Here is a 72089-nt window from a genome sequence, read left to right as displayed (position 1 = left end):
TTAGGGCAAAATGTGCACAAAACTACATATATGAGAGAAAATAATATATTAAAATGCATTATATTTGGGAAATTTTCTTTGTAAAAAAAGGGAGCATACAAAATATGAATATTAAGAGAAATTTGCATTTTAAAATGCTCATGAATTTTCATGAGGCATTAAGATTGCAAAAAGAGAGAGAGAGAAACAGGAAGAACTGAAATTATCAAGTGGACCTGTCCCAATGCAATACCCATAGTTACCAGTATTGTTCTTTCTCATCGCATCCAGATTTTATCACAAACCTCCTGACATTCTGCACATGTAGGGATGATCAAGGAGTGGGCAGTGGGGTCCGCAGTTAGCACACTCCCCACCCGCAGGCAGCCACAGTCTGCCTGCATGCGTGACCTTGGGGTGCGGGGCACACCCCACCTCACAGACAAGCCACAGCTGTCTGAACATCGTACCCTCTGTCTAACCTTTTGCGGTCTCAGTAGTCTGTGGTGACATGTCTGTAACCTTTGTCTCTGAGACCTTTTGTCTCCTTCGTCATACACTGTGCAAGGGGGAAATGACGCGGTGAAAACAGGTGCCAAAATAACTTTGTACCACCACACTATCTCAGGACCGGAAGATGTGTAAAGGTCACAGCCCAAAATGTATCTGCCTGGTTTGCGTCAGTTTGTGTCAATAAAAGGAGGCTCCACAGGGCTGGCCGGCAGCTTGCATGCAGCTCACCTGTGCGTAGCTCGCCTGCATTATTAACTCCTGCCTCATGTCCATAACTTCGTGCACACTCAGGAAAATAAACATAAAATCCCAGAGCAGATCCAGAGCACCCCTGAAGTTGGTTTTCAACTTTTGTTTTACACGAGGACACAGAGGAAAAGAACACTGGAGCACTCTCTCTCTGTCTCTCTCTCTCTCTATATATATATACACACCGTATCTCAACAGCCAATTAATAATTCAAATAGATGCTGACCTATTCTGCCCCCACATCCCATCATTTATTTGTTTTCTTTGGTGCACCTGTAAAAAAGATATGAGTGCATGGCAACATAAATCCACCTGACATAATGTCAAACCTGAAAACTCCCCTTTGGGAAAATCCACCTTTTGAACCTGCTCCAGAAAAGGAGCAGGTGTGCCTTCTAGCAAGTACCACACAAAAAGAAAACCTAAAAAACCACAGGCATTCATTATATTCTGGAACGGTCACCACATTACAGCAAGCAAGCCAGGCCTGAAGAATCGCCCCCCCCCCCCAAGTTAAAATGCCAACCAGTGGCTACATTATAGATTGTCACTTCAGTCACTGAAAGAGCCATAGCTCAGTGGTGGAGCAACTGCCCTGTGTGCAGAAGATTCACAGAGGTGGAATCTACACACATACAGTGGTACCTCAGGTTACATATGCTTCAGGTTACATACGCTTCAGGTTACAGACTCTGCTAACCCAGAAATAGTACCTCGGGTTAATAACTTTGCTTCAGGATGAGAACAGAAATTGTGCTCCAGCGGCGCAGCAGCAGCAGGAGGCCCCATTAGCTAAAGTGGTGCTTCAGGTTAAGAACAGTTTCAGGTTAAGAACAGACCTCCAGAACGAATTAAGTTCTTAACCCGAGGTACCACTGTATTTAAAAAACCCTATGAAAATGCTTTTTTAAAAAAAGTTTTGAAAAATACAATGGTACCTTGGGTTATGAACTTAATTCATTCCGGAGGTCCGTTCTTAACCCTAAACCACTCTTAAACTGAGGTGTGCTTTCGCTAATGGTGGCTCCTGCTGCCGCCATGCCGCCAGTGCGCGATTTCCATTCTCATCCTGGGGCAAAGTTCTCAGCCTGAGGCACTACTTCCAGGTTAGCGTAGTCTGTAACCCGAAGTGTTTGTTACCTGAGGTACCACTGTACATTGAATTTGGCATAGCTTACTGTCGCCATCCAGTGTCACATTTACATATTGCACTTTACAACACATTTTAAAAGTTTTATTTGCAGTTGAGTCCTGAGTTAGGCAGACCAATGGTCTGACTCAGTATAGCGCAGCTATAGAATGGAAGAGACAACTTGTTTGTTTAAGAAATGCTACTGTCTCTTCTCCCTTCCCCTCCCAGGGCAAGATGGTTCTGCAGAACCCCCTGTAGTGGCTACTGGATGAGAGAAGAACCACTTCTGTGTGTGTGTGTGTGTGTGTGTGTGTGTGTGCACGCGTATGTGTGCGTGTGTGCATACACACGCATGTATGCTATTTTCCACTAGCTTGGTGATGAATGAATCATCCCCCCCCCAAAAAAAAATCACGTGTTTATGGAGATTTCCCTCATTCCTTATGGAGACCTTCTCTAAGGCAGACTAGAGGTATACAACTGTGTTCCAAAACCCTCCGTAAGGTAATACCTTTATTCGGAATAAAGCATATGCCTCAAAACAGTGAACAAGCTTTTAAATGCTCCAGAACATTTCAACAGGCTGGATGTTAAGCGAAGTGTGTGTGAGAGAAACTCCCCCCCCCCCGCTCCCATCTCTCCCATCAGACCCACCCAATTTCAGTATTGTCAACAACAATAAGTGCAGGATCTTACAGTTGCTAAGAAGCCTCTGAGGACTACCCAAGTGGACAGGTTCCTTACCCTCCAGAATTGTTCAGATCTTCCAAAGCTGCCTTGAATTTCACTCCAGGCAAAACCTGGTGGAAGCTCTAGCCCACTACCATCCACAGCTATTCTAAATTATGTATCTCTCTCTTCCTGGCCAGCTGTCTCAATACACTGCAAGAGTGCTTCGTTTTTGGCTTGCTCATCTAACTGGTGATCTGCAAACAGATGTTCCGAGTGAAATGGGAAACCCGCTGCCTTTGACATGTATTATTCCCATGCCAGATGGCGGGCAAAGAATGACACTATCTGCTGAGAGAAGGGAATTGTGTTTGACATGTCCTTCATTTCGATGAGCAACATGGCACTGCTGGTCAAACTTATCATCCAGTCCATCAAATGCTACTTGACAGGCCTAGGCATCTGCTAGGATGGCGAATGCCTGGGTATGTTTACATGACATAATAAGAAGTATGGCTATGTGGAGCAAGCATTATTTCAATTATTTGCCAGGTTACTGAAGAAGGTCCCACTGGATCAGGCCAATGCCCTGTCTGGTCCAGCATCCTGTCTCTGGGAATCCTGCAAACAAGACCTTAGGGCAACAGTACACTCTCCACCTGCATTTTCCAGCAACTAGCATCCAGACATGATGGTGGAGGTGGAACATTGCCTCCACGGTCTGTGGAGGCAGAACATGGCCTCCATCATGATTAGCGGCCATTGATAGATTTATCTCCATGAATTTGTCAAACCCTCTTTTACAACTGTCCTAGCTGGTGGTCATCATTGCCTCCTGTGGAAGAGAGTTTCCTGGTTTAAGGAGTACTTCTCTCTGTCCTGAATCTCTCAACATCAGGTTCGTTGGGCGTCCTACTGTTCTAAGAGATGGAGAAAACCTTTTCTCTATCCATGCTGTTCATAATTTTATAAACCACTATCTTACTTGCTTTTTCTCTAAACTAAAAGGGGGGGGGGGACTGCCCTTTGACTTCAAAAGGTCTAACCGAACAAAAGGAAACTTTGGGAATTGTCTCCATTTGGGGGGAAAAACAAAATTCCAACAAAATTCCTGGGAGAACTGCTTCTGCAGTAAATGTCAGTTTCTGAAAAAAGGGCCTGTACCCACTGAGATACTCTGGCATGCAACATACAAAAAAAAGGGGGTGGTTGGGTGGGAATATTTATACATTTTGGAACTGCATGCAAAAGGATATCTGAAGCACAAGCCAGTTTTGAGGCTGGGGGAACAGTGTTCCTGTTTGTTTGCATCAAGACACCTTCCCACTTTCAATCCCCGCATATCTGACTAAATGGTGGGGCAAGGTTGCAGTTCTCTGCTGATCAGGTTTTACAATATACTGCTCCATTTCTTTGCTTTCCAAAGCATCCCTAAAAAGAAAAGCAGGTAGAAAGATGATATAATGACAGACAGGGGCAATAATGGAAGGTGACCATCTCCCCAGGTAAAACCCACCAGCAGCCCTTCTCTACACCTTCCTTGAGAATAGGGATGTCAGAGTATTCCAACAAATGCAGAAATGGCCATGCTCACTTATTTGTCCCACTGGAACAGAGGAAGCTTCCTTATACTGAGTCAGACTTTTGACCTATCTGAGTGTTGTTTATTCTGACTGGTAGCCATTCCCCAAAGTTTCAGACTATGAGTCTCTCCCAGCCAAGGGTTGAATCCCAGGGCTGTCAGCACGCAAGGCAGATGCTCTACCACTAAGCTACGGCATACAGCTCCATGTCTGGACTCTGGAATGGGAATCAGCAGATATGGTTGGTATTTGCTGTTGTTATTTGTTACAGGCTTGAATACATTCCACACACACACACCCATTTGTATTGTGTTTCCTTTGCATTTAAATGAATGGAGTGGAATAAGTACATTATGTAATATTGCCACAGCAAACAGCAAGAAAAATAATGTAGTGTTTTGGGGGCAGAGGGTGAACTGCAGCGGAAGGGAAACATGCTGCACTTGATGAACACAGAGAGGAAAGGAAAGCGATGTCTTCTTATACCCCTACATAATATGGCTGAAATGTGCCCCTGGAACCCGAAAACTTGCATTTTTTGCTACACCCGCTTTTGCCCTGATCTCCTTTTTGGAGGAAGAGTGATTAATAAATGTTCTAAATAAATTCCCCAGCAATTCCTGCCCCCCATGGTTAATTCCTCTGTTCCCCTCTCATCCTAGAAGAAACTTGGTGCTGTCAGTTAGCTAGCAAGTCAGAAAGCAGTCGCTGCAGGGCTATAGTATTGTGAGAGACAGGCTGCAAGTCACCAGGGAGCTTCTGGGCACATTGCAGCTGGTTCACAGGTTACTTTGTGAACAAACCACAGAAGTCTGGCTTTTTGTGAAAGAGAAGAGCCGGGGAAGGGAAGAGAAATAAGTTTTTCAACCAGAGTCCCTTTTTTTTTTTTTTGCTGGCATCACCTCTTAGGTGCTGACCAAGGGTAGTTGCCATAAGCTGGGCAGAAGCAAGCAGTTTCAGAAATAACCTCCAGCAACTGGAGATTTGATTCACAATGTGCATTCGTTATTCCCCAAACTGCAAACTCTGGCACCTTCTGTTATCGTCCCAGAGCTATTGCCGTCTCTCACAGGAGAGCTCCACAAAAAGTTGGAGCATTGGAGGAAATGTAAAGAAACTGAAGGAACGTTCTTTCACCTCTGGTGGACTTGCCCTAAGGTTAAGGCTTTCTGGGAAATGATATATAACGAGCTGAAAAAGGTATTTAAGTATACCTTTCCTAAGAAACCAGAGGCCTTGCTTTTGGGCATTGTCGGCCAGAGGGTGTTAAAGAAGGATTGCACATTTTTTATGTATGCAACAACAGCAGCAAGGATACTGATAGCTAAACACTGGAAAACTCAAGACTTGCCCACGCTGGAAGAATGGCAGATGCAACTGATAGACTATATGGAACTCGCAGAAATGACTGGCAGAATCCGCGACCTGGGAGAGGAAGCTGTGGAAGAGGATTGGAAGAAATTCAAGGACTACTTACAAAAACTTTGTAAATTGTATGAATGTTAAGATGATGCAAGAGTAAAAATAAATGGGGCATCAGTAAGTTAGCTGATAAGAATTTGAGAATAGGTGAAATTTGAGAAAAAGTTAATTTTTTGGTTAATATTATGCCTAATTAAGTATTTAAGCATTTGGAAAATAAACTTAAATCTAGAGACATAATATGGGGAAAATACAAATAAGAAATTGAAACAAGGTGATAATTTGCTGTTTTATAATTTTATAAACCTGGAAAGCAGGAACGGAAGATGCGAGGAAGTTCAAAAGTGAGGAAAGTATGAACATTAAGAATTTGGATTTGATGCTATAATTTCTTTTTCTCTTTTTTCTTCTGTATGTCTTTTTTCTGTTATTTCTTTTTGTTTGTTTGTTTGTTTATTGTACTGTGGGGGATGGGATTATATGTGTTGGGTGATAAATGTAAAAATTTTTGAATAAATATCTTTTAAAAAAAAAGTTGGAGCATTGGCATTTCTTAGCTTCGGGTCCTTACGTAAAAGAGTTGACTGGATGCTCCAAACATTTGGGGAAATGAAAGGTGGAGCTACAATCTGAGTATCTAGACACAGGAATGTAGGAGTTTGCCCTAAGAACTTAAGAAGAGCCCTGCTGGAGCAACCAATGGACCCTTGTATTCCAGAATCCTCTTCTCAAAGTGGCTTCCCAGATGCCTCTGGAAAACCCACAAACGGGACTTGAGCACAAAGGCACTGTTCTTTCTACAGTTTCCAGCAACTCGTATTCAAAAGCACTGCTGCCTCCAGCCATAGCTAGTAGCTTTTTCCGGTTCAGCATTGTATACCGTTGTCATAGCAATCTTCAGGTGTCTGTCTCAAGCACAGTTTCCATGTGTGGACAGTATAAGGTTTGCTTGCTTGAAATTAAACACAAAGAGAATGTTTTGTTTCAGAAAAAGAAGCGTGTGAGAAGGAAAGCGGAATGGACACAGCAGCTCCTATAGGAAATAAGTGAAAGGAGATTATCTATCCTTGTTGTAAGCCTCTTTGATGAAGAGGCTTAATATAAGGCTTAATATAAAGTGAGACAGCACCCCCTTATGGCTCAGTGAAGAAATGATAACAGATATTGCTGGGCGGTGGGGGGGGGGGGGGGAGTGGACCCAGTAGCAAGATATTGGATATGAGGATAATTATTTAGGTCTGGTAATTTTAACATTCGATCTCTTTCTGCAAATTTTTTTTTGCAACAGCTAGAACTCTGAAAGTGCCTGAGTGAAATTGAATTGTTAGTGGTGAGGGTATTTTATAGTTTTAATTGATTTTTAAACATGTTTGCAATTGTTCTTAAATGTTTAAAATTTTGGGTTTGATGCCCTAGGTTCCTTAGAGAGGAAGGGCAGGGTATAAATTTAATAATATGTAACAAAATAACAACAACAACACTTTTATTGTTTATACCCTGCCCATCTAACTGTATTGCCCCACCCACACAGGGCAGCTTATTAGATTTATTGTGCAAGCAAAGTTGTTTTGGGAACGGTGCTGTACTAAACTATTAAAAACACAGAACGTTAATTTAGGCAAAGTTCAGATACCCAGCCAGTTCTCCACCAGTGATTCCCTTATTGCAAACGTTAGTGCTGCAGTGAAAACATTGTGAAGTTTCAGTGCTGATTAATTCAAAATAGTTGTATACAAATGGCCTTGCATAGCCATTTTCAAACCCAGTGTTAAGCACCTAAGCTTTGAATGAATCAGACATATGTGAGTTCACAGTGCATGTGTTTCTTGATTATTGGAGGGTGATGGGAAGAGCCATAATTCATAGGTAGAGATGTGTCATGGGCCAGGAATCAGCTTCACCTGCTGAGCTGCAGCCTGAAGGAGCAGAAGGCAGAGTGACTCCACTTGCTCCAGCTTTCTTAAGCAAGGTTTCCAGCCTCAGTCAGTTGCTGGAAAAAACATTTGTTTTTCCTGGCCAGACCTTGCTGCTTCTTGTGTCTCGTGATCTTGGACCCTTGGTTTTCTTGACCCCTGGGCCGTCTGACTGCGTGACCTGAGATACTCCGGACCTTAGGACTAGACTAAACCTTGTGTACGGACTCTGCTCCAGGCAGGTATCCCTTTGAGATTTGGTTGGTTGGCTGACCTCTCCTGCTACTGAGCTCTGCCATGGCTGGGCAGCAAGAGACCACGGCAGGATGGGGGAGAAATTCTTTTTAGTTTGTATTTAAAGGTGAGCCTGTTTAATTCAATTTTTCCAAAACAGCGCCAGAACCGTAGCACAACCATACTTCAAAGTCTGCATGTCTCCAAATTTCACAAAGCATTTCTCCAACCAAGTAACAGCTACAAAAATGCATGTATTAAAGTGTGCCTAAAGATGGTTATTTCTGTGAAAACATACAAAACTGTATTGCAATGTGGTAAAATTACTTGCAATGACATGTACATTATACAAAATTGCATGCCATTTTCAGCTTCTACATGCAATATTTGTGTTCTACAAACAGGAATGGGTGATTCTTTGGATATCTCTGTTTCTTATTTCTCTGATCTTAAGTTCATTTATCCACGTTTCCACATCAGCTTGGGATTTGGTTTTTGTTTGTTTGTTTAAACTCCTTGTGAAAATTCATCAGCATTTTAGTGTTTACTAAAATACACACATTTTTGTATTTGACTTTGCTCATACAAAATAGGAACATTGTATTTATTTATTATTATTATTATTATTATTATTATTATTATTATTATTATTATTATTATTATTTTTACCCCGCCCATCTGATTGGGTTGCCCCAGCCACTTTGGGCAGTTTCTAACATATATAAAAACATAATAAAACATTAAACATTAAGCTTCCCTATACAGGGCTGCCTTCAGATGTCTTCTAAAGGTTTTATAGTTACTTATCTATAGTTACTATTTTATAGTTACTTATCTCCTTGGCTCGGGGTTCCCTAAGTCCATCCCCTCCAACATTTCTCTGATGAAAATCGGGACGTCCTAAGGAACAGTGGGGGATTCTGGGATCAAATCAGAAACTGGGATGGCTTCTATAGATCCAGGACTGTCCCTGGAAAGTACACTTGGAGAATCTGATATGAGCCGTGCATGTGATCCATGAGTGACCACTAACAGAGACTCCCCCAAAGACCCTAGTGATCTGGGAGGCCTATAAGGGATTAGATGGTTCTTGGGGTATCCTGGAGCCATGTTATGGAAAGCCTTGTGAATTAATACAAGAACCTTGAACCTGGCCTAGTAGCATGTAGGCAACCTGTGCAGGTTTTCGAGCACTGGAGTTATGAGCTGGCAATGCATGGATAGTTCAGTTGGTTACAGCATAGTGCTGATAATGTCAAGGTTGCAGGTTTGATCCTCTTATGGGGCAGCTGCATATTCCTGCCTTGCAGAGGGTTGGACTAGAATCCTCTACAATTCTATGATGCTAATTGTCTGTCCCTATCAGCAGTCTAGCTGCAGCATTTTGCACAAAGCTGTAGCCTTTGGACCAGATCCAAGCGTAGCCCCACACACACTTCTGGCATACACTGCTTCAGACCAAGCCAATAACCCAATAAATATCAGTTCAGTAAAGTACAGGGGGTGGGGGGCATTGGAACTGAGACTCTTATTGAGAAAAATGAGCATGAGCTTAAGCTCTAAAGAGAAATTCATGCTGATTTTGTTTCTTTTTACAAGTTTCTACCTTGGCAATAAAGACAGATGTCTACCATAATGCCATTAATGTTACTGCCATCTTTATTAGTATATTTTTACCACGGGAGACAAGATGTTATTCTTTCTAATCTCAAATATGATGTTTAATACGATCATTCCAGACACATCTCCTCTGGTAGTTATTTTATTACATTTGCTGCAGATGATGCAATACTCAATTATCTGCCTTGTTATTGCTACTATAGCCTTTGGTTTAGAAGCCAAAACCACCATTTACTGGAATAAGCTGATTTTATGAGTCATATAATCTGCAGCATGGCTTAAGAGATATTCATGACCATATCCCTTACTACCACAGCTCACTGGTGTAGCATGGAAAAAATAGTCTTCCGGCCTTTTAAAAAAAGGTGGCAGCATGGCATGTAAATAGTTCAGAAATGCATGAGTACCTTCTACGATTCAAAACCTACACATCTGTTTGCAGGCATGGTTGTTGTAGGTGGTGATCGGCATTCTAAATCACCATAGTCCGCTTATCAGCTGCAGGTAACCTATATAGATCAGTATGTGATGCACAGCTACTGCTATGCTAAAAACAGCAATGGTAGCTTAAAAATCTTGAACTGGTAAATGTACTTTCTGTTGTTCTTGAACTAGACCACTATTATTGCTTGTATAGAATTCTGGAGGTTTGCACTGGATTTCCCAGTGTCCATAATGATTGGGGCTCTGTGGAGAGACTGAGCAACAGCAGCAAGATGGCAGGTCAGAGGATAGCCAGGAAGTTTCAGAATGCAAATCAACATTGGTAGAATCATGTCAACCATGATGTCAGGGATGGCCAGCAACACCAGTTTACAAAAGTATGCTTGCACCAATGGTTTGTTGTTGTTTGTTTACTGCTTTATGTTCCAAATGGAAGCTTTGGAATAATCAGGCTCTATGGACCACCTAGCCCTTGACTTTTCAGGTACACAGCTTAGAAACCACTTTGCTTTCAAGCCATGCTCAGTACATGTGCACTGCCTAGAGAACTTAGGCTATGGGCCAGTTTTTTTAAAGTACACTAAATAAATAGATGTAAGTTAGGGGGTGTCAAGGGACTGGAAGGGCTCTGACAGGTGTGTGGCAGAGGCAAAGGGGCTGGAGACTGACCCAAGAGAGGGGGGCAGCAATTTATGGGGTTTTGCGCCACCCAAGAAGCAGGAGCAAAGGCAGAAGAAAAAGGAAAGCTCAGAGCAGTCAGAGATGGAGGTGGAGGCACAGGACCTATTGGAAGCAAAGGAAGAGGCTTTCAGGCAAGGCGTGAGGCAGTCAAACTGTGCCATCCCTGCCCACTGTCTCCTAAAACCAGGAGGGGTTTGAAGATGGAAAGGTAGTGGTAACTTCCATGCAGGAGAAGTCTCAGGTTGTGTTTGTGATTAGTCTGCTGGAAGGGGAGGCAAGCCACTGGGTGGTCCCCATTCTCATTGCTCAGCATGCCCACCTGCTAAATTATTATGCTTTCATCACAGACATAAACAAGATGTTCCAAGAATCCCAAAGTCCAGCATACACTGGCTGCAGAGACTGAGACAAGGGAGAGATCCAGTAGTGATCTACACCACCAATTTCTGTTTGTTGACTCAAGACATGGGGTGGAATGATGTAGCGCTGATCGCTCAGTACCACTCAGACTGAAAAAGGAGATAATGGATGAGCTGATCTGGACCAGGCTGCCCAGCACCTTAGCATTTGATTCAATTGTGTGTGCAAATTGATGGGTGGCGGGAGAGTTGCTGCCTGACTTGAAGGTCAGCTCCTAACAAGCCTGGTCCTCTGCACCTGACCTCCCCAATCTTAAGCCCAAGCCAGCTGGTGGTTTTGCATTTCCTAGAGGGTGGCACGCCAAGAACTCATCAAGGAACTTCCTGGACTTCATTGACAAGGCCCAAATTCAGCGCTTCCTTTGCAGTATTAGATATATATCTGTAAGTTGCCCTGACAGTACTTTACATTTAGTCTCCAAAGGCTGCAATGCTGCTGACAAGTCTGATGCCAAGGCTGTTTGGATTTTATCCACGTAATCATCAGATTACCCCATCTCATCAGCTAGAAGACTAGAACCTCCTTGCGCCATGTCAGTGTCAGAGCCTCTTCTGATAGCTCAGAGCAGCCCATGTCAATTTCAGCCCTCAGCTTGTACTTTCCAATTTTACTATTAGGTCCCCTCAAACCTCACAGCATTATCCTTCTGAAGACAGCTTTAAGCACTGGAGAGCATTTATTAACAGGAGGCTTAATTTTAAGCCTCCATTAGGATTTCCAGCAAGCCACACCCCACCTTCTAATTAATTTTCATTAGCAAATCTGTGGAGGGCATGTGATTTGGACCCAGGGCTTCCAGCCTCATGCTATGTCACTATTGTTGACAAGGCAGTTAAATTGAGCTGTCTCTTTACTAGAAGTCTTACACCACAGTTTCTTGCCTTCAGTGGTAAGTGATTTCATTTCCCTTAAGTGCTTCTTGTTCACACTTCTGTTTTCCTCACCCACACTCTGTCAATACCTTTCACCATGTTTGATGTCAGCAAGACCTCCTGACCTTGCTAATGCTCTTCCTATTTCCAGGTGATGTGGTTCCTAATCAAGTGATGTTCTGCGATTGATTCTCCAGCCATTCCAACTCTGCCTGCGCGCTACAGATTCAATAAAGGATGGCCACCTACAATCTTCCTGCTGCAGGAAGGGCCCTCTTAAGTTTAAATGAAAAACTGTGTAAGGACTTCCTTTTTGATCCCTTAGACAGAGGAGAGCACCTGAAGATGCATCTATGCTGAGTACAGCCAAAGATGACATGCAGTCACACTCTGGGACAGAGCTCTGGTAGCAACAGCTGCGCTCAGGTGAGAGCCTTTAAAGAGATGCTTTGGAGGACTGTAGGTGGAGTATATGGAGTGTTAGAGCACAGGTAGTACCTCTGTCGTGGGCATGTTGCATGATAGGTTGTCCACCTTTGGTCCCCACCCTTCACTCAGCTCTCACCAGAGGCTTGACAACCATATGTCAGGAGTGCTCTGATGGTGTTTCCTGCTTGGCAGGGGGTTGGACTCGATGGCCCTTGTGGTCTATTCCAACTCTATGTTTCTATGATTCTATGATTCTGTGGCTCCTAGAAGCTGTCAGCATGTGACAGCTGCCACATGCCGGGAATGGCTTCGACTGGCTGGCTAAAGCAGGTGAGGATAGTTGATGAGTCTCAAACCCTTGGTGAGTTAGGGACTTCCCCTGTATGGAAAGACAGGCTATGGCAGATTGGTGTATAGTCAAACCAAATAAATGGCAGCCAACATTCCCACAAAGATATCTGGAAGCTGTAGTTTGTTACAGGTGCAGAGAATTGTTAGGAGACTATTATTCCCGTAATGAGTTACAATCCCTAGAGTGGTTAAGGAATTGATCCGTCTTTGAAGAAAATTCTAGGAATTGTACCCATGGGGAGAACAGGGGTCTCATGACCACTCGAAAAGCCCTTAACAGACGACAGCTCCCATAATTACTTGGGAAAAGCTATGAATGTTGGAAGTGGTATCGTAGTGCTCTAATGATGTGGATGTGGTCTGTGACTGAGAGCCATGGAACACTTTGGCTTGGAAGGTGGGAATGGAAGATCTGGTGAGAGGGAATATATTATAGTACACTGAAGGTTAGCATTAGTGTTGAGGGATGTGTACCATGAGTTTAAGGAACTCCTCTCCACATAGTCACTTCTTCCACATCCCAGCTCTTAACAATAAAAAACTCAGCTTTAGAGGCTGGCAGACAACCCCAAACTTGTGCACTTTAGCACCGTAAGAGGTCAGAAGGAAGTTGTCAGTTGGGAGGGGAAGGTCCCACCCCATTTCCTCTCCCTGAAACCTTCCTTTCCACTGCAAATGCCAAATACCACATGGATAGGCTCAACTGGTTAGAGCATGGTGCTGACAATACCAAGGTCACAGGTTTGATCCCCATCTGAGGCAGCAGCATATTCCTGTATTGCAGGGGGTTGGACTGATGAACCTCAGGGTCCCTTCCAACTCTACAGTTCTATGATTCTAAATACACCTGCTCTAGGCTGGTGCAGCTCAGAACAGGTGTATTCAGTTCTCCTTCTTAGGCTCTGGGTTCCACTTTTCTTATTAGGAGCTGAAGTGTAGCTTATAAAAGCCCCGAGACACAGTTGATTTGCATGCGTTACTCAGGGAGAACCCCAGAGATGTTATGGGGTGGGGGGGTAGAATTAGAGATCCATTCAATTATTTTCTCTCAACTATAATCAGCAGCTATTCGTTATGGATATCATTCTAAATTACTGAAAATTGTGTTAGCTATTTTAGACTATAATAAAAGGATGTGGAGAAATATTAGCATTCTGAAGCCAAATTTATATTGACTCATCTTTCCATTTATCATTTTAATAATGTTCGTACCAACGAGAAAGTGTTAAAGAGACAGCTTGTCATGGGGTGCCATCTTGTGGCAAATCTCAGCTAATGCTGTAGCATGGCACAGAGGTGGTCCCATTTTTTATTTTCAAGCATGAGTGCTGGTGGTTTTGCAGACCAAATGTCACTACCTATGCACAAGAGGTATTGCAGAAGTACCAAAAAATCTAGTTAAAACATACTGAGCTCCCAGCCCCTCCCAAATAGCCCAATGATGGAAGTTCATGCTCAGTGGCAACAGAGTGCTGGGTGGAAGAGGAAGAACAGAAAACTAGGTGTGAGAGGAATATTCTGTACTTCATGCCTGCCCGCACAATAGGTGTGCTCCACATGGAGCAGATTTGTTGCAGACCCCACTTGCATTTTCGATTCCTGTTAGAAAGAGGGAGAGTCCACCATGTGTGAGGCAAGAGCACAATGTTGACATGGAAGGATGTCACTCTACTGCCTGCACTGTACAGAAGGGTTGCAGACATGGTGCCCTCCACATGTTCTGGGACTACAACTCCCATCAGCTCCAACCAGCATGGTTAATGGTCAGGAACGATGGGAGTTGTAGCTGAACAATATCTAGAAGGAAACACTTTGACTGTCCCTACCATACGGAAAAGCATCACAACACATATGCTTTTGGAAGCATCTGTTCTATACCCTATGGTTCTCAGTTTATTACTAGCCATTCACATCCATGTGTATAATGCTCCCAGGAATCTTGAATAATTTTGTTGGACATGAAAACAGGAATGGAAATTCCTGCATGTTTGTTAGATGTTAAGAGGTACAATCATGCCAGCAAATACAAGTGATGTTTGCTTATCATTGTTTAGACCACAAACACTATGTAAATACTGATGCCATTTACTGCATCATTTTTTGACATTTTCTTTCCACTGAAATTACCTGTTTAAATACCAAGGATTGGAAACAGCACCAGCTGTGATGAACCCAGAATGGGAAAGAAATCACTGCCTTTCAGAATTTAGATAAATCCCAGTAAGGGCATGACAAAACACAAAATGGCTGCCATATCCAAGACTGAACCACATTATGGTGTCGGATATCCCTCTTCAGCAATGTGCAAGAAGAAAACCTCTTTGCACCTTTTCTGTATTCTGAATAAAGAGCATGGGTGGTAAATTCTGTAATCCAATGCTATGTGGACCTGCTTAAGAGGGGTGCTCAGTGAAAGGGAAACTGAGCCGGTATAAATAGGAGTTGCCCAGTGTTATGGGTGGAGGGGGGCTGCCTTATTTTTGTGCTCACAGATAGATAGCAGCAGCCCGACCTGAGTGCGGGTCCACACAGCCTGACAGTGGCCATGGCACTCAGCAAGGACTTCGCTGCACAGTTTAAAAATGTATACATGCCATACATACATTTTCCCTGCCATAAAACAGCCAGAATTGGGGCTCCAGCACCATTTCAGGCAAGGAATCTTGCTTGACCCCATTTTCCTTCATTAGAACTCAACTGCCTTATCAGGAACATCTTCATTCCATAGGTAGCCAATCACAGAAAAGATCCACCTTACACAACAGTGGAGTCTACAGGTGAAAATTATTATTAACAGGCTCTGCAAAGCATGGCATCTGCGAAATCTGAGCTAAAATCTCTGCAAACCTCAGCGATTTGACTCCCTGTGGAGGTGGTAATGGAGGCCACAAGCCTTAAGTAAACTAAGGGAAAGTATCAATCAACAATATTGTCCAATATTGTCACAATGTTAGCCTATGGGGAAACTTAATAAATTCACTAAAAATCAGCCATTTAATCAATTCTCTTTGCTCCAGTGGTGCTTTGCTCCTCTTGGGAAGGGGAAGGGGAGGGAACAGGAACTATGATGTGGGCGGCTGTCAGTCCACCATGGTCCATATGTGTGTGTGTGTGTGTGTGTGTGTGTATGTGTGTGTAATTATTAAATGTTCTGTTTTACAATTTTGAATACTCATTTAAATATCCTTAAAGTACCAATGACTTCCCTTCTTCTCTTTCCATGGTTCATTTTGCATACCATAAATCTCTGCATATTTTACATAAACTAAACCATTCAGTATTCCATTATTACATCCGGCAAACTTATTTACACTGTTGAATTTATCTTAATGCTGCCAGCGTTTTCAAGTGTACACAATTCCCCCCATATATTCAATAAACATTTCCCAATCTTCTTTAAACGTATGTTCTTCTTGTTCTCTTATTCTATGTGTTTTTTTTAAATATAATTTTTATTAGTTTTTGCACATATTTTCCAACATAACAACTCAAATTTTTTGAGGGGGGGGAATTATTGCCTCACATTCATGGACACATATTCTCCCTCACCCAGATGATACATGGGTATAACCTCAGGTAGTGCATGGGCAGTTTGCAAGGGTGCAAGAATGGGAGTGCTGTGAGTGGGTGTGCGGAGGACTGTCATAAGGGTTGGAAAACATTGTGTACAGCAGCACAAGAAGATAAAGAAGACGATTAGGGAAACAAATATAAATAGAATGCCTCTTGCTAATTTGTGGAGCCAAGAGGTTTGAGGCAGCCATGACCAAGGATCCCAGTCAGAAAGACCTTCTTGAGGGATCTTTCGAAGGGAATCGGCTAGGGTGTGTATGGAATCGAGGCGTCCGGTAATGTTGAGGGTCTGATCTGATACAAAAGAACAACACTCGGTCCCTATTAATTTGCATACGCCTCCTTGAGACGATAATAAGTAGTCTAGAGAAAGATGATTTTGAATCATCATCTGATGCACCTTTGTGAGCTCAGTAAGGACGGAATGCGTGGTAGCTTCCGATCCCTTCATAAATTGTAAAAGGACATCGGTGAGTCTGAGGAGCTCTAAATGATTTGAGAAAGCTCCGTAAGCCGGGAGGAGGGCTTGAAGCCACGTCTCCCCATTTGGTTTAGGTCATGGCTGTGTTGTGGGTGTGGGGGATCGCCTGTTTCTTAAGCGGCCATCTGGTGGTGATAGGGTTACTCGAAACCCTGGATGAATGTGACCGAGGAAACAGGAACCCTGCATGTGAATGTTAATCCGTGTATAGCCTCTCTGCCCACAGACCCAAAACAAGCCTCCCAGGGGTTTTTCTATGTGTCCTGTGCGGAAGGCATTTGTGAGATCTGGCAAGGGTGTCTCTTGTGTGAAGGGAGTCAGTACTGCAGTCAAGGCAGAGATGAGGGAATGAGTGGGTGTGAAAGTGATTGCGAACCAGTGTGGTGAGTCCCTCGGGGTCGGTGCGAATGGTGACAGTACAGGTGCTGGATCCTATGTGGTCTCCAGTTCCCGAGAACTCCTTGCACACAGGTCCAATAGTCCGACCACTCAGGTAGATGTATTGGGCACTGGGTTTCAGGAAAGTAAAATTGCACTGTAAAAGGTAAGTGGATCTGTATTGATCTAACGTGAAGGGCATGCTTATGAAAGGCACCCCTTCTTCAATTTGTGACAGAGTGTGGGCACAAATCCAGCACTGGGAAAGGTTGGCGATTTGCACAACCTTCTGTAGAAGTTGTACTTACTCATTTCCTTGCCATGCTGATAGTCTGTGGGACTGGGGCGGAGGGGTTATCTCTGGGTGTTTCACATGTCTCGGGGCTGTTTCTATGGGGTGGAGAGGATCCTGAGATTTGAGGAGTTTTAAATCATTTGCTATACCTCCACACCACTGCGGCCCCTCTGGATCCCATTCCAAAACCTTCCCTCCACCCACGGGATGTAACCAGCCCTCGAGATATGCCTTTCCCACCCAGTCAGGGTTTGTGCACAAATCCCATACACAACAGAATCTCCGGACACAGATACCTTGAATAATGGAGGTAGCAAGCTTTGGATGGGATGGATTGTTTCAGGAGGTGGCAGAGGGATGTTGCTAGATTTGTTTGGCACGGCAGGAAGCCTCGAGTAAAACTTAAGATATTGCTGGATGCAAAAGAAGGAGGTGGACTTGCCCTGCCAGACCTCTAAATTTTGTTGTGAACCATCTGCTTTTTGCTGGTTGAGTGAATGGCTGCTTCTTGAAAACACTGAAGTGTTGGATAATGGCAGACGTTGATGGGCTATATGGAATTGGTGGAAATGACTGGCAAGATCCGAGACCAGGGAGAAGAGTCGGTGGAAGAAGATTGGAAAAAGTTTAAAGACTATTTATAGAAATATTGTAAAATTAAGGAATGTTAGAAAAATGTTGGAATGAACTTATATGGCTTTAGTAGAAATGTTATAAGGAATTAAGTATAAATAGATTAATAGAAAATTAAAGGAAAATAAGGCAAGAATGTGTTAAGATAATTATTGGATAGAAAACAGAGTAAGATGGAAAGGAATTGCTGAAACAATTAATAGAAGTGGAATACAAAAAGGGAGGTGTGAGGAGGTCGTTGGAAATAAGTGAATGAAATATAAGATATTGAAAATGTTTGAGGTGTTTTAAAATTGTTTTTTTTTTTTGTTTTTGCTTTGTTTTGTTAGTCTATGTAGCGTTTTTGTATTGTATTTGTATTGTGTTTTCTTTCTTTTTTTGTTTGTAGTGTTGTGTTGAAAATGTTGAAAAAGTAATAAATATCATTTTTTTAATAAAAAAAAAGGAATAATGGAGGTAGTTGTGAGGTCACTGCAATAAAATCCATAAGTCCAGTGTTCATGGTACATGGAATCTGTGTGGCTTTCCCAGAGTCCCTTTCCAATTTTGGATGGTTCATATTGTCTGATAACTTTTCCCCATTGGGTTTGGATGTAAGTTCCGTTATGACAGATCAGGCGGTTCCATGAGTTCTTGAGGGTGTAGAAGGCTCATCTCAAGATGGCATAAGAGGTGGTTCTGACAGTTAGTTCCCAGGCTTGTGTGTTCTTCAGTTGTGGTTGGAAATCATGGGGGAGTAGAGTCCTGGTGCCTGGCAGACAGAAGTGGAAATCTCCAAGGGCGTTGAGGTCCTTGGTGTCAGCAAGAAGTGTTTAATAGGAGTGTCCCCACACTGGAGCCCTGGTGGAATACGGGTGGCAATTGGAATGAGGATAGAGATTAGATGCAGAGATGCAGGCAGGCAGCTCCCACATCAAGTTCAGAAATTGGGAGTTGGGTAGTATGAGTATGGGATGGGCGCCCAAACAAAAGTTCATAAGGGGAAAGTTTCAAGGATCCCCTTGGCTGACTCCTGATGTTGTGTAACACAAGGGGAAGGGCATTAATGCACTTGAGTCCCATTGCTGCACACATTTTCCCCAACTGATTTTTTAATGAGTCCATTCATACATTCAGTTTGTCCTGAAGACGGGGGGTGATATGGCGTGTGCAGTTGCCATTTGATACCGAATGCCCTTGCCACATCCTGTATTACTTCTGCAGTAAAATGAGAACCAAGATCGCTATCCAAGCGTCTAGGCACCCCATACCTTGGGATAATTTCTTGCATTAGGAGGTGTGCCACAGTTGCATGTTTATAAGGGTATGCCTCCGGCCCAAAAGTCAGCTGATCTGTGATGACAAGTATATGTTTGTAACCCAAACATTTAGGCAGTTCTGCAAAGTCCAACTGTAGACTCTCAAAGAGAAGGAAAGCCCATGGTCTGGATCCAGGGGGTTTTCAGGGTTTCCTTTTTGGGGTTGTAGCTGGCGCAAATAGTACAGTTCTTTGAAACAGCCTTGGCATATTGGTGAGCGCCTGGGGCATACCAGTGTCTGAGAAGGCTATTAGCCAGCCTATTTGCCCCCCAATGTGTGCATTGGTGTAGAACACATAAATGTTTGGGAACCCATGCCTTTGGCATTATGAGGCGGTCGTCAGAAGGGTCCTAACCTGGCCATTTTTGTGCCCCCATAGATCCTGCCATTTTTTAATTTCTTCAGCCTGGGCAGTGTTATACATCCATGTGAAATCAATGTCTGAAGGGGCTACGATAGCTTGAAATTCATTCTGGGCTGCAGGGAGACTGCGGCTTGTTGAGCCGCTGAGTCGGCAAGGCGGTTTCCGAGAGCTAGCGGATGCAGTGGAAGCTGCAAAGTAAGATTTCTTAGCAGCTTTCATAGCCATCTCATAGGCTTTCATAAGCGTCCTATAAGATGTTCTTGAGGCTCCGTCACGAGTCCGTTGCCATACTCGCTCTAGCCGTCTGAGATCCTGCTTCATTTTCCGGAGCTCCTCAGTAAATCAAGGGGCCCGGTTTCGGCGGGGTCACAGAGGGTGCTTAGGGGCGATCTCATCAATAGCTGACAAGAGCCGGTTATTCCAGTCAAGGTCATCTAATGAGTCGCCAGGAGGAGCAGGGTCCCTCAAGGCTTGTCGGAATCTATCAGGATCCATCTGTTTTCACGGATGAGCCCAAATAGGTTCACCACCTGAGCAGGGGATGGAGCAGGGGATGGAACAGATGGCTCCGTCACCGGCACAACTTTTTAGAATAATTAGGTCAATAACGTCCTTAGGAGGACAACCAAATTTAAGCACAAATTCGACCCACAGCTGTGAGGCATTCGCGAGCTTTCTTGCGGAGAAAGTCCTGTTGCTCCGCCGTGACCTCCCTGCCAATTTAGATACAGTGACTGAACTGGAGGCCCCTCGACTGACTTCAGGTCCAGTGTTGGACCATTTCGATCGGATACTCCCTGCTGATGTGGATAGATTCCTCCAAGTTGGTAGGCCCAGCACCTGCCTCCTTGATCCGTGCCCTTCTTGGCTGATTAGGGAGTGTCCAGATGTTGCGCGGACCCCCCTGGTTGAAATTATCAATTTGTCCCTTGACACGGGGACATTCCCAGGGGAACTGAAGGAAGCAGTAGTGTGTCCACTCTTAAAGAAAACTTTATTAGATCCCTTAGACCTATCCAATTACCGCCCAGTTTCAAATCTTCCATATCTGGGTAAGGTAATTGAGAGAGCGGTTGCTGAACAGCTTGGTAGGTTTCTGGAGGAAACATCAGCTTTAGATCCATTTCAGTCCGGTTTCCGTCCTGGTTTTGGGACCGAGACGGCTCTGGTTGCCCTAACAGATGATCTCTGTAGACAACTGGATCGAGGTGGGTCAGGGCTGCTGATCCTTTTAGATTTGTCAGCAGCCTTTGACATGGTCGATCATGATCTTCTGGACCACCGCCTCGCAGACGTGGGGATACAGGGCATAGCCCGTAACTGGCTGTGCTCTTTTATCTCTGGTCGGGGACAGAGGGTGGCACTAGGGAGGGAAATGTCATTGCGCCATTCCTTGGTGTGTGGAGTGCTGCAGGGCGCAATTCTCTCCCCGATGCTTTTTAACATCTTTATGCGCCCCCCCCCCCTGCCCAGATTATCCGGAGCTTTGGGCTGGGCTGTCACCAATATGCTGATGACACTCAGCTCTATCTGCTGATGGATGGCCACACCGACTCGGCCCCAAACACACTGACCAGATGCTTGGAAGCTGTGGCTGGATGGTTTCATGGGAGCCAATTGAAACTAAATCCTTCAAAGACAGAGGTCCTATGGCTGGGTTGGGATGGCATGGGGATGAGGGACCAACTCCCTTCTCTTGCGGGGGCCCAATTAGTGCCATTGCCTTCTGTTAAGAGTTTGGGTGTAATCCTTGATGCCTCGCTTTCCATGGAGGCGAAAGTTACAGCAACAGCCAAGGCGACATTTTTCCACCTTCGCCGCATCAAGCAGTTGGTCCCTTACCTTTCCCGCCCTGACCTGGCCACAGTGATCCAGGCGATGGTCATCTCCAGGCTTGACTACTGTAATTCGCTCTACGCGGGGCTGCCCTTGAAGCTGTCCCAGAAACACCAGAGGGTGCAGAATGCTGCAGCGAGGCTCCTCACGGGGTCTGTGCCATAGGAGCATATTCACCCAGTGCTTTTCAAACTGCACTGGCTCCCGGTAGAGTACAGGGTCAGATTTAAGGTGCTGCTTTTGACCTTTAAAGCCCTTCACTGCCTAGGACCCTCGTACCTACGGGACCGCCTCTCCGGTATGCCCCACGGAGAGCCTCAAGGTCCACAAATAGCAACACCCTAGTGGTCCTGAGCCCTAAGGAGGTTAGATTGGCTTCAACCAGAGCCAGGGCCTTTTCAACTCTGGCTCCGGCCTGGTGGAACGCTCTGCCTCATGAGACCAGGGTCCTGCAGGATCTGATTTCTTTCCGCAGGGCCTGTAAGACAGAGTTGTTCCACCTGGCCTTTGGCTTGGAGCCAATTTGACTCCCTCCCTCTCTTTCTTTTTTCCTTTCCTTCTCTTCCTGCGATGAGGCTACATTTTAATATTTTAATGTTTCCGTATGTTAATGTTGTATTTTAATTTTGTTTTTAAGTTGTAATCATTCAACTTGTTTTTATTATTGCTTGTAAGCCGCTCTGAGCCCGGCCTTGGCTGGGGAGGGCGGGGTATAAATAAAAATTATTATTATTATTATTATTATTATTATTATTATTATTATTATTATTTTCCATCTAAGGGGTAGCGGGATTGAGGGTATTAACCCTTTTGGTACAGACATTTGAGGGGGTCAGCAGGGCACCTTCATATTGGCTGAGTCTAACATTGCTGAAATGTTGGCAGCCGCGTAAATTTAGCAAGGTGGCTACTGCATGAGGGACATTTAGAATGAGTTCTTGGTTCTGTACGATTTCTAGAGCTCTCTCTACCAATTCGGCTGCTGCTGCTATTGCTCTCAGCCTACTGTCCCTTTTGCAACGCTGTCTAGCTGGATATTATAGTAGGCAACTGGTCTCTCCCATCCCTAGAAGGTTTGGGTTAGAACACCTGAAGCTACCCATCTCTGTTCATGGACAAAGAGGGAAAAGGAGAGGAGGTAGTCAGGGAGTCCCAGAGCGGGCACTGATCTCAATTCACATTTTATGGTCTCAAAGTTTGTGAGGCACTCTTTATTCCATCTAAGGGGTTCTGGTTAAATCTTTGTCATTTGTACCTGCGGTTTTGGTAGTTCACCATACATAGCGCTGGCTTTTACTTTTATACCGCAGTTGGGGTTTTATCCCCACTTTTCCAGGAAACACAATAAATATCCTACAGTAGACTCAATGTGGACAACTCCAAGGATTAGTACTGTGACACACTGCCGTTCGTCTGGCCTTGACTTACTAGGCTGGCACAGTTGTTGGCCTTCCTGGCTACCAAGCTAACCGTGCGGTCAGTGAGCTCACCCCCTCGGTCATTAAATCAGCCAGGGAGCCCACAGCAACCTCCTGCCTCTTACAATCTAAACTCAGAGTTCCCTACTGGACGCTTGCACAGTGCAGTGCCAGATCGGGACTCAGGAACAACAGAAAGGAAAGGAATCAGATGCCCTTGCGTTCTCTGGCTCATAGGTCATCTCTAACAAAGATAGCCATGGCAGAGGTGCGCCTGCGCCTGGGCGTTATCGTTTTGGAATTATAGTTTAGTTCAGAAGTAAGTGCACGACCTTTTCTGGACACCCTCCAAGAGACTAGGTCGGCAAATAGAATTAAAGGGGAAGAGACACACAAGACCCTCCTCTGGGCAACTCCGATGGATTCAGGTCTGTGGTGAAAATTAAGTAATGGAAAAGGGAGAAAGTTTAGATTTCGTTTTTGTTTTCTGTTTTTTTTTACAATAATATTTATTCATTTTCAATAGACATAACAAAAAAGAAAATACTTTAGATTTTGAAGGAAAGGAAGAGTTAAAGAATTTTGGTGGCTGTGGTTTAGAGAACGCAACCCATGACCTGTGTTTCCTACTTACCGTATACTCACTTCACAAGCGCGCTGTCCCTCTTCCCTCAGGGAGCTTCCAATTTTGAAGACAGGAATGCCGAGAGAAAACCCAGAAAGAAACTCCCCAAAAAACAGCTGGCTAGATCACCATTGCTTTTTCCTGGTTGGTCCCACTGAGGATCCCAGTTAGAGCCGGGATTCAAGGTCTGCCGGGGAAAGATAAGCCCCCCTTTACAAGAGGCTGTGTGCGCTTGGGCTCTTAGTCCTCAACACCCCAAAATCCCAGTAAAACCAATTCTCCTGGCTGGCTTGCCAAAAATGAAATAAATATTATTGCTTCCCCAAGGGGGTCCTAGCCTCGTAAAGAGGACCGGACCCTCGGAAGGAGCACAGTTGTGAAGGCTCCGAACTGGTTGGGAAATGACAGAGACCACACCAGGATTGGTGAAAAAGCAAAGTTTGATCTTTATTTTCAAAGAACAGAAGACTGTTGCAACAGGGTTCCCACTTACATAACAGAAGGACGGAGTGAGAACCTTGAACAAAGGAACTGCCTTTACCTAAATACCTTTTCATTTCCATACAGATCAATGTACAGAAAAATGACAGAAATGGCGCAAAGAGAGGATTAACATAAGGTAAGTGGGATGTTGTAAGATCTTGGGCGGTTTAATGGAGATGTTGTCCACTTTGAGGTTGGGAACAAAAGGTGTTGAGTGGTTTTTCCTCTTCAGCGGATCTTGAGTAACAGTTCTGTTTTTGCTTCATTTTCAAGAAGTTTTGGGGTGATCGGTATGAATTGAAATTGCAGGGTTATGAGAAATTGAAAGATAAAGTGCGAGACTGGCTTCACTATTATCAAATAATGGAGGTTTTTAAGTCAGATAGGAAAAATGGTTTCCAGGTGGAAAAATCGAAATTGGAGACAGAACTGTTAGAGTCCAAAACTAAGAACTTGTCAAAAATGTATAACTTGCTGTTGGAATGGAATACACAGGATAAAACAGTTAAATCAGCTATGATTAAGTGGGCACAAGATATTGGTTACAACATCATGTTTGAAGACTGGGAACGGTTATAGACCACCGGTATAAAATTTACGGCATGTAATGCCTTAAAAGAAAATATTATGAAAATGATTTATAGGTGGTACATGACCCCAGTCAAGCTTGCAAAAATTTACCAATTGCCTGATAATAAGTGTTGGAAATGTAAAGAGACTGAAGGTACATTCTTTCACCTTTGGTGGACATGCCCAAGGATTAAGGCTTTCTGGGAGATGATTTATAATGAAATGAAAAAGGTATTTAAATATACCTTCCTGAAGAAACCAGAGGCCTTTCTCCTGGGTATGGTCGGCCAATTGGTGTCAAAGAAGGATGGGCTTGAAGAACTCAGAGAAGCTATGAACTACGCCGAGCAGGGCACACAAGATGAACAAGTCATAGTGGAGAGTTTTGACCAAACGTGATCCACCTGGAGGAGGAACCGGCAAGCCACTCCAGTATCCTGCCAAGAAAACTCCATGGACAAAGACAACAGGCATATGAAAGTTATGACGCTGGAAGATGAGCCCCTCAGGTCGGAAGGCGTCCAACATGCTACTGGGGAAGAGCGGAGGGCAAGTACAAGTAGATCCAGAGCTGATGAAGCGGCTGGGCCAAAGCCGAAAGGACGCTCAGTTGCGGATATGCCTGGAAGCGAAAGGAAAGTCCAATGCTGTAAAGAAAAATATTGCATAGGAACCTGGAATGTAAGAACCATGAACCTGGGTAAGTTGGAGGTGGTCAAAAATGAGATGGCAAGAATAAATATTGACATCCTGGGCATCAGTGAACTAAAATGGACGGGAATGGGCGAATTCAGTTCGGATGACCATCACATCTACTACTGTGGGCAAGAAACCCGTAAAAGAAATGGAGTGGCCCTCATAGTCAACAAAAGAGTGGCGAAAGCTGTACTAGGATGCAATCTCAAAAATGATAGAATGATCTCGATACGAATCCAAGGCAGACCTTTTAACATCACAGTAATCCAAGTTTATGCACCAACTACTGGCGCTGAAGAAACTGAAATTGACCAATTCTATGAAGACTTACAACACCTTATAGAAGTGACACCAAAGAAGGATGTTCTTCTCATTATAGGGGATTGGAATGCTAAAGTAGGGAGTCAAGAGATAAAAGGAACAACTGGCAAGTTTGGCCTTGGAGTTCAAAACGAAGCAGGGCAAAGGCTAATAGAGTTCTGCCAAGAGAACAAGCTGGTCATCACAAACACTCTTTTCCAACAACACAAGAGACGACTCTACACATGGACATCAGCAGATGGACAGCATCGAAATCAGATTGATTATATTCTCTGCAGCCAAAGATGGAGAAGCTCTATACAGTCAGCAAAAACAAGACCTGGAGCTGACTGTGGCTCAGATCATCAGCTTCTTATAGCAAAATTCAAGCTTAAACTGAAGAAAGTAGGAAAAACCACTGGGCCAGTAAGATACAATCTAAGTCAAATCCCTTATGAATACACAGTGGAAGTGAGGAACAGGTTTAAGGATTTAGATTTGGTGGACAGAGTGCCTGAAGAACTATGGATGGAGGCTCGTAACATTGTACAGGAGGCAGCAACGAAAACCATCCCAATGAAAAGGAAATGCAAGAAAGCAAAGTGGCTGTCCAACGAGGCCTTACAAATAGCGGAGGAGAGAAGGCAAGCAAAATGTGAGGGAGATAGTGAAAGATACAGGAAATTGAATGCAGATTTCCAAAGAATAGCAAGGAGAGACAAGAAGGCCTTCTTAAACGAGCAATGCAAACAAATAGAGGAAAACAACAGAATGGGAAGAACCAGAGATCTGTTCAAGAAAATTGGAGATATGAAAGGAACATTTCGTACAAAGATTACCATAATAAAGGACAAAAGTGGTAAGGACCTAACAGAAGCAGAAGACATCAAGAAGAGGTGGCAAGAATACACAGAGGAATTATACCAGAAGGATATGGATGTCTCGTACACCCCAGGTAGTGTGGTTGCTGACCTTGAGCCAGACATCCTGGAAAGTGAAGTCAAATGGGCCTTAGAAAGCACTGCAAATAACAAAGCCAGTGGAAGTGATGGTATTCCAGCTGAACTATTTAAAATTTTAAAAGATGATGCTGTTAAGGTGCTACACTCAATATGCCAGCAAATTTGGAAAACTCAGCAGTGGCCAGAAGATTGGAGAAGATCAGTCTACATCCCAATCCCAAAGAAAGGCAGTGCCAAAGAATGCTCCAACTACCGCACAATTGCACTCATTTCACACGCTAGCAAGGTTATGCTTAAAATTCTACAAGGAAGGCTCAAGCAGTATGTGGATCGAGAACTCCCAGAAGTGCAAGCTGGATTTAGAAGAGGCAGAGGAACCAGAGACCAAATTGCAAACATGCGCTGGATTATGGAGAAAGCTAGAGAGTTCCAGAAAGACATCTACTTCTGCTTCATTGACTATGCAAAAGCCTTTGACTGTGTCGACCACAGCAAACTATGGCAAGTTCTTAAAGAAATGGGAGTGCCTGATCACCTCATCTGTCTCCTGAGAAATCTCTATGTGGGACAAGAAGCTACAGTTAGAACTGGATATGGAACAACTGATTGGTTCAAAATTGGGAAAGGAGTACGGCAAGGCTGCATTTTGTCTCCCTGCTTATTTAATTTGTATGCAGAATACATCATGCGAAAGGCTGGGCTGGATGAATCCCAAGCTGGAATTAAGATTGCCGGAAGAAATATCAACAACCTCAGATATGCAGATGACACAACCTTGATGGCAGAAAGTGAGGAGGAATTAAAGAACCTTTTAATGAGGGTGAAAGAGGAGAGCGCAAAATATGGTCTGAAGCTCAACATCAAAAAAACGAAGATCATGGCCACTGGTCCCATCACCTCCTGGCAAATAGAAGGGGAAGAAATGGAGGCAGTGAGAGATTTTACTTTCTTGGGCTCCATGATCACTGCAGATGGTGACAGCAGCCATGAAATTAAAAGACGCCTGCTTCTTGGGAGAAGGGCAATGACAGGCCTAGACAGCATCTTGAGAAGTAGAGACGTCACCTTGCCAACAAAGGTACGTATAGTTAAAGCCATGGTTTTCCCAGTAGTGATGTATGGAAGTGAGAGCTGGACCATAAAGAAGGCTGATCGCCGAAGAATTGATGCTTTTGAATTATGGTGCTGGAGAAGACTCTTGAGAGTCCCATGGACTGCAAGAAGATCAAACGCATCCATTCTTAAGGAAATCAGCCCTGAGTGCTCACTGGAAGGACAGATCGTGAAGTTGAGGCTCCAGTACTTTGGCCACCTCATGAGAAGAGAAGACTCCCTGGAGAAGACCCTGATGCTGGGAAAGATGGAGGGCACAAGGAGAAGGGGGCGACAGAGGACAAGATGGTTGGATAGTGTTTTCGAGGTTACCAGCATGAGTTTGACCAAACTGCGGGAGGTAGTGGAGGACAGAGGTGCCTGGCGTGCTCTGGTCCATGGGGTCACGAAGAGTCGGACACGACTAAACGACTAAACAACAACAACAAACAACAGCAGCAAGAATACTTATCGCAAAGTATTGGAAGACAGAAGAACTACCCACCGTGGAAGAATGGCAGATGAAAGTTATAGACTATATGGGACTGGCAGAGATGACCGGCAGAATCCGAGACCAGGGAAAAGAGACGGCGGAAGAAGATTGGAAGAAATTTAAAGACTATCTTAAGAAATATTGTAAAATTGCTGAATGTTAAGACGATGTTGATTCTGAAATTAAGTGGTTGTTAGCTGTAATCATTATGTAAATATGAAAAGAAAGGTCAAATTTTTTTAATGGAAATTAAGGGAAGGATTTGTTGAAGAGAATTAATTAGAGATTGGAATGCAGTAAGGAGAGGTATGAGGAGGTCGGGAAAGTAAGTTTCATGAACATAAGGGAATGAAGTTATACATGTGGTTTTTTGTTTTTTGTATGTATTTTTGTCTTTTTTTGTTTTTTGTGACTTTTATGTTATATAAATTTGTGAAAATGCCAATAAATATCTTATAAAAAAAATTAAATGGCTGGATATTTGGGAAACGGTTATCGGTGTGAAATCCTGTTCCTGCATAATTATCAGTGCTGGTGTAAAGTTCCGCTCTGCATACATTTATTAATTAAACTGATTTTATGTTGCATTTTGTGTGTATTCACGATGTCATTTGTAGACCCAGTAGGTGGCGCTGTGGTCCTTGAAGGTATTTTGACAGTTTGTGAACAGCAGAATATTGACAGATCAAGTATTCGGCAATGGAGAGTCAGACAGAATATGAAGTCTTTTGGCTACATTCTTCCAGTTACATTTTTCTATTCTAGTTACATTTTCTAGTGTAAGAAAACACTTTTTAGAAAGATACAAAAAGGTGATACATTTGATAAGTCAACAGTTGCATTCCTCAGCTACATTCTTTAGTGGCATTACAGTGATACATCCATACAGATGTGCAAGATACAAGTAAAAAGATACGTTTTGTTTGCATAGAAATACGTAACACTGAGAGGTTCATTTATTAACTCCCCTCTCTGATCATGGCTTCTCTTATGACACATTGGAAGACTCAGGAGAGGCCCAATGGAAGTCCTTCTTCCTGCAGCACATAGTTAACCTGTGGCGGTGATGGCCACCAACTAGGATGGCTTTCAAAGAGGATCTGTCAAATTCACGGAGGATTAACATTGGCATAAGACTGCCAAAGGCTACTAGCCACAATGGCGACCGGGGCTGGAAGCCACGTATGAAGCCAGGGCTCTTGCGCCTGGGTCCTGCTTTGTGGGCTCTCCAGAAGCATGACGGGTAGGTCCCTATGGGGACAGGGTGGGGGACTAGATGGACTACAGGCTCTTTTTGTGTATTTGTGAATGTCACACTTGGAAACAACACACACACACAGTACAAAACCAAAGCCTCATATATGGTTTTGACTGCGTGTTTATTTCTATTACATATTCTGGTACTTTTCTTCCTGTGAAAACAAAATGCATTCCCTTCCTTCTATTATTCCATTGTTAAAAGAAAGAGTCCGACAACAAAAACCCTCGCTTCGCATTTCCTCCCTCAGCCCGCCATTAACGGCCCCATGCGCTTTTTGAAACCTAGGAGCGCCCTCCCGTTCGGCGCCGACTTCCACGATTTGAGGGGGTAGCTTTCTCTCCTTAACATTTCATTGGGCGGCGCTGCCGTCACTCTTTATAGAGTATATTATGAAAAGGCGGGATTGGCGGAGGAGGCGTCGGCGTCGCTAAGCAGCCGTTCCGCGCTCACGACATGCGCGCGCGCGCGCCCCCGCTTGGTCTCAGCCTCTCTTGACCCGCCATGTTCTTCTCGCTTTGTTGCGCGAGATCGCGCTCCACCCGCCCACCCGCCCCGCTGCCGTTGGCCGGCGCGTGAGGGAGCTCAGCCTGTCGGCGTTCGCAGGAGCTCTCGCGAGAGGGCGCGCGAGGTTAGCCCCGTGCTCGCGAGCGCGAGCGCGCGCGCGCTCTGCCTCCGCGCAGGCGCAGTCGCGAGGCCTTTTAAACCCCTCTCCCCTGCTGCCGCCGCCGCCCCCTACCCCCCCCTCCGCCTCCGCCGCACGCACTAACTACTACTGCCTCTCCACCCCCCGCCGCCGCCTACTTGGGGCCCCGCCGCGTCACGTGACGGCGCCAGGTTTTTAATGTTTACATTCGAAGCGGGCGGCCCGCGGCGGCGCCCCTCCCCCGCTCCCCGCCTCATTCTCCTCAGTCGCCTCAGCAGCAGCAGCTCCGGCTTCAGTCTCCTCGGAGGCGTCCTCCCCTCAGCGACCGTTTCGCTTTCATTTCCGGGCAGCGGCGGCGGCGGCGACTCTCGGCAGCCCCAGCCCCCAGCACAACGGCGGCGGCGGCGGCGACGGTGGTGGTGGCGAGCCGCGTCGAGGAGGAGGCGAAGGAGGAGCAGCAGCAGCCGCTCGCCGGCCTAAGCCGCCGCCGCCTCTTGCTCCACGCGCCCGCCAGGGACACGGAGCCCGGAGGCCACAAGAAAGGAGGAGCAGGCGGCCGCGGCGCCGCCGGCTGCCTCGGCCGAGGAGGGCCTTCCAGCGCCGCCAGCCCAGCCTCCTGCCCGGCAGCAGACATGGAGGAGCTGGTGGTGGAGGTGCGCGGCTCCAACGGGGCCTTCTACAAGGTAACGGGCGGCGGAGGGACGGCCTGGGGTGGGGGGCAGGCGCCCGACTCGCGAAAGGGGCTCCGGGGCTGCAGGTAGGGACCTCCGGCGACCTCCTCACCTGCGCCCTCGCCCCACCGTCGCCCTTTGGCGATGGGCAACTGCCCCCTGTTGCTGAAGGGCTGCGGGGGTTGGGTTTTTTTTTGGGGGGGGGAGCCCTGGCCCCTCTCAGTTTGGCGGCCGGGGTACGAGTTGATTAGGGTGAGTTGGGGCGCGTCCACCTTGCGCGTTTCTCTTCCCTCAGGCTTTGGGCTGACTGGTGTCCTGTTGCCTTGCGGGGGGGGGGGCGAGTTAATGGCTTGCTTTGTGTCTGTGTTTTAATTCTTATTATTACGCGTTTTGTGTTTCCATCTTGCATTACTATTCCTTAAGTTTGTACACCGCCTTTTTGCGCCGCGAGCCGCCCCGCGGTCTGCAAAGGGAAGGTGGGCGTACGAATTTAAAGCGTGATTTTTAAAAAAGTGCATCGGACCCGGCCGCTCCTTCTCCCGCAGCTCGGTCCTGCCGCGAGCCGGGCAGAGGCGCCCTAAATGGGAAGCGCCAAAGACCCCGAGCAAGAGAACGGGGCTCCCTCCTTGGGGCTTCCAGCAACTGGAATCTTTTACTGCCTCCCAGGCGGCGGGGAGGGTGTGTGCGCGCACTTTGTCCGTGGTTTTTGTTGTCATCAATTGTACTTTTTAGTTGCTTTATTCAGCGCACGGCAACCCAAAACTGCAGACAGACAGACGACACACCCACCTGCCTGACATAGATAGGATAACTAATATGGAAAAAAAGAAAGGCATGTAAAACATCCCACCTGCTTCCGAATGGCCAATATTGGTGGTATATGCAGTTCATTTTGGGTGTCTGTATATTATATGCGTATGCTCATGGGGTCGTTTTTGGTAAAGAGTAGGTGTCTGAGTTGGGCAGTAGTTAACCCAGCTGAGTTGGGGATACTTAGTTTTGATGAAGGGGGTTAAGGAGTTGAGAGGGTAGGAGGCTAGTGATGCCGTGGTTTCTTTCCCTGGATGATTGAGGCATGCATCCCAGAAGCCTTAAAGGTGTATTTTGGGACCCGGTTAAATATAGAAACAAGTGGGGGAAAGTGTAGGTTTTGAGGAAGAGTTGCAGGAGACATTTAACTTGGATGAGGGGATTCTGGTAGGTGAAGTTGAAAGAGTGTGGCCATACATGATGAGATGCCCAGTCTTCGTTGCTCCAAGTGCACCACAAATTTGTAAAAGTTCTTTAAAATTGAATCCTCATGAGCGCCTTTTTGCATAGTGTTAACTAACACTATTCCTTGCTTCAGGTAGGTAGCCGTGTTGGTCTGACACATTGAAAATTGTCCAGTAGCACCTTAGAAACCAACTAAGTTTGTTCTTGGTTTAAGCTTTTGTGTATATTTCGACTATTTCTTGCACCTGTGGTTCAAACTTGCATTGATCTTAGGTTGGCTTCTGCAACAAATTAATAGTTAACTTCAAACTGTTAATACATTTGTATCAGTTGGCTGAAGGTTCTTTTTATTTTTCCTTTCACAAAATATTCTCAACCAAATTATTCAGGCATCCTCTGCCCTGTTTCAGCCCTATTGAAATCAAAATCACAATTATTGTGATTCATCTGCTAGCATATTAGAGTATTAGACATATTCCATTTGATAGTGGAGAAATTGGCTTAATGGCAACATTCGGAAAATGAAGTATCATTTATTGTGGATTTAATTCAAGTATCTGTAATTTACAAAGGATTCAGTGGTATCAACTTCTGAACCTTAGTTTTCCTAAGAACAATACCTAGGGCATACCTAGTCCTCTAGGCATTGCGGTTGGTACAGAAATTGAACTAAAAATCCTAACTTGAGCAGCTAGGATCTGCCTAGATTCTTAGAAGACATTTGTGCTTAAAATAGTTTATCACTGTTAACTTTCACTTTTTATATAAACACTAGAAGGTAGCTCTTAATGCTTAACACTAGTAGATATTTGGGCATTGTTTCTTCTCTCTGTTCTTTTTGCAGCAACTTTGACCAAAAGAGTTAATACTTAGCCTCTTAAATGACCACATGGTTTAAGACTATAAAACTGATCAAACGGGCCAGACCTAACCAGTAGTTCAGGTGGAATTTTCTATCCAAACGATGCAAAAGAAGCAAGAATGAACTTGGGAATTGGTTTCTGCAAAAGTTACCTACTTGTTATTTCCAAACAAGATAGTTAATTTCAATGTATCAAGATTGTCCAAACAAGACCATTGATAGTTATTAGTGGGGGTTTCTGATACTATTTCTTTCATTCCGTTGAAATAGGTGTGTTTTTACTTTCTAAATGTACAGGTTTATTAATTCTGCTCTTCAGCTGCAATATGTACAGTTAATTTGAATCCAGCTACAATCAGCAAGTTACTTAAATAGAACTAAATAAAAGCATCTGCCTATAATACTATGGAAGCATGCAGTGGTTCTTAAAAGTTTTCTATTTCAGGACCGCTGTGGAGGGTTGCTTTTTCTGAATCGGAGGACTTGTGAAAAGATTCCAGATTAAAATTCAGAAGTTACATTTGTCCCCTCTGAGCCTAATCTTGCAATGCTAGTGCTCAAATAGTGACAACTACTTTTTCACTGTGTGTGTGATACCATACTTTCTAAACATTTGAGTAAAGATGTTCTGAGGTGACTGGATAGTAATTCTGCAACTTTAAATACTAACTTTAAACAAACTTTTTGCTGAAACATATTAGTAATAACATTATGCATGCCATACATATATTTTGGTACCCTTTTGCATTTGTCATTTTTCTCTTCCATGCATGTAATGTGCATAAATTCTTAGCATAGCCAACCAACTGCTATATTGTGCCAGTTTGTTGCATTTAGAATAAGGGTTCAGAGTTTCCATATTATACCATTAAAAATAATTTGTATTTAAATGATATCTTAATAGTAATACCTGTAAATTCTCACTTCTCTTTTGCAGGCTTTTGTGAAGGACGTGCATGAAGATTCAATAACGGTTGCATTTGAAAATAAGTACGTATGGTCCTGGTACTGACTTGAATAGTTTTAGGAGATGCACTTATGAATTTTATATAATCTAGAAATGTAGTGGCATTGAGGTAGTGGATAAACTTAAATAAGTTAATATTTTGATATTTCTCTTGCAGCCTTGCAACCAGTGTTCGAAACTCCCATTGTTCTAGGTGCATTGTTCGACAGGGAATTTCATTAGCATGAGCAGTTTCTGAGCTCTGGGCCTAATATTTCCGATTAAAACTGCAGAGTGGAAGGAAAGGAGGACCTTTTTCTGCCTCCTCACTTCCAGCTACTCTCTGAAGACTGGAGAAGAAACCTTCTTAAGTATATTAGGAGTGGGCGGGCAGGGGAAGGACTAGACCATGTGAAAAATGAACATAATATTTCAGCTGCAATTCATTCATTTTCAGCTTTGTATTCTTGTTATTAAAAAGCACACCTAGACATTCTATTCTTGCACCCATAACCTAGGTTTAAGGTGCCATTTAGCTCCTAGCTTTTATATCTCAGTTTCTAACACTTCTTGCAACTACTTCCAGAAGCGGTTGCCCTCCATTGCTGGCATTTTCTTTCGAACTCGAAGGCACTTGGTCAAATGTTGGGAGCAAATGCATGCTATTATTTCTCACCAGTATATTCTCACCATTAAACACATGGGGGAAAATGAGTTGATGTACACTTAAATAACTCCTCCCCTTTATACCCATAGCTGAAGAGTTCCGTGCATAGAGATGACTATGTAGGTTGGCACTGGGATATTTTTTCCATGTGGGGGAGACATTTCCCTAATGCTGTAGAATAGTTTATAACCTGAAGAATTGTTGAGAAGTTTTATATAGGGAGATGAATTAAAACAAACAGCATGTCTGATAAAAATTAATCCATTTCAGTATTTAACATTATTGAACACTAAAATTTGTTTTCTTGAATGATTAACACATTAATCCAGTTGTCTTTGGTGAACGAATTACATGTATAAATATTATTGTTTACACTGCTTAGACAGTTCTATGATTAAGTAGTGTTAATCTTAAGAAAATAATATCAATTGCAGGTTCAGTTGCTCCTTTGAAAGCTACCTTCAAATGCTAACCTTCTGCATTTCTTTCTTGCTCCAAGATACGAAGTTGCATACCTGAACTCAGGAAGCCATAGTTTATGGTTTTTCATGAACATTCCTTTCTTGGCTGATTGTCTCTTCCCTGCCAGGCTATGTAGGAAACAAGTCACAATCCATGGTTCAGACCTTAATGTTAAGCCAGGGATTGTGTTTTCCTTTCTCCATGTAGGGGACAAATATACCAGAAAGAAGCAGTCAGGGTAAACCGTTAATTCTGGTTTGCTGTGACTTACAAATGAGACCTGTGAAAATGTTCTGTCTTGACCTCTTGTATGGCAAAGTGATAAACCCTAACCCAAGTGTGCTTGATTGAAATCAGTGAAATGTTCATGTGATGCATTTCATTCATGGCACTCATCTTTTGCTGCCAACTCACTTTACTTTTGGTGATATGCTGCAATGCTTCTCTGCGATATCTCTTAAAATGAGAGGTTAACTGTTTAACAGTCGAACACTTTGTTTCGTGTAACAATGCAAACCTGAAAGTCTTATGAGCACCTAAATCAGGACTTTTTTTTTTGGCTAAGGGTTAAGTTGCTGTGATTAATAATGGAAAATATAAATATTATGAAACCTGTCTTTTTTTCCTTTTTGATGTCTTTTGTTAGGGTTTGTGATTTTGTATTGACTTGAAATAGTGCTTCAACTGTCAATATACTGTTCTAAGGTTGATTCCTCCTCCTTTGGAGTTAGTTCAAGAAGCTGTTGTGCTATCAGTGGTGTAGCGTGGGGGGTGCAGGTGGGGCCAGCCGCGCCGGGCGCAACATCTGGGGTTAGGGCAAATCCACGGGTTAGGGGGCGCAAATCCACGGGTTAAGGGGCGCAAATTACTTGCCTTGCCCCGAGTGCTGACAACCCACGCTACGCCACTGTGTGCTATAACTATTACTCCTATGCAATGAAAGTGAGGATTGGAGAGAGCATTTATACAGTTTGGGGCATTTTAAATTGGAGGTGCACAACTCAAATTAATAATAATAATTGAGTTGTGCACCTCCAATATACACATTTGTGCACGAGCCTTCAAAACATTCTATAACATTAGGCATAATGCAAATAGAAAAGCATGTGTCTAGAAGTTCTTCCTCTGCCTCTGTTTCAAAGGTTTTTCCAGCTCTTATCAGAGACTGATGAGAAATAAGCTTCCTGATATCTTTGCCTGCCAATCTGCACCATGTAGGATCCCTCTTTAAATTTTTTTCAGACATGTTTTTTGTTCCACCACTGTAACGACTTTTCAACAACCTTATTACAGTACTTCACTTTTTTTCTCAGCAACCCGTAGCATGATATTTTCACTAATCTCAAAATTTAGATGGAGAAGCTGTGCAGTCAAAATGATGCAACCATTATTCTATTTTTGATATTACTGAGTGCATTAAACAAAGATTAGAAAATTAGTGTTTTACATTCTTGGTGGGGGACTACAAGCTGTCAGGAAATAAGTTACAGTTAGTCCATAGGCCTTCCATCGTGCTGGTTTGCCTTAAACTTTGTCAAATAAGTCAAAAGAAATTTATCTGTGGCAATGAGTAAAACAGCTTTTGGTTACACTTTTAAAAGGCTATTTTTTAATATTTCAGAATTACAAAGATAAAAATCCATCTCTTTCCCTCATTTAACACTCTTTCCAAGTTAGTTAGCTTATATAATCTGTTCATTGCAGACTCCTAATAATTTTGAATTTGTTCAGATTATTCCAGCTCACAGGGTTAGGGTCCAGGTAAGTAATCACTGGCCACTGTTCTTTATTGATGTTGTGTACTTTCTGCTTCACCTGCTTCAGTTACTATTTAATAGCCTTTGCTTTTATTTTGTATTTCAGTTGGCAGCCAGAGAGACAGATTCCTTTCCATGATGTCAGGTTTCCTCCACCTGTGGGTTACAATAAAGATATAAATGAAAGTGATGAAGTTGAGGTAATAACTGTTTTAATTGAAGTTTTTAGGTCAGGGGAAAACATAGATAAAGTTGTAGGTTTTTTAGAGGAACATAATTGCAGTCTTCATTAAAACTTTTTTAGGCTACTTTTTCAAGCAGTGTGCATCAGAAGCAATTCACACCCATTAAAAATCCATTTGAAAGAAACAATCACACAAAAGATCTAAACCAAAACAAACCGTACAGGCATAAGAAATCCAGGAAAACAGTAAATGTTAGTGTGTGGACATAAAGGTACAGGTGTGCATGCAGTCAAAATAGAACATTTTTCTGTTTACACTTAGATTTTCACATTGAGAATCTTACATTATTACTAGTTGAGAGCTGATGGTGTATGCAGGATGAATAATATTACATGCAGACTCCAGAAGTGTCAAAGAGATCATTTTTAGCAAAAAATGCAATTCTGCTGGCTAGGTCTTCAAAAGAACCTACTTTCATCATTCTGGGTTTAATTTTTAAATCACTTTTTTTTTTAGAAAGATAGCTTGCCAGTTTGAGGTAATCTAGAAATAAGACTGTAAGTAGAAAAAGAAATATTAACAGAATAAATCTGATTATTTTCCACAACTTCACTAATTCAGTAGAAACAGGACTATAAACTATCTTTTCTATACCCATCAGAGATAATTTACTGTTGCATGTCTCTACTTAATTGTAGCCTCAATCCCACATGCTACATGCATCAAGAGCTTCTCATAGAGATCTGTCTTAACCCATCCTGATGCCAGGCTGCTGCTGACTTGCACTTCAGCACAAACTCTATGTTGGGCAATTAGTTCATGTCCAGCAGAGATTCTTTTGCATCTCAACTTGGAACATCCAGCAACCTGTTACTCAGTTTCTAGCCCTTGGCTCTAATCGTCAAACAGCTTGCATGCATAGGATTTGAAGCAATGCTGCAGGTTTTCCCGAAAAATTTGAGGATTGAAAACTTTTCATTGACCCCAATTGGTATAGTTCTAACATAGCGTGCTTATTTGCCTGGTTTTTATTAAACTAAAAGCATGCACTGTTTTACTTGATCTACAAATATTTCAGACCTTTTCCAATAACCCAAAATCATTTGAACTGCAGTGTTTGTTTAAAAGCTTTACTTGGAAATTCCTAACTGCACAATCCTCTACATGTCTCCTTAGGAGTTAGTCCAGCTGAGTAACAACAAGCTTACTTCTTGGTTACAGACTTTCAGCAATTACATATTTCCCCCATATGTTTAATGAATTTGTTGAGGGTAAGATTGTGCCCACTGGTGCTGTCCCACAGTTTGCACGCATTCAGCTGTTTGCACCATGCACAGCTGGATTGCCTGTAACAAACTGTATATGCATATAGTTGTACAGAACCTGCTCAGAGCCATTCTCACTTTCTTACACTGGCTGAGGCAAAGCCTGATGCTACAATCCAGTTCCACTTCCATGCATTCATTGAACATGTATGAAGAACCAAAGTATAACTCTGAAACTGCCCAAACTGACTCTTAATGCATTCACTTTGTTGTTGTTTTTTGAAACACTGTATTTTTTAGAAATAGAAAACTTGCTATTGAAAGAGAGTAGAAAATATCCATTACAGATTCTTTCCCTACCACACTCGCCTTGAAAAAACTAGCTTCCAGATCATGCCCAGATGAGGTGCAGGATGGCTTTGAATATGGCTAGACCATGTACATTTAATACATCAGAATGGTTATGGTGCTGCAACTCAGTGGTACGTTAGGGGGATATGAATAATAATCTCTTTTCAACTCCTAATTTCCAGTATAGTGGGGAGCATTATTAGTGTGGTGTACTGTTTTTCCACTAGATCATAGAATTGTAGAGTTGGAAGGGTCCAAGAGGGTCATCTAGTTCAACCGCTGCAATGCAGGAATCATTTGCTCAATGTGAGACTTGAACCCATGACCCTGAGATTAGGAGTCATAGTCTGTGACTGTGTCTACTGCATAATAATATGATATTCTACACTGTGATTTTGTTTAGGTTTATTCCAGGGCTAATGAAAAGGAACCATGTTGCTGGTGGCTGGCTAAAGTGAGAATGATAAAGGGTGAGGTAGGAATATATATATTTTAATATTCTGGCATTGACATGTTAAGTGTAGTTTTTGGATTTCAAGTTCTTGTGGGTCTCTTTTCAAGTACTTCCAATTTATTGGAAATTTCCTCCTAGAACCCTAGTTTAAATATGTGTCAAAGGGATGCAGATGGTGCTGTGGTCTAAACCACCAAGCCTCTTGGACTTGCCGATCATAAGGTTGGCAATTCAAATCTGTGTGACAAAGTGAGCTCCCATTGCTTTTTCCCAGCTCCTGCCAACCTTGCAGTTTGAAAGCATACCATTGTGAGTAGATAAATGGGTACCACTGTGGCAGGAAGGTAAATGGTTTTCTGTGTGCTCTGGCACTCATCACAGTGTTGCGTTGCTTCAGAAGCATTTTAGTCATTCTGGCCAAGTAACCCAGGAAAGCTGTCTGTGGAAAAACGCAGACTCTCAGCCTGAAAGTGGAGATGAGTGCTATACCCCAAAGTCAAATTTGACAGGACTTAACCATCCAGGGGTCCTTTACCTTTTACCTTAAATATATGTTAAAGCAAAAAAATGTAGTTTCTCCCAGGCGTAGTGAGACCCCTTCGAAGTACAGTTGTAGCACACATCACTTCTCAGTTAAACATTCTCTTAGACAATTTTGTTCTTTTGAATTAGTTTTATGTAATAGAATATGCAGCCTGTGATGCTACCTACAATGAAATTGTCACAATTGAGCGTCTACGATCTGTGAATCCCAACAAACCTGCAACAAAGGATACGTTTCATAAAATCAGACTTGATGTACCAGAAGATTTAAGGCAAATGTGAGTATAAAGATCTTTTATAAAGAGTTTTAATCCATTTTTTAAAGTTTGTAATACCATCTCATTATAGTTTTTGTTCTAATCCAGTAACAACAAATGCATGACTTTTACAAATATGTTTACAAATACATTGCAGTTTAGATAGTTCTGAAAGCCCTGAAAGGCATTGTGTACAGCAACATAACATTTAATTAAAATATTGTATTCATTGCAATATATTCATGAATATGAACGATTAGGATCCCAAATCTCACCTGTCACTATTTAATTGCCTGTACATGTATGGGGCAGATAACCTAACTAGTTGAAACCAAATGAAAATATGTAAGTATAAATTTAACTACCGTTGGAGGCTTGTGAATTATTTCACTTTTAGCCACTTAAATATCATACATGACTCAGGTCTTTTTGCTAGACTGTGGCATTTCATTGTTACTTGTGATAAGGGCAGGTCAGCTGAGAAACACAGTGGAGCTCTTGGGCAGCTCTTCTCTTACTTCACACTATGGTGCAGAGCATACTAGGTTATACTGTTCTTCATGCAATCCTGCGATTGCTTTACGATAAGATGGTTCCATTAAATGAACATTCTGAATTTTTTAAGTACTTTGTGTTTTAGGTGTGCTAAGGAATCCGCACACAAGGACTTCAAGAAGGCAGTTGGGGCATTCTCAGTCACATATGATTCTGAAGCCCATCAGCTTATAATTTTGGTATGTGTTTCTGCTTTTGATGTATTCAAACTGTTTTACATTGGATGTGATACTGATCAAACGTCTCTTTTCCTCCCGTCCCCAAATTCTTTAGTCTATTGATGAGGTAACAACAAAACGTGCAAATATGCTCATTGATATGCACTTTCGAAGTCTTCGCACCAAGTTATCATTGATTATGAGAAACGAAGAAGCAAGCAAACAATTAGAGGTACTGTATCCATTTTTATTTGGGGAAAAAACCTACTGAAACTCCACTAAAGTTGTATATGCTCTACTGATACCTCTGTGGAGAGTTTTCAGGTGGTATACACTTCTGGGTTTGCTGCATTCGCAACCCGAAGTTTACGTATCCAGAGGGATATGTAAGCAGAAGTATGACTGTATTGGCCCACTGTCCCAAAGAGGTAGATAACACTTGAGTATTTAATTCATTGCTAGCAGTAGCCCTTGAAATAGTCCACAGTAGTATCCATTTTACAGGCTTGCTTACCAGTAACTATTGAAGCCATATAATTTGAACCTAGCTCAACTTTTGGAATGGTGAATACCGTAGATTCCGGCGTATTAGGCGCCAATTTGGGGGGGGGGTGTCGTCTTATACGCTTCGGCAGCTTCGCTGGGCAGCGGCAGTGGGTGGCGGGCTCCGCGCTGGAAGGAAGCCACCCAGCGATGTTAAGCTGGCTTTGCTGGGTGGCTTCCAACCGGCGCAGAGCCCACTGGCCACTGCTGCTTCAGAAGCTGCTGCCACAGCAGCAGTGTGCGGTGCTCTCCGCTCCACACCGGGAGGAAACCGCCCAGCGAAGCTGGCTTAGCATTGCTGGCTTAGCATTGCTGGGCAGCTTTGCCAGGCAGCTTCCCCCTGGCGTGCCGCCCACTGCAGCCCTACCCGGCATATAAGACGACCCCCAACTTTTTAATCTCTTTTATGGGGTTAAAAAGTTGTCTTATATGCCGGAATCTACGGCACTTTAAAATGCTAACAGATTTTCCATACGCAATTGCTTTGGTAGCTTAACAGATTCTATTTGGTACTTTTTAAGGCGTCTCAGAGAGAGTGTGAGGAACTTTGCTGATTTTGCACTCCTCTAAAGTTTCATTTCTAACCAAGAATGCATCTTTCCACAGAGTTCAAGGACGCGGGTGGCGCTGTGGGTTAAACCACAGAGCCTAGGACTTGCCGATCAGAAGGTCGGCGGTTCGAATCCCCATGACGGGGTGAGCTCCCGTTGCTCGGTCCTTGCTCCTGCCAACCTAGCAGTTCAAAAGCACATCAAAGTGCAAGTAGATAAATAGGACCCGCTCCAGCGGGAAGGTAAACGGTGTTTCTGTGCGCTGCTCTGGTTCACCAGAAGTGGCTTAGTCATGCTGGCCACATGACCCGGAAGCTGTACGCCGGCTCCCTTGGCCAATAAAGCGAGATGAGCGCCACAACCCCAGAGTCGGTCACAACTGGACCTAATGGTCAGGGGTCCCTTTACCTTTACCTAAAGTTTCATTTCTAACCAAGAATGCATCTTTCCACAGAGTTCGAGGCAGCTTGCTTCACGATTTCATGAACAATTCATTGTACGTGAAGATCTAATGGGTCTGGCCATTGGCACTCATGGTGCTAATATTCAACAAGCCAGGAAAGTACCAGGTGTGACAGCTATAGATCTTGATGAAGACACTTGTACATTCCATATTTATGGGGAGGTGAGTTGCATCTGTTTCTGTTTCTCTCTCACTCACACTTGCACACACAAGCACAGCTCTGATTCTAAGACACTGCAGCCCTTTAACATCCATTTTATTTCTATTTCTTATAGGATCAAGATGCAGTAAAGAGGGCAAGAAGTTACCTTGAATTTGCAGAAGATGTCATCCAAGTCCCCAGAAACTTAGTAGGTATGTTGATTTGAACTATGATTTTGAAGCTGTTCGGAACCTAAGGCCCATAGCAGGGAGTAGTCGAGTGCTGGGATACCAAAGAAGGATGTCAAAAATGCCATAATGTTTTCAAAAATGCCAAAGTTCTAGTGCTTTATTAAAGAAAAGTGCATGCTTATGAGCTTGTCAGGTTTCCTAGACTTTACAGAAGCCGCAGCAAGGAGATGGCGTGTTCATACCCAAGCAAACATTCACACACTTTAGATACAAAGCAACATACACCACTTTGGCCTGATTTCCCATCACTTCACCTGACCGAATGAGGGCATAGGTGGCAAATACCCAAATCTCACAGATAGCTTCCCATTTCCGTTGCCAGAGCCCAGCAGCCAAACCCCACAGATAAGGATAACATCAAAGCTAGCCAATTAGTCGATATCAAAGCAAGTGAATGTGAACATATATGAGCTCATGATTACATCAACTACCAATTAATTGTGGCATTTTCAGAAAAAGAAAAAGTTCATGAAAAGTTCACTGTTGGTTCAAAAGCTAAGTCAGTGCTCTTTTCCTTGGAAAGATCAGAAGACTATTTGAAACATGGCTATGCTATTCTTTAAGCGTCAGTTGTGATACACACCTAACAATACACACCATAAAAAGTCCACACATAGCTTCTCAAAACCACGCATTAGACAGCTTTGAGTTAAAAGATGCTTTTCTGTATTAACACTGAGGGCATTTACCTGGCTTTTGGAATAGGCATTTTAAGTAATAGAACAAGTGATATATTTTATCTATTTATTGTGTCTCTTACTGGATCCAGCGTCTAGCAATTGATCACATGCACTAGAGCCAGGAGATGCCATCCTGCATATTACAAATATCTAGGAAGCCCATGTGGATAACTTTTTGCTCCTCTTTTGTGCCTTTCCACTATCTGAGCATTTCAGTTCTCAAATTATGAATACTTGACTTGCTAACTAAACAGCATAATATTTACTTTTCCTCATTGAGAGACATTATTTTGTCCACTGAATCAGCACTTGCTTACTTAACATTCTGCACCCCAAAAGCTGGAATAACCACTTTGTTTAATTGAAATAAGTGTTAACATATTTCAATTTGATTTCAGTTTCATAATTAATTAGTTTATTTATAAATGTTATAAGTTTATTTTGTTTATAAAAATATATCATAAAAATAACAAAGCAGTTTACAATAATGACTATATCTAATAAAACACACCCCAAAATCCAAGACCCTTTGCTAACTGTTATGGAGAGATGTAGTCTTAATTATCCTATTTTTATATTCTTAAAAGTTTAGAGTCAAACGGAAATCTGCCTCTTGCGTTTAAGTAGGTATAATCCTGCAGTGCATGAGGATCAACTAACTGCAAGTTATAGGGTTGTATGAAGACTAGTTACAGTAACCAGGTAGCATACTTGCATTTTCAGGAGATAAACTGATTAAAAATGGGGATATCCGATTGAAGTTACTGTTTTTAAAATTGTGTGGGTTTTTAAAAAAAATAAATCATTATGCTAATCATGATCTATAACATCTGGAGCACCTGATTTGGATTAAGATGAATGTACATTGCTGTTTTGTAATAATGTGGGGTTTTTGTTGTTGAGTTAGTCCAATTTTTTAAGCCATAGGCTAGTAGTTAGCGTAAATACGATAATCAATGAAGATGGAGCATGTGTGTGTGCATGGTTCTCAATCTCACAGGGAAGCTTCTATGTGCACTCAACCAAATTCACTTACAAGCCTCATGGAAGGGAGTGGTTGGTATGCAAACTTTCTGTAGCAACACATGGTTGAAACTTTCAGATAGTTGCTGAAAGATCTTTTGTGCTAATATTTCTATTTGTCTGAGCAAAACCCTAAATTTTCCATGTTGTGTATGTTTTTATAATAGGAAAAGTTATAGGAAAAAATGGAAAACTCATTCAAGAGATCGTGGATAAATCAGGTGTTGTAAGAGTGAGAATTGAGGCTGAAAATGATAAAAATATTCCACAGGAAGAGGTATGTGAAGTGAAATAAAGTGGACTTGGTTTATATGCTGTTTCATATTTAGCGAGGGTGGGGGGACAGATGCAATTTCCTAAGCACTGTCCATTTCTATTATAAAAGTTATGCATATAGGTTCTAAGTAAACAACCCTGCCTAATTATGTTTGATCTTTTTAAATAAACCTCTGTTTTAAGAATAATATTTAATTGTACAGTGGTACCTCTGGATGCGAATGGGATCTGTTCCAGAGCCCTGTTCGCATCCTGAAGCAAATGCAATCTGTGCGTGCGCGGGTCGCAATTCGCTGCTTCCGCGCATGCACGTGACGTCATTTTGAGTGTCTGCGCATGCACAAATGGCGAAACCCGGAAGTAACGCGCTCTGCTACTTCCGGGTTGCCACGGAGCGCAACCCGAAAATGCTTAACCTGAAGCTACTTCAACCTGAGGTATGACTGTACTTAAAAGTGCCATTAGTTATCCTTATTTTTAGCCTGGTGAAATAGGTCGCTATTTCCATTTTAGAGATTTAGACCTTGAATTAGGAGAGAGGGGAACTTTCCCCATGAATACACAGCAGGTCCATGGCAGAGGTGAAATTTAAACCAGGATGCAAGTCCCCGGAGTAGCTTATCTGATAACATTAGCTTGATATTGTTGAAAACTGAAGGTTTTCCTTTATTATGTTTGGATAATTTGTACCAGGGTGGATTTGATTTAAATTAAATTGAATTAAATCAGTTTTAATTTTTTTATACAGAAAGACTCATTCTTGCTGGTGTAATCTTAATATTTACAACCAGAGGAAGGTTTTATTTTAGGAATAATAAATTTTCAGAGTAGTTTTTTACAGTTATATCAAAAATTACTGATTTGGTTATACTATTAGAAATACATAGGCAGATAATTATGAAATTATTGTGAGGTTTAATAAGTAAACTGTTTATATTTGGACAACTTTTCTGCTGTACTTTATTGGAAGGACAAAAATTATCATTTCCTTAATAACAATTTAAGCAATTTATTTAACTAAAGCAATAACATTGTAGCATATGTATACATGTTTGTTAACTGGTGTGGTTAAATGTTTTTGTTTAAAAAACAACAACTTGGTTTAGCACACATGAAAAACTTAAAACAAACCCTCATTTCCTGATGCATAGCCTTTGGACTATAATGTAACTTAAATAGAAAACTATACTTAGAAAGATTTTTACTCCAGAAGCATTTTATTTTTAAAAATCTGATTTAAATCAAAGAAATCCTATTTAAATACAAAAAATATGATTTTTTAAAAATAAATAAAAAATCATTGATTTTTATCCACCCTGTCCTGTACATTAATAACAAACCATTTTCCATGTATAAATTCATGTGTAGTAAAATGTCACCATGCACATACAAGTCAGTATCAGCAGACTTGTGTGAATCCCAAGTTTTTCAAACGTATAATGAGGATTGCTCAATGGACATAAAAAATTAGTTGACTGAGGAGGGGGACGGGTATGAAATGGAGAATTGTGAAAGAGACTGGCTTAGAACCCAGGCATCTTAAAGGGTCATAATACAGACTTCCTTTTTTTAGGTTCTGAAAGAGCAACAGATTCATGTATGGGAACATTGAGAGTTGTATTTCCATTTCAGAATTTAAGTATATCTCACAGCTTAGGTTTTGGTGATGGTCTTTATATCCTGCTGTATCTTATGGGTTCAGAACTTTAATAGATTGAGTCCAAAGTTTGGTGGTGGTATTAAGCCAAAAAAATTGTATTGTAATTTTTTATACAGTTTTGTACAATTGTACAGTTTTGTACAATTGTAATTTTTTTATTGTACAGTTAGTTCCAATAGCATACTTGTCACTTGCCTTTGGTTTTTTATCAAACACATGTATTAATAAATATTTAAAACACAAATCTGTTGCATTGGCCCATTGCATAATTTCTTTGGAACTATAAAGTGCTTGTATGGTGACCATGTCTCAAAAAGCAGAAAGTAACTACTGCAGAGAGATACTTGCACACTTAAGGTTCTACCAATGTATACTGTAAATTAGGCATATAACTATTTGCAGTTTTCAAATGCTTCTTTAAAAGGTGGGTTGCAGTGTTTATATCCTGTCAAGTTTTGAGTTGAAGGTTCTGTGTTAACTCCTATGTATTTAATGACATCACTAATACTTGCATTCCTTACACTGCAGGCGTTAGTTGTGTCATCAACTGTGGCAGGGAGAAAGCAAAAACCTGAACTCAAAACTTGGCAGGTAAGTAACATTGAACCTCCCCTCCCCTCGTTTTTTTTCTCTTCTTTTGCAAGTTGATTTAACACTTAACGTAAGTGATAACTGAAGGATCATCTAACAGATAAATGTACATTTAACATGTAACAATGGAAGGGGAAGGCATGGTTTGCTGGGGAGAGGATACTGTTGGAGAGGTGGGGGACCAAGATTTCTACTGGCAATCTGCTCCCAATCTCTTGCCCATTCTCTATTTTTAACACTCGATTGGGAGCCACCCAGAGTGGCTGGGGAAACTCAGTGAGATGGGCGGAGTATAAATAAATTATTATTATTATTATTATTATTATTATTATTATTATTATTATTATTATTATTATGTTCATGCCTATACCCTTGGAGGCATAGGGGAATTAGAGGTGTCACTGAACTGTCTTTTTCCTCTTGGGAAGGCTGCAAATCCTTCTGGACTTTGCTCCCTAACTTTACAAAATGTAATGTGTCATTTAAGTGGGGTAACCACTCCCCTAGGACTATTGTGCCCTCTGATCTGCTGGTCCTATTGATGAACACCAGGCTGGTACTTAACAAAATCTCAGATCTGATTCTGGATAAGGGAACAGACCTGCCACATATTACCAGGACCTGGATGAATCAGCTGGTTAAAATCTATCTGACCCAGCTTTGCCCACCTAGGTACTCAGTGCATCACCAATCCAAATTAGATGGTCTGAAGGGGAGTCATTATCCACAAGGGTAATTATGTTCAACATAATAATAATATAATAATTTATTATTTATACCCCAGCCACTCTGGGGCAGCACCCATCACAATATTAAAAACCTGATAAAACATAAAATATTAAAAACTCCACTAAACAGGGTTGCCTTCAGATGTCTTCTAAAAGTAAAATAGTTGTTTATTTCCTTGACATCTGATGGGAGGATGTTCCACATGGAGGGCACCACTACTGAGAAGGCCCTCTGCTTGGTTCCCTGTAACCTCACATCTTGCAGTGAGGGAATCGCCAGAACATGAAACCCCCTCTCTTCTTTCCTGAGCGATGAGAGTTGTACCTGGTGTTTGGTCAGAGAAATTGATTGGGGCTGCTATGGGTGTCCTGTCAACCTCAGAAGCCCACTGTTGAAATTCTGCAAGGCAATCTGAGGAGATAATTGCCTGCCTCCATGTGAAGCTAAGTGTTGCCATTGATAAAGTTTCTGAAGTGTTCAGCGTATCATCCTGTCCATTTTTATGGAATCTGTTGCAGTTACTCATGCCTGAAGATGTACACAAGAAGTATGCAGCTTGCTATATGCTCTCTGCCCATGCTCATCTCATCTGGTTTGCATCTAAGAGTTGGGAACACTGCTTTTGGATTGTTTCATTCCTGTACAGGTTCTCTCCCACCTTGTGCTGGACGACTCTGCCTGGGTCCCTTTCATCATTCCCATTGCTATTTAATACCTATATGAAGCTGTTGGGTGCATTCATTTGGAGGTTTGGGTCAAGGTGTCACCAGTATGCTGAAGATACCCAAACAGCTACTAAATTCTTACAACGTGTAGACACTGTGGATGGGCAGTTTCCAAGCCCAGCAATTGAGTTGTATACCAGCTCTGGATGGAGTTTTACTCTCTCTAAAGGAGCTGGTGCATAGTTTGACTCTGCTGCTCAACCAATTGCTACCTCTAGAAACCCAGCTGGCCTCATTGTCTTGGAGCGTTTATTACCAATTTCAGTTGGTGTGCTAACTTTGACGGTTCCTGGACCTTGGCATGATGGTCCACCCAATGATAAACTCATGATTAGACACTTTCAGTGCTCTGCACATGGGGCTACTCTTATGCCTGGTTCAGAAGTTGCAACTTCAGATGCGTTCATGGCACACTCAGCATTGAGATCAGCATCTGCCACCTACTTACTTGTGAGCCAAATTCAATGTTTTGTTGATTTTATCCTGGGATGAGGATATCTAGCAGACCACCTCCCACAGTACAGATCAAGCTAATTTGTAAGATCTTCTGAGGAAACACCACTGGTCAGTTCAGGACCAGCATGTTGTCACTTTAGGACAATGCAAAAGTGGGCCTTTTCAGTGATAGCACCCACTTTCTGGAATCCCCTTCCTCAAGTAATTCATGAGGAAGAGATAGTACTGACTGCCAAAGAATTCTTTAAACCTTTGTTGGCTTACACCTTCCTCAACTGACTTGTTTTTTTCTTTTTCTTTTGTACACTGCTTGGCTTTAATTGAGATATACAGGTAGCTCACAACTGCTTGCATGTGAGATTTCAACTTTGCACAGTAGAAATAACACAGATTAAATACACGAAAGGCAGAGTGGTTTTTTTGTGCAGTTCCCCCGCTCAGAAAGAGCTTTTAAGCTCTTCCTCGCTTGCGGGTTGGAGGGTAGGCCTTTTCAATGCAACAGCTCCAGAAGATAAGGTTGCTCCCCCAGGGGCAGTTCCAAAGCGTGGTTTTTTGTATATATGCACCATCTCCAGAATGTAACCCTCATGTAAGTTGTGAGTTATCTTTCTTATGAATAAATATAATTTTATAGAATTGTATCGAAAGTTCTACTCAAAGAAGACCCATTGAAATTAATGGACATGACTAACCTAGGTCCATTAGTTTCAGTGAATCTACTCTGAGTAGAAATTAGTGGGAAACAACCCACAGTCTTTATGTAAACCAACTGGAGACTTATACTTTATTATTTGCTTGTAGTATTTTATGTTGCTTAACAAAATTCACATAGATTTTAAATGTCATCTGGAAAGTTATGAGTATCGATAGAGCTAGGAATGTTCATTCTTTTCCTAAAGAAATTGCAATTGCTATGGCTTTGCACCTGAAGATCTCTGATTCACCAATTTCTTTCTAGGGAATGGTTCCTTTTGTCTTTGTGGGAACCAAGGACAGCATTACGAATGCCACAGTTCTTTTGGATTATCACCTCAACTATTTAAAGGTAAGGAAAATGAACATACTTCGTGGGGAGTGGAAAAGTTAGCTTAGAACAGCAATGTCCAACAGGTCGATCGTGATCTACTGGTAGATCCCTGTGAGGTTTTGATAGATCGCGGTCGATCTCTGGCTCCCTTTCCTTAGTGCCCCCAAACTGACTCCTGCCCCCCTCGCCCCCCCCCCCTCCATAGCTGTATGATCTCTGGGAGGGAAGATAGAGCTTTCTGGAGCTTTCTCCTGCTGCTGTTTTGATCCATAGTGATCTTTTTGTTTGTGACTTTACCCCTTTGTCCCTAGCCTTTCCCCCCCAAAAAGCTTTTTTTAAACCCCTAATAAAAGCTCAACAGATTCGAGCTGACCCCCCCAAAAAACCCAGGGCTTTCCTCCTCCCCCAAAAAAGCTCCACAACTTTGAGCTGAACCCCAGAAAAACAGGGGTATATCACTGCCAGTTTTTAATTCTGAAAGTAGATCTCTGTCTCTTGAGAGTTGGCCACCCCTGGCTTAGAACAATGGTTTGTGATATTTTTCTGAGTTTCTAAGCTGATTCAAATTCTGATGTTAAATAGCTATGTAGGAAACAGAATTCTTAACAATGCTGAGTAACTGGTTTAAATCCTGACATTATCATATATTTCTTAAGCCAGTTGTGGAAGAAGCCAAACCTCTGACCAAGACACTTAATAAGATTGGTTAAAATGGCAGCAACTTCCAGTAACTTATTTCTCTATTTATAGGAAGTGGATCAACTGCGTCTAGAGAGATTGCAAATAGATGAACAGCTTCGACAGATTGGGGCCACTTCCAGACCACCACCAAACCGCACAGATAAAGAAAAAGGATACATGACTGATGATGGCCCAGGCCTTGGAAGAGGTAGCCGACCCTACAGAAACAGAGGGCATGGGAGACGTGGACCAGGCTATGCTTCAGGTAGGTAACTTGGATTGTTCAGACTTGTAACCTCTGATTTGTTATGTGCCTTTATTTGTTATGTGGTTGAGTATGTCTAAAAATGTGAATGAGTTGCAGATATGAAAATAAATTTGACTTCTACATAATAGTTGTGACACCTACTATGTTCATTGTCAGGTTCATTTGGTTATGTCTTAATGTCCATTCTGAAATACTATACAGATTGAACATCTATAAATTTAGCTTTATTAACGTACTAATGTACCTTAAGTTGAAAGTAATGTATTGAGTTCAAAGATCCTAATTTCTTATCCAGAAGGAAAAATTACCTCTTCCATTATCCATAATTGGATAGTGAGGTTCTCATTTGTTTCTGGGTGCTGTATAACAAATTACAAAAACACCATGAAAAGCTTTTATTTTTACTGAAATTTTGACATTGTCATGAGAACTGTATAGTTCAGTGTCTACAAACTGTTGTGAATATAAGTCAGTCTACACATTGTTCTTGTCACTACTTGCAGTAGTCTTAACAAGCCGTTCTGTACAATTTCTTCACACATGCTCCATGTAATCAGGACTCTTATTGCAGCTATGTCAAAGCAAATTTTAAACAGCAGCTCATATAATAAATTCCTCTTCATTCTTAGCACTAGTGAATTGAGCTGAGATCCCTTTTCTGAAACAGATAAGCTGCTTAAATTAATCTAGACTAGAACTTCACTTTTACATTGCCCTTGCTGGGAAATATTACAGAAACTATATAAAACTAATATTTTAGAAAGAAGCTAGTTTTAACCGGTGGGTCATTCAATTGGTTGGATTTTTCTAAAATATTGTGAAAATAGACTGTGGTATGTCTTGGTTTTTTTAAACTTTGATAGGAGCTAATTCTGAAGCATCAAATGCTTCTGAAACAGAGTCTGATCACAGAGATGAGCTTATTGACTGGTCATTAGCCCCAGCAGAAGAAGAGCGTGACAGCTACCTTCGTAGAGGAGATGGGCGAAGACGTGGTGGAGGTGCACGTGGTCAAGGAGGAAGGGGTCGGGGAGGTTTCAAAGGTGAGTAAATGATTATGATACTACATGGCAGATGAGCTATTAGAGCTCTTGATCACTTCCTGTACAGCTGGTGTGTGTCTGAAATGAAGAAATGAAGCTAGTAGATTTGCTGAACAACATTGTAGCAGTAACAAAACAAAAAAAAAACCCGTTTAAAACTGAATCGGGCCAAACCATATTCCATGCGAACTGAGGAATGGTAGAGGCAAAATAGCAACTGGAATTTCCAGAAAGCAAGGAGTGAGAGAATACAGAGGAGAAATACATATCATTAAATACTGTTGTCCACTCACAAAAAGGACACCAAATCTGCCCAATTAACAAGCTGTTTTGTTCCTACACAATATATGTCCCTAAAGTTGCACAGCTTGGGGCTTATCAAGGCAGGTTTGCTATAGGTCCCACCCTAAGCTACTGATTAGAGGTTTTTCTGTGACTCATTTCCCTAAAATGTTTTATGATTTTTATCTATCTTAATGTGTGAACATCTAATTTCCACCAGAAATGTAAAGCATTCCTTTTTTTTACATTTATATATCACTTTCCTACCAGTATACTCAGTGCAGTTTACTATTTAAAAAGTACCGTATTTTTCCATGTATCAAGACAATTCTTTTTTTTAATCAAAGCACCGGTATATTTAGTACCATATATTTAAACAGCAGTGATCAGGTTGGACAAAGTTGTTGAGCTTTTCTTCAGCAATCACAAGCCTGCACTGAACACAAACCCCTGTGCATTCACCATCTGTGTATAAAACAACCCCCAATTTTTGACTAATTTTTTAAAGCAAAATATTGTCTTATACTCAGAAAATACGATAAGATCCAAAGAACAACAATAACAGGGAAGACTTTTCTAAAATCCATTTTTGATGTGCAGGAAATGATGAACAGTTGCGAACAGATAACCGTCAACGTAATTCAAGAGATACTAAAGGGAGAACAGCAGATGGGTCACTTCAGGTAAAAAAATCATTTATTTATTTATTTATTTATTTATTTATTGCCTATGCACTCATCAGCATCTGCATAAATGGAGTTGCTCTTGATAGTCATGGAGTGATGCATCCATGCACACCTATCCCTGTCTGCATAAGAGTCCCCACCCCCACCCCCCTGGCAATTCTGCAACTTTACATTTGGTCATTGGAAGTTGCCTCAGTAATGGTATATTACTACCAATGACTGAAGATGTTCATTAGCCCAAGGGGGAGGGCTAATTTTTAGCAATTCCTCCTTCATTCCCTTGTGTGCCCCTAAATCTGACTGGGTAAAATGAACACTTTGAGCTGGTGTGGGAGGGATGGGAATTACCTAAAATTGTCGTCGCCTCCCCCAATTCCACTGGTGGTTACCGTCCATCAGTGAACAGACACCATTTGGTACCACCCAAAATAATTTTATTTAGGTTTTTAATCTCCATCATTCCCAAAGGATCAAGTAGAGTAATACTTTTGAACAGTTGACTTAGTAAAAGCTCTGAAATGCATTTTTAGAAATTAGAAATCCTGTTTCTAAAAATATACAAAAATAAACCACTGCTTAGCTTTAACTACTAAATGCTTACCTGTAGAAGATCAACTTCCATCTTATTTGGAAGGTAAATTCCATGTTTTGTTGGGTTTGCCTAGGAAACCAGTCCTGCAAAATTACTAATAGCTATGATACATACAGTCAAGTATTGCAGAAAGTTCTGACCTTTGTACAAGCCTAAATGCCTGAACAGTATTAAAAATAAATTTGGTTCCTTTTAACGGCACACTTCTAGAATATATTTTATTTGAAGAAGGGGGAGAACTTCTTAGAAAAAGTGCTCTCCAACGAGTCTTGATAAATGTTCCTTTTTATATAACTCTAATTTGTTTCAGATCAGAATTGACTGCAATAATGAAAGGAGTGTCCACACTAAAACATCACAGAATACCTCCAATGAAGGTAGCCGGTTGCGCACGGGTAAAGATCGTAACCAGAAGAAAGAGAAGTCGGACAGCGGGGATGGTCAGCAACCGTTGGTGAATGGAGTACCCTAAACTGCATAGTTTGAGAAGTTATATTTCCTAAACTGTTTCAGTAAAACTTATTCCACATTAGATAAACTTATTAGGCCAAAGACAAATAGTAGGCAAGATGGCGCAGGGCATGAAATGAATATAAAAAGTTCTTTTCGCCTTTTTTAAACATCAGTATGCAGTTTTTTCAAAATAAGATGTTTTACTTGCATTAAAAATACCTTGAACTTCTGGAAAAAATTGCTTTTAAGTACATATTGCACTTCAAACGATGAAATAATCCATTTGTTTGTTTATAAAATAATGAAACTGTGCATAGGTATTTCTGTTCAGTTGTACCATTTCAATGAATTGGTCAAAATCACTGCTAAATTTCAATTTGTAGAATAAATAGTGTTTGCAGTAATCAGATTGGGCTTCTGTTTTTAATCTTTTAGGAGTTACTCACCTTAAACATTAAAAGGTTCTGTTTTATGTCCTGTGTCAGTTCACATTTTGGTTCACTTTTTCAGTATTTTAGTGAACCTCTCGATATATGTGTAATGTAACTAAATTGTCATTTTCATTAGCAAAAAGTTGTATGATCTGTGCCTTTTTTATATCTTGGCAGGTAGGAATACTATATTTGGATGCAGAAATCAGGGAAGCTGAGTTGGAAACACTAAATGTACAATATATGTAGCAAAACTTCTCCAACAATTAGTACTTTATTAGAAGAATGCATGCTTTCCATATTTTTTTCCTTGCATAAACATCCAGTTAGGCAATTTTAAGAACAGAAAATTTATTTTGCACTGAAATAATGGCAGATTGTGTTACTGAGATGGTGTGTTTTGTTTTTGTTTCCTTTTCAGACAGGACAAGAGAAGTTTTTTGTTTTGTTTTTGTTTTGTTTTTTTAAAACCTATTTCCATTTGTGATAAACTAAAACAATTCATGGTTACTGAGGGAACAAATTGTAACTTGTTCATAAGCTAGTAGTTTGTGCCTGCTGTTGGCCAGAGGACCAATTTTAAAGAATAGCTTTCTTTTTAGTTCCCCTACATTTTTGTTTGAAATTTGGAATCTGTCTCAGATGAGAAAGGAAGTTGATTTCTATATGTGAAACTTAGAAAAATTCAGGGATAGTGTAGTTCAACAGCCTTGGAAACAGAAGAGTCTTACAAGGTCTCGTGTACAAGTAGATTCAAAACATGTTACTGAAGTTGGCATTAAGTTTAGTTGCCCATAATAGGGGTGGGGGATGCTTTTTATTTCTGATCATGAATGAAATTGTACTTGCAAAAAAAAAAAAAAAAGTGTAATAGGACTTCCATTTTAAGCTATTCTGTTTTTCTTAAATTACTCCAGTAGGAGTTTGGGTGATTATGTACAGAATTGTACAAACCTGGCCCTTGTATCTGCATGTTGTGCATTTTTGTTTCTCTGCTGCTTTTTCTCCGCCCATCCACCCCCTTGCATACAAGCAAGCATATAAAAATGGCAACAAACTGCACACAACTTAACAAATATTAAAAAGTCTTAAATATTGCCAAACTTTAAATGTTGATTTCTAGTTATTTATTTTGGGGGAATGTATAGTATTTGAAAAAACTGAAATTGGTACCTTGCACACATCATCTGTAAGCTGTTTGGTTTAAAATACTGTAGATAATTAACCAAGGTAGAATGACCTTGTTAATGTAACTGCTCTTGGGCAATATTCTCTGTACATATTAGCTACAACAGATTGGATTTTATGTTGACATTTGTTTGGTTATAGTGCAATATATTTTGTATGCAAGCAGTTTCAATAAAGTTCGATCTTCCTCTGCTAATGGATGTTGATGCAATCTTTATAAATGATTGCTTTTCAAAAAATCAACTTAAAAAGAAGCAAGAACCTATTTTATTTCTGTGTTAAATTGGAAACATTGTTTACTCCAGATGTGTGAAAGCTGAAACATTTTCAGTTTCAAGGATTTGGCTGGTAATGTGCCATTACTGGTTGAACAGTACATATTTAGCAATTATATGCACTAATTTTACACTCAAGGCTGACTTCAGTAAGGTGCTAACTAGATTTGACTTACTAAAACTGTAATAGGTTAATCACATTTTCAAATGACATTTTTGCAGTATTTTTGTGCTTTAGATGTGTATCCCTTTCCAAGTCAAAAAATCCACTGTTTATAAGTATTCGTACAATTTAAAAAATTGTAAAATCAAAATGTAAAACTCCTTTTGAAAATCATGCGTGTTACAAAAGGTTGAAAGTGCAGCAAATGTCTGATGTTTGGGTTCACTTCCTTATTGGTAACTTCACATACAGTCTAATGAATTACAATTATTTTGAAAAATAAAGTTTTTTTAAAGAGTGAAAGGTATCTGTGAATGACCACAAAATTCAAGTACAATATAAGATAGCCCTCCCCAAGAACTTGAAACACAAAACCAAATTTGTTCACTCTCACACTATTGTATCAAGGATGAAGAGAAAATGTTGACTTGTTTCCATAAACAAGGTTGTTTCTGATACTAGTAAATGTCTTCCACAAAATGATCCAGTTTCATGCCTTGGACCAAATTATTATTTTATTTAAACAATATATACTGCAACCTATAAAATCAACCTTAATTTGAAATGCCTGCTGGTATTACAAAGTCTTCTTGGAAGTTAAGTAGGGAGGGGCCTGTCTTTGCCATTGGCCTTGACAAATAAATAACTCAGGCATTTTTAGGGGTAAGTTATTTCTATTGACCCATGACACTAGCTTTTTCAAATGTGGCTTGACTATTGCCCATTGCTGGCTGGGGCTTATGGGAGTTGTAGTTCAGCAACATCTGGGAGGCCAAATATTCCCCACACTAGCTCATTTGTTGTAGAATAGAGAGGACTTTATTCCTAAAAACACTTGTCTTGGGCATGGGAGAGAGACTAAGATACAAAATGCTCAGGCTCCTTGTGAATTTTCATCTAGAACACAAGGTACCAACCTAAGCTTTCTGACAGTTCACCTGAATTCAGTATGGATGCTCCTGCATTTCATTAATACTCCTGTTTCTCTGAAAGGGGTGATTTATTATAAAGTTTTTGTCTGAATAATCATCACTGTAGATGATATAGGCTATAACAAGCTCCAAACTTGCTTTCTCTTCATTCATTTGGAGAGGGCTGTTGCATGTTCCACTTCCCAAAAATGGGAATCTCAGATGGTTTTGTAAAAACCAGAATGTAAACTAGGAAGAGCTGGGGAAGCACATTGCACTCTGCAGATAGCAGCTATGAAGGAGAGATCATTTTAAGTCCATGGTCACTTTTTTTAAAAAAAAAAAAACCTTTGTATTTATATGAAGTCTAGGGCTAGGCATTCTACCTTTTCTAGCAGGGTATGCGTTTTGCAAAAAAATAATATTAGAGGACAACCGGAAAGCAGGCCAAGGGTTCCTGTCCTGGCACATTGTGACCTCTTATATTACCAGCACCACTACAACAGCAACAATTTATTATATGCAGAGCATGTTTATGTGAACTGGCAAAAAGTTTCATTACAAAAGGGTTAATATTCTTGATGCAAAATTGCTTTCCCACAAAATCATGGCTTAGAAGCTGGTAAGTCTTTAGGTTCCTTAAAAAAAAAAAAGATTTAATGAGATAAATTGAGACAACAGGCCCCCATCCATGCCATATTTGAAACTTCTTGAAAATTATTCAAAATGGCATCCACCACAACATGGAAGGTGACTTCAAATGAACTTGAAAACCAATTTGTCATAAGGCTTTGGTGGGTAGAAGGCTGCTCAGAGTTGGATCGCTTTTGTTAATAAGCACATTCTGATGAAGCAACAGTTGTATCTTTTTGGCCTCTAAACTTGTCAGGAGTAGGAGATAAAACAGCTGACTGGAGAAGTAGGAGAGCATTTTATATTTGCTAGTTGTAGACCTTTCTGTAGTTGGCCTGCACAGTTGCCATGCTGTGACTGCAGAAAGCCAATCAATAAACAGTTATGTGTAGACCTGTTTTTTATTCATATAACGAAATTGCTGAATGGGTTAAAAGTACAGTGGTGCCCCGCAAGACGAACGCCACGCAAGACGGAAAACCCGCTAGACGAAAGGGTTTTCTGTTTTGGAGGCGCTTCGCAAAACGAATTTCCCTATGGGCTTCCTTCGCAAGACGAAAGCCCATAGGGAAATCTCCGGGACAGCAGGGAAGCGCAGCGTGTCTTCCCCACTGTCCTCGGACCTCCTCCGAAGGCTGGCGGCGGGCAGAGAGACCTCCTCCCGCCGCCAGCCTTCGTTTCTCCGCTGTCCCAGACGGCTTTTGAAGGCAGGCGGGGGGGGGAGGAGCAAAGACTTTCGCCCCCCGCCGGCCTTCAGAAGAGGTCCTGGACCTCTTCTGAAGGCTGGCGGGGGGCAAAAGTCTTTGTCCGCCCTGCCTGCCTTCCCGGGAGAGTGGAGAAACGCAGCGTGTTTCTCCGCTGTCCCGGACGGCTTTTGAAGGCAGGCGGGGGGGAGCATCGACTTTCGCCCCCCGCCCGCCTTCAGAAGAGGTCCTGGACCTCTTCTGAAGGCCGGCGGGGGGCGAAAGTCTTTGCTCTCCCCTGCCTGCCTTCCCGGGAGAGTGGAGAAACGCAGCATGTTTCTCCGCTGTCCTGGACAGCTTTTGAAGGCAGGCGGGGGGGAGCAAAGACTTTCACACCCCGCCCGCCTTCAGAAGAGGTCCTGGACTTCTGAAGGCCGGCGGGGGGCAAAAGTCTTTGTCCCCCCTGCCTGCCTTCCCGGGGGCTTTTAAATCGCCCCGGGACAGCGGAGAAGTCCCCCGCTGTCCCGGGGCTTTTTAAAATGCTGGCGGGCGGCAGCGGAGGCTTCGCTCCCGCCCGCCAGCATTTTAAGATCGCCCCGGACAGCGGAGAAGTCCCCCGCTGTCCCGGGGTTTTTTTAAAATGCTGGGGGTGGGAAGAAAAGCCCTTGGTCCCCCCCCCCCCAGCCTTCAGAAGAGGTCGGGGGACAGACTGTCCCCGGACCTGGTCTGAAGTTGGTTTCCATAGGAACGCATTAATTGATTTTCAATGCATTCCTATGGGAAACCTTGCTTCACAAGACGGAAAAATCGCAAGACGACAAAACTTGTGGAACGAATTAATTTCGTCTTGCGAGGCACCACTGTATGCAAAAGGCCCAACAACATAAGTTGCACCAAGGATCCTGTAGATTTGTTTCTATTTCCTATGTTTTGTGTCTATTCACAAGAATTCCAGTTAATAATAATAATAATAATTAATAATAATAATTTATTATTTATACCCCGCCCATCTGGCTGGGTTTCCCCAGCCACTCTAGGCGGCTTCCAACAAAGTATTAAAATACAGTGGTCTGTTAAACATTAAAAGCTTCCCTAAACAGGGCTGCCTTCAGATGACTTCTAAAAGTCTGGTGGTTGTTCTTCTCATTGACATCTGGTGGGAGGGTGTTGCACAGGGCGGGTTCCACTACTGAGAAGGCCCTCTGCCTGGTTCCCTGTAACTTGGCTTCTCGCAGCAAGGGAACTGCCAGAAGGCTCTTGGCGCTGGACCTCAGTGTACAGGCTGAACAATGGAGGTGGAGACGCTCCTTCAGGTATACTGGACCGAGGCCGTTTAGGGCTTTAAAGGTCACCACCAACACTTTTAACTGTGCTCGGAAATATACTGGGAGCCAATGTAGATCTTTCAAGACCAGTGTTATGTGGTCTTGGTGGCCGTTCCCAGTCACCAGTCTAGCTGCCGCATTCTGTATTAGTTGTAGTTTCTGGGTCACCTTCAAAGGTAGCCCCACATAGAGCGCATTGCAGTAATCCAAGCGAGATAACTAGAGTATGTACCCTATCCGCGGACACATAGGGTCTCAGCCTGCGTACCAGATGGAGCTGGTAAACAGCTGCCCTGAACACAGAATTGACCTGCACCTCCATGGACAGCTGTGAGTCCAAAATGACTCCCAGGCTGCGCACCTGGTCCTTCAGGGGCACAGTTACCCCATTCAGGACCAGTGAGTCCTCCACACCTGCCCGCCTCCTGTCCCCACAAAACAGTACTTCTGTCTTGTCAGGATTCAACCTCAATCCGTTAGCCGCCATTCATCCTCCAACCGCCTTCAGACACCCACACAGGACCTTCACCACCTTCACTGGTTCTGATTTGAAAGAGAGGTAGAGCTGGGTATCATCCGCATATTGATGAACATCCACCCCAAACCCCCTGATGATCTCTCCCAGCGGCTGCATGTAAATGTTGAAAAGCATGAGAGAACCCTGAGGCACTCCACAAGTGAGAGCCCAGGGGTCTGAACACTCATCCTCTACCACCACTTTCTGAACATGGCCCAGGAGGAAGAAGCGGAACCACTGTATAACAGTGCCCCCAGCTCCCAGGCCCCTCTAGATGGTCCAGAAGGATGTTAGGGTCAATGGTGTCAAAAGCCGCTTGAGAGATCCAGCAGAACTAGGAAACAGCTCTCACCTTTGTCCCTAGCCCGCCGGAGATCATCGACCAGTGCGACCAAGGCAGTTTCAGTCCCATGATGAGGCCTGAATCCCGAATGGATAGGATCCAAATGGTCTGCTTCTTCCAGGCGTGCCTGGAGTTGTTCAGCAACCACTCGCTCAATCACCTTGCCCAAGAATGGAAGATTTGAGACTGGGTGATAGTTGGCCATATTGGCCAGGTCTAGAGGTGTTTTTTTGAGAAGTGGTTTAATGACTGCCTCTTTCAGCAGGTCTAGGAACGCTCCCTCACAGAGAGAAGCATTCACCCTGCAAAGCCCATCGCCTAGCCCTTTCTGGCTAGCTTTTATAAGCCAGGATGGGCAAGGATCAAGGAGACAGGTGGTTGGTTTCACGCATCCAAGCAGCCTGTCCACATCCTCGTAGGTAACAGATTGGAATTGATCCCATTCAACTTGACTAGACAGGACTCTAGCACTCTCCCGCCTCAGCCCTGCTCTCACAGTGGAGTCTACCTCTTTCTGAATCTGAGCGACTTTATCTGCAAAAAACTTTGCAAAATCATTGCAGGAGATCATGTGGCCCGTACTGGGCCCCGATGGAGCAGGTGGTTCCGCTAAATTGTGAACCACCCAAAAGAGTCTCTTGCGTGGCAAGTCCCCTCCCCCATGTGAAATGAAGACACTGGACACAGTATTTAAGGTTAATGGGCATAAAAAGGCCACAACTTTATTGATTACAGAATTGGAAGGTATTGGCCTTAGGCATTGGCTCCTATCGACTACCCGGCATGGGGACCGGGAAGGGTTGTCCACAAGCCGTGGGAGTCCTGTTGAAGTACGCCAACTAGGATCCCACGGGTGTCACTGCTCTGGGGTGTGCCGGAGGCCCTTACCTCCCTGGGTTTCGGACAAGGCCACGCCCCCCGGAGTCCTCTACCGGACTACCCTTTCTTTTGGGGAAGGTGATGGTGCTTCCTTCCCCCCTTCATTTGCATAACAATTGACCCCTGCCAATGCCTAACCGCCAATACCGAATAAGTTGTGACGTTTGCTACGAGGTAGGCGAAAAAACCAAAAGGCTCGAAGTGTGCCAACTTGGAAAAATTCCTACCAGGCCCCTTGCTGCGACCAACCGAAGTCCATAGCAAGGTCAAAGCTAGCTAAACCTAAAGGGAGGGTGGGATGGGAAAACCGCTCAGCTGGAAAGGGGCAAAGAGGGCGGTCCCCGGGCGTGCCTAGTCTTAAATAGGCTAGGCCACGCCTCCCCGGCCCGCTGATTGGCGGGCCGGGTCGCCGACACGCCCGGGGATTCCCTAACCACGCGGGGGCAAGGGCCAGCCCCCGCATGTGAGATGTGGGAGGGATTTCTGCCCCCAACCCCCTCTCCTCCCAGGTCGGAAATGGCTTTGCTGCTGTTTTCTGCAGATGCAATAGAGGCGGTGAAGAAAGTCTTCTTCGCATCGCTATTGCCACTTGGTAGGCTCGACATTGAGCTTTAACCCGTGTCTGGTCAGCTTCAGAATGAGTTATCATATTTTTCGCTCCATAGGACACACTTTTTCCCTCCTAAAAAGTAAGGGAAAATGTCTGTGCATCTTATGGAGCGAATGTGTGGTCCCTGGAGCGAAATCGCTGTTGCCTTGCGCTCCTGGGGTGCTCTTTGGGGGTGGGGGGAGGAGCCACGGTGCTCTGCCGGCAGCCTCCGCTTTCCCCTGAAGCCCCACCAACGTTTGCAAGCAGAGGAAAGGCTGGGGTGCTCTTTGGGGGTGTGGGGGGAGGAGCCACACTGCTCTGCCTACAGCCTTTGCTTTCCCCTGAAGCCCCAACAAGGTTTGCAAGCAGAGGGAAGGCTGTGTGCTCCTGGGATGCTCATGGGGGTGGGGAGCCACAAATTGCCGTCTCTCACTGCCTCCTAATTCAACTGCAAAGGATTGCCTAACTGGATTCTGAGCTCCATTTGAAGTTTAAAAACATTAAGTTTGTGGATTTCTTCAAGTAGCAGTTTTGCAGAAATAGTCATAAATACATGCAAAGCATCTCCAGAAACCAGTAATAGTGAGCTCAGCTAAAACCGAGCAGGCATCTGGCTCAGGAACAGTTTAAACTGCACAACTATAACCAGACATCCTGTGTGTTTGTGTGTGGACCATGTTCCTAGCAGCTAATCTTTATTGCTGAAAAGAGGCACTGATATTCCACTCCAAATCTATAATTCATTATACAAATTCTTACAAGTACAGTCCACCTATACCAACCAAAAAACATTGTGTTCTCTTGTTATTGAATGGAAGCTAATAATCTGCCCTCTTTTCCTCCTCTGTTCTTTGCTCAGTCACTCCATTTTGAATCTTCCTTTCAAAATAACCATGCCTGTTTTGAGAAAACTTCAGAGATTTAGGAACTGGAGCGCAATCATTTGATCTCTTTGCTGTTCCTCCATACTCCAAGCACTTCTCATTTGCACAGCCCTGGTTTCTCTCCCTGACTATAAATATTCTTGATTAATAACAGTAAAATGCTCAAATTTTAGTTTTCGTGACTGCTGCCAATACTGACTTCCCAGTGATAATGAAAACAGCTACATTATAATGGAATGTCTTTCCTTTTTCCATTCTCTTCATTATATACCGTGGCTCTCTTTAAAGCGGCAAAGTGGACAGGAGTACAACATTTGAGTCAGATTTTTTCTCTCCTTGTTTTCCTTCTCTAAAAACTTGGTGCGTCTTTTGGTCAGGTGCGTCCTATGGAGCGAAAAATACGGTGCCCGCCACCGGCGCTCTAGCTGTCTCAGCGATTGTTTCATTGCCCTCAGATCCGTGGAAAACCACAGGGCTCTCCGGGCTCCATGCAATCGGAGAGGGTGCTTTGGAGCCAAACAATAGCCCTGCTTTATCCTCAGGATGTAGTTTTTCATCTTGTCTCTTTCTCTACCATTCCTTATGTTGTGATGAAAAGAAACCACTTTTTATCCTTTAAATTATCTTCATAATTGCTTTAAGTGGTGTGGCCTGTCCCAAAATGAGAGGCTGCAAAACAAGAAAGGAATGAAGTCTTGTGGCCAATAGTGCTTCTGAAACTCAATGTGTCTGTCTTTTATCTGCGCAAAGATCACACCTATACCAGTGTCACTAGCAGAGTAACACAGCAGAGCTTCAGAATCTTTGCCCTTTTCTGTTTTCAGATGTTTTAGAGTTGACAGTGGAAAAATCTTTTTGCTCACACAGTTCAAAGTAAATTGTTTTATTGCCTCAAGTCAACCTGACAATTATTCACACTATACGCATGTAGTTAAGAGATCCTGGTACATCATAAAGAGGTTGTAGTCAAATTAGTAAAGAGACTCAAAACTGGAGAAAGCTCCTCACTTCTGAAATCCAAGGCCACAATTTGCTGGCTACCGAATGCAGCCTTGGCCTTATACCCGCCAACGCATGTACGCATTATCTGGAGGATTTAGGGTTGGATTAGTTGTGCCAGAAGCCTATAGCCTTGAGCTGTTTCAAGAGGCCTATCACACAGCTGGTATCCTAATCTTGAACAGAAATCAGATACGGAAGAATGGTAAATTGAAACACAACCCAAGGACATATCCCCAAATTACACATAAGCAAAAGTGCCACGTTAATATTCCTGATTCTGAGCTTCGGATGGCCGGGGCGGGGCGGGGGGGGGGGGAGGTGGCGGCAGAAGAGAAGCTTCAGCAACTTAACACCTTGAGTTCTTCTCAACCTCTTGGTTGTAAGAGGTTCTTCCACTTTTTCCCAGTGAAAGTAACACAACCTTAGGCACTTTTTGCCCCTTCCTAGCTAGCGATCACTAGGAGCTTGTTCTGTTTCATTTCTCTCATATCCCTCGCTATGTAATGTTACATTTTCTTGATCCCAAGTCATGGTGGTGCATGACAAATGCCTAAGATATGGTTACCAGATGTCCTCATTTCTCGGGCACAGTCCCTGGATTTACAAATCTGTCCCCGGACAAAATCTGTCCCCGGAATGTCCCCAGATTTCATTTAATGTCCCCGGATTTATATTTTAAGTGTTGTAGATTAATTAGTAGGGAATGAATGTTGTGTGATTGGTTCAACGACACAAGACACATCATATGGGGACTTCTGGTGAGGCAAAATGGCGGGTGCCATGGCAGCGAGCAGCTCCTGAAGCCAGCCAGAGCCAACTGCACTACCAGGCTGGTTCTGGGCTGCTGAAACTGCTGCTGCTCCACCACTGCTGAGGTGGAACCAGAGACGCTTGGCACGTCAACTGGGGGAACCGTTGAGACCCCCCCCAACCCAAATTGAGCCAGGAGCAAGAGCACCCAGCCACCCGGCTGACTGCCCAGCGGTGCTCTGGGGCCACAGAAACCCTGGAGCCGACGCAGGGAGAAGGAGGAGAGGAGAAGGAAGAGAGAGAAAGAGGAAGGAGAAAAAAGGGGAGAGCCCTGACCTGGCTGCGCTGCTGCCGCTGCTAAGGAGGAGTGCCCTGGGAGGGCAAGGACACGTGGCCGAGCCCAGGCCTGACCCGAGCCTACTCTGTCATGGCGGCTAGTGCTCCAAGAGAGCAGGCCGGGGCCCAGAGGAAGGCCACGTGACAGAGGAGATCACAGAAGAGATTACTTCTTTTTTTAAAAAAAACAACAACTTTTTTTAATAACTTTTTTTTCGCTTCTTGGATTCTTTGAAAAAAAATCTGGTAACCTTTTAAGAGTCATTTGAGACCTTAAAGACTTGTGGCATAATTTCATTCAACAACAAATCATGATCTTTAAAATATCCAAACTGGTTAAAACAGCCACCTCTCTGGAAGTCATTACCAAGCGTGTAAGTCATAATAGAGATCCCCATAGCTACAGCACTGAACCATTTCCTTAAAGAGTCTGCAAGTTGACAAGTGTGCAGTGACCTCAAAATACAGAAATGTATGTAACTTCAGTTGAGCCATAGGACAATTGATTCTTTTCTAAAAGCTAGAAAGGGTGGCTGGAGATCTCTCAGTAGCTAAGGTTAAATGAATCTACTTTAACCTTACTGTGAGTTTTATTTATCAGTTTTATCATAACCCTGTATTAGGTTAGGTGATTTGTTTCTTCTCCATCCATGTCTCTGCAGTTAGTATGAATTAGGATGCCCTTAGTTTGCTTAGTAATATTAAGGTCCTGCACCCCAGTTTAAAGCAAGCAAGATTTGCACTGTTCTCTGGAAAGTTAAGATCTGCACTAAAGGTTTCTACCATTGGGAATGTCCCATTTCTGGCTAAAAGTCAATCAGGGTTTGCTGGTTAAACCCAGAGCTGATTTGATGCATCAATTTAATTTGATTAACATATTACTAACGTTGAAGTGAGAGGCTACTAGGGCAGCAGATTAAACATTTTTTTTAAAAAAATAAATATAAATTTTCAGAAACTACAGGTGGTGAGCATTATCAGACCTACCTCCCTAACACCTGGAGGTAGTGGGCACCATCCTGACACATGAGGTAATGAATTTTGGGTATCTGCTGGGACGTGTTATTTATTTAAAGACAAAATTATGGGGAGAGTCTGCTTGTTTTACTTAGGTGAGAATCTATGCAAATCCAATCTAGCTACTTGAGTAAAGTTCAATCAGCTAAGGTTTCTTCAATCAGGTGGCAGCATGATTTTTGTTATTCACCTTTGTTGCCTATTTTATTCCATTGAGCTCAGACCACTGTACTTAGATGCACCCCAATACATTCTCAAAACCCCCCTGTTAAGTGCAATGCCTGAGAGAGGAAGACTGGGCCAAGGCCACACACTGTAAACTTGGTTATCTTCCCCAGCTAAGTCTAAACTAAAGATGTGGAGCCTGGGGCCCTCCAGGTGTTGTTGGGCTCCAGTTGTTGCATTGCAGAGGGTTGGACTAGATGACTCTTGTGGTCCCTTCCAACTCTACGATTCTAAGTTCCCACCAGCCCCAAGCCACCATGGCAAATGGTCATGAATGATGGGAGTTCAAGAGCAACTGGAGGGCCACAGGTTCCTCAAACCTGGTCTTAACTCATAACTGCCACACTAACTCACCCTCATCCAACCTTCATCCAATGACCCTTTCATGGTCTGAAATGAAATTTATGGAGTTGAGAGATTTGCTGGACTCAGTAGCATCAACTGAGTTGGCAAGTGCCTGGAGTGAGTCAGCGGTAAAGCACACGAAGCAAGTGGAGTTAACTCTTTATCAGCAAAAACAGGATCTCCACAGGAGTGCCGGGCCTAATGAGCACAGCAACTCCTTTTTGGTATGGCCTGCCCCCATGAAGCAGTTGCAGAGACTGAAGGTCCCCACCTTCCCACAGCTGCCTAAGTCCCCACCTCTCCAGGATTTTCCCCAAGGAATGCAAGACTGAAACTGTGTGATGCTAACCTTGTCCACACTCTACATGCCTCTCTTGGTTCTGCGGTACAAGGAGGGAGGGGAGCTTGTTGCAGCAGGAAGGGGAAGCACCTGTGACTCTTCACCAGCCAGACTCATCTCTGCTTCTTGGCCTCCCTCCTCTCCTACTTCAACTTCCGTTTCTGATTCTGGACTTCTCTCTGCCATAGACTCTCCCAGCTCACTAAACCCTGTTACCTCTTCAGCTTCTGATGTCTCCTCTTCCCAGTCTACTCCCTCTTCTCCCTCTGACCACTTCATCGTCCCACCACCAATCCCTGAGCTCTCAGTCTTCTTCCCTTGGGGGTTCCCCAGCTAGTTCCTCCCACGAATCCTCTGCACCCAACCAGTCCCTGACATCAAGTGTGATTCTACAAAGTGTTTTTTTAACATGTGGAATTGATCTGGGGTTCCCATGCAAAATGATTGTGTTGCCCCATGCAAAAGTGATCCAAGTAAGACAAGACTTTTGAGTCTTCTTCCCTCAATAAGCAGGTGAAGGCTTGCTGGAGTTTACATTATTTGTTTTTCATTGCAGAAGTAATACTGATGATGATCTCTGTGACCCAGATTTTAGCAAAATGCTTGTGTGTATTGTATCATGCTGTTGGCCCAAGTGAGTATTTTAAAGAGTAGTTCTTAAACACAAGGTAGCTTGCAATGTTTGACAATAGAGGAATTGCTTGGGGAAACTTATAAGGCTACCAACTTTTAAAATTCAAGGTGTTGTGTGTGGGTTTTTTTAAAACAGAATGGCTAGGCACTAGTTGACCAAATCCAATCTGTACTCTAGTTGTATGTATCTGTTGATCTAAATAGCATGTGGGCAAACTGGTAGCCTGGATTAGTTCTTATCCCCCAATCAATTTCTTCTTCTCCCTCTCCCTACTACTCCCATCACTGCTTTGAAAAGTGCCATCACTCAGTGGTGAAGTATACATGCTTTGAATACAGTAGGTATCAATTCAATCCATAGCCCAGGGAACGTATTGCCTATGTGCTTAAGTAGGACCACTAGGCTTCAAAGGTTGGCCTACTGGGTCATTTTCAGCTAACAATACCCAACTTTCCTAAGCTGAGAAATGAATTGAGAGCCCTAGCACTTGTCTAAAGCTGTAGACAGCTGCTGCAAGTCCTGAGCTAGCTCAAAAGTAGCCAGCATGTTTCATTCTGGCAGTTGTTGGATTCCAGCTTCCATTAGTCCAATGCAATTTTGCAAATAGTCAGGATTATTTACTGGCATCCAGCTCACAAATGCATCCAGGCACCAGTTTAGGACCTCCTGATTTGAGATGTTACAGAGAAATGGAACTGAGTGACATCTTGCCAGAAACCTTCTAATGACCTCCACAGCAGCTTCATGTAGATATTAAATAGTGTTGGAAACAAAATTGTGGTACCCAACAACTCCTAGGGGTCCAAGGCACCATCAGTCAATACTTTTCAATGGAACAGACCCTGTAAGTAGTAGTGAAGCCACCGCAAAACAAACTACGAACTCACTGAGAGCAGACATACACTGCGGTCTGTGGTATCTCAACCCACCACTTTACCCTCAACAGCCAATAAGAGCAGCACTCAAGTCCATATGAAGCAGATAATTTTGCCCTTGCAGATTTTCCTTTACGGCCTAGGACCCTTGTACCTACGGGACCGCCTCTCCTGGTATGCCCCACGGAGGACCTTAAGGTCCATAAATAGCAACACCCTAGAGGTCCCGGGCCCTAAGGAAGTTAGATTAGCCACAACCAGAGCCAGTGCCTTTTCAACACTGGCCTGGTGGAATGCTCTGTCTCATGAGACCAGGGCCCTGCAGGATCTGATTTCTTTCTGCAGGGCCTGTAAAACAGAGTTCTCCCACCTGGCCTTTGGCTTGAAATCAATTTGATTCCCTCCCCCTCTTTCTTTTTTCCTTTCTTCTCCTGTGATGAGGCTGCATTTTAATGTTTAAATGTTATATTTTAATCTTGTTTTTTAAGTTGTATTTCAATCAACTTGTTTTTATTATTGGTTGTTAGCCACCCTGAGCCTGGTCTTGGCTGGGGAGGGTGGGGTATAAATAAATTATTATTATTATTATTATTATTATTATTATTATTATTATTATTATTATTATTATTTTCCATGGTAGGCATCTGATGGCTCCAAGACTGGGTTAATGAGGGTAAATCATTGCCACTTCCATTGCATAATAGCTTTTCTAAGTGGTACATGGGTTGCCAAGTAGGCTGTTTTCTCCACGTTAACCACCACACAGGCACGATTATGTGCTCTTCCATGTGTACAATCTCCTTCAGAGCAAAACTTATATGCCTTGTATGCAATTGTCTCCAGCTGCCTGGAACTCCTCAGTAAATCGGGTGGTTGCCTAACTTCCGCAGCACCAGAGAGGACATTTGGGTGCAGTTGTGTCTATGGCCTGCCATGCCTCACCATTCCACAGGGAGACTAGGACCTTGGCAGGATTGCCTTCCAGAAAATCTCTTGCAGCATTCAGGAATCCATCAGCTTCCACACATCTCTAGGAGTGCACCAGATGGTCTCTGATCCTCATGGGATAGCAGCAATTACCCTCCCAAAACCAGTGCTACCTTTGTGGAGCACTGAGTATCTGGGAAGACATAGGTGGGTCAGGTTGATTTTTCCCAGCTAACCTATTCAGGACTTGGCAATACAGTGGTACCTTGGTTGTCAAACTGCTTGGCTCCCGAACAAATCGGCTCCCGAATGCCACAAACCCAGAAGTAGTGTTCTGGTTTGCAGACGTTTCTTGGAAGCTGAACATTTGATGTGGCTTCCGCTTGAGTGCAGGAAGCTCCTGCAGCCAATCAGAAGCCACACCTTGGTTTTCAAACAGTTCTGGGAGTCGAACGGACCCCCGGAACGGATTAAGTTTGACAACCAAGGTACCACTGTATGCGCCAGATTGGCTCCCTCATATACTTACAAAGCATGGGTGAGTGAGATTTTATTTTGAACTGACTTGATATTCTCCAACCACCACTAAGACAGAGGGCATAGTACTCAGTCCATCAGTTACCTGAAGAACAGGGGATCAGAAGCTGAGTGGAGGAAAGTGTTTTGATTGGGGCGGGTGGGGGGGAGAGAGTTTAAGTGGGAAAACTGTATTATGGTACTTAAATGAGTTTTCCCCTTGAGTTGCCGTGCAGGAGTTTGAATTGTTCTGTGTTTTTCAGGTTCTGCATTTCCGACCTTGGATGATTTAAATGAAACTGAAGTTGCTCCCCCTGAGCCAAGGACGAAAGTACAGATCGTATCTGAACAGCTGGTGACCTTTTTCAACCCAGTGAGTAAGTGCTGTTGTAGCATCATTTTTCATTGCCCCCTCTTCAAGTCCTTGAGAGGATTAGAAATGTTTGTTACTGTGGTCCTTCAGTGAAAGGTCTCTTTGTTGAGCTATATTGAGGGGTGTTGTTCTATGCAGAGTGCCCGTTTCATGTTTGGAAAAGGAAATAAAAAGGGGTTGTCCAAAGGAATTAACCCCCCATTTCCTCTCATATTGCAGCTGCACATGGATCACCCATACTGGTTTGTAAGCATCTTAGAATAATAGAATTGTAGAGTTGGAAGGGACCATGAAGGTCGTCTTATTTGAGAAGCCCTCAAAGCCCTCCTGATGCATAGGACTAGTTTGAGCTGTTCTTTGGATGGGTTGAGATGCTCCCAATGCAGAATTAATGGTAGGTATCAAATGTTTGCATAGTGCTGTATCTAGTAACCCAACAATGTATTGACAGCAAAAGAAAAAAGTCAAGGCAGCAGTAGCTGCTGTTGTTGTTTGTTACCCACCCTTCACCCTAAGATCCCAGAGAATGTTACAACAATTGAAAACACAACATAAAAACAGTTTGTTTTCAACTTGCAAAGAGAGAAGAGGGGACCATCTTAAAAATAGACATCTCAAGTGTCAAATGTCGGGGTAAAAAGGGGCATCTTTAGCATTCACTAAAAGCTTCAAAGTGAAGAATCCAGACACACTTCTGGCGGGAGGGGATTCCACAACTTAAGGGCTGCCACAGAGGATAAGCTTTCCTAGGCTGCCGCCACCTGAGGGTAGTGGAACAATCAAAAGGACTTAGAGATACGTGTGGATATTCACGGACATGTACATAGTTATCCAGTGGTGGTCCTGCTCAGAGTATACCCATTGAAATTAAAGGACTTAGTCTCTTTATGTTTGATGGTTTTACACTGAGTAGGACTTGTATACAATCCATAAATCCAGTGCTGGGCAGGCCAATAAATCAGGGTTTTCCTTTCTCTCCCATTCATGCCATACTCCAAGAGCACAGGGGTTGGGCCAAGCAGGCCAATGGAGCACAAGGCAAGCCTTGCTCCTCCTCCTGCTGAGCTGTGGTGCATGGATCCCCAGCATGCTGCACATGTGCTTGCAGGTGTCCACAGCAGACTTCCCTGGTGCCTGCAGGGCTCCATCCCCCCTCTAAAATTAATCTTGCAACAATCCTTCCTTAGCCAATGGAATGCTTTTCACCCACTCCCAGTTTGATTGTGGCAAGGAGGCAATTTCAAGTGAGTAACGGCTGGGGGCTGGATAGGGGAGCAGCTGCACGTGTGTCGTGCCGATGACCATTTCTCTTTGCTTACAAATGTGCCCACAGACTCCCGAAAGGTTGGCAATGCTTGCTGCAGTGGCTGGATGCTGAAGAAGTTGAAGGAGAAGAAGGGGTGACCCTGCTTTCGGTTCCCTCTTTTTCTCCCACTAGTGGATTTCAGAATCAGTTTGCTGTGCAGTGTAGGGGCTGCTTTTTACAAACGAAGCAATTGCAAAGCCCCATTAAGTACCTTTGCAAACCGCTTAGAGACTATTGTAGTTAAGTGGTATATAAATTGTTTAAATAAATGAAAGAAGGGCCTTGCACGGATCTTGCTGCATGGCTCTTTTGCTTTTTGGCAGTAGTGTTGCTGTTTCCACCAAAAGCAGAAGCAGACTTCAAAGTGACACTTGGAAATAATCAGCTCATTAGTGTGTGGAGATTGCCCAGTTCGTTCCAACCTTCAAAGGAAAAAGGCCCTCCTGAATCTTATTCAGATACTCCAAAGCAAAGGGCTCAATCAAAAACATACTTTCAAAACCACCACGTTGATGCCTGACCCCTCTGTGTGTTTTTCTGTGCTTTTTTTCTCTGCTACTGTTCCTTTTCTCCCTTGCATGGAGTTGATGCATAAGTGAAAAGGAACTCTCAGCAAATTTCCAATAAAACATGTTGTTGTTTAGTCGTTTAGTCGTGTCCGACTCTTCGTGACCCCATGGACCAGAGCACGTCAGGCACTCCTGTCTTCCACTGCCTCCCGCAGTTTGGTCAGACTCATGTTTGTAGCTTCGAGAACACTGTCCAAAACATAAAACATAGTATCATCCATTTGCATATCCCCCCCGGAAAAAGGAAACGTCTCATAGAAAGAGGACACTGAGCTAATTTGTATGCATAGATCAGGGCTGGGAAACCTCTAGTCCTCTGGTCATTGCTAAACTACATATCCCATTAGTCCCGCCCAGCATAGTCTAGGCTGCTCAGAGTTGTAGTCCAGCAACATCTGGGGTGTGTGTGTGAAAGGTTCTTCACTCCTGATATAGATACAAAAATGGATTCAGAACCATCTTTCCCATAGGGTTGACGGGTGACTCTAAGAACCCTCTTGCTCTCTCTTCTTAGGGTCTTTTGTCTTTAAACCAGACTTGGACTGAAGAGACCTAAAGGACTGTTCTCTTTAAAGTGGAACACATGGCCACCCTAAATGGAAGCAGTGATCTGGAATAACTTTGCCTCGTGCCTCAGTGTGTACATGTTTAAACTGGGCTTGGAACTGAA

General features: G+C 42.9%; 1 protein-coding gene and 1 pseudogene across 4 annotated transcripts; one reads left to right on the top strand and one right to left on the bottom strand.

The window, feature by feature from the left end:
• Positions 1–16022: 16022 nt before the first annotated feature.
• Positions 16023–18677, bottom strand: LOC144326221 (endogenous retrovirus group 3 member 1 Env polyprotein-like; annotated as a pseudogene).
• Positions 18678–30373: 11696 nt separating this feature from the next.
• FMR1 (fragile X messenger ribonucleoprotein 1) lies at positions 30374–55198 on the top strand. Of its 4 annotated transcripts, none has more exons than XM_028714693.2 (16): positions 30374–30596; positions 33599–33651; positions 36600–36693; positions 38698–38769; positions 39421–39569; positions 40189–40282; positions 40377–40493; positions 41810–41980; positions 42094–42172; positions 44082–44191; positions 46379–46441; positions 49310–49396; positions 50129–50324; positions 51191–51370; positions 52253–52335; positions 53241–55198. In XM_028714693.2, exons 1-16 carry the CDS (start codon positions 30546–30548, stop codon positions 53400–53402), a joined length of 1761 nt encoding a protein of 586 aa, XP_028570526.1. In that variant the 5' UTR covers positions 30374–30545; the 3' UTR covers positions 53403–55198. The 4 variants fall into 4 exon arrangements, with proteins under 4 accessions (XP_028570526.1, XP_028570525.1, XP_077778809.1 ...); XM_028714692.2 differs by having other exon boundaries at positions 53246–53383; XM_077922683.1 differs by lacking the exon at positions 46379–46441 and having other exon boundaries at positions 52253–52334; positions 53292–55198.
• Positions 55199–72089: the final 16891 nt, after the last annotated feature.

Source organism: Podarcis muralis, chromosome Z (genome assembly GCF_964188315.1).
Source record: "Podarcis muralis chromosome Z, rPodMur119.hap1.1, whole genome shotgun sequence".
In the NCBI taxonomy this organism is placed as follows: Eukaryota; Metazoa; Chordata; class Lepidosauria; order Squamata; family Lacertidae; genus Podarcis; species Podarcis muralis.
Note: the sequence above shows the minus strand (reverse complement) of the source record. Positions and strands in the feature narration are given on the sequence as shown.

Excerpts from the sequence above, each read along its gene's own strand:
- FMR1 (XM_028714693.2), top strand. The coding sequence starts at position 30,546 with ATGGAGGAGCTGGTGGTGGAGGTGCGCGGCTCCAACGGGGCCTTCTAC. Across the intron at positions 38,770-39,420 it reads TGAGAATGATAAAGGGTGAG|TTTTATGTAATAGAATATGC; the intron begins GTAGGAATATAT and ends CTTTTGAATTAG. Across the intron at positions 50,325-51,190 it reads TGGACCAGGCTATGCTTCAG|GAGCTAATTCTGAAGCATCA; the intron begins GTAGGTAACTTG and ends AAACTTTGATAG.